This window comes from Haliotis rubra, unplaced genomic scaffold (genome assembly GCF_003918875.1).
Source record: "Haliotis rubra isolate DU_JTF1 unplaced genomic scaffold, ASM391887v1 Scf203, whole genome shotgun sequence".
NCBI classification, from domain to species: domain Eukaryota; kingdom Metazoa; phylum Mollusca; class Gastropoda; order Lepetellida; family Haliotidae; genus Haliotis; species Haliotis rubra.
In genome coordinates, this window is record NW_025766037.1 from 155,860 (window position 1) to 222,607 (window position 66,748).

Here is a 66,748-nt window from a genome sequence, read left to right on the forward strand (position 1 = left end):
CTACTACTGCACCCCCAACTGTACACGACTTCATCTACTACACGGGGTGTCAGCTTGATGCTGGAGGACAGTCTGAGGTGATGCAGGTCTAACAGATTCGCCACGTCTCAGTGACCGACGATAACCTAAGGGTTTCTGGAACGACATGTTATGAGAGTGGGTTTTTTTGTAATTTGTAATATCACATTGATTAAGTGATACTTATTTTGGGTCATAATGTTTCAAGTTTTGAGTGTGGGTTGTGGGTAGCAAGGGACGCAACTCGCAATGATACATCACACAGTGAAAGCGGTTTATATTTATTTATTTACCACATTTCCTTTACAACACAGAGACTTAACATATAAGGCGAGACACTTCTTGAGTAGGCAGAGTTATGTTTTCTTCGTACACGAGTTATTCCCCTTTCCTCCTGATTAATGATACGCCGTCAAAGATAGGCATCAGAATCTGAAGAAGAGATAAATGGATAACAAGATGGAATATGGCATGCATATGATTAAAAGAGGATCAGAATATAATATACAGCTACTATAATATGCAAATGCACAAAGTGGGTCGTATGGAGTTTACTAAGAGTTTTCTACCCTGATAGGGGAGATAATTCCCTCCAGTACGATGACAGATGAACGGCACACACACCTGTCAACTCTCACGTTTGAGTCTCGCGTTCTTTTAGGTACGGTGGGATAGCCTAATGGCTAAGGCGTTCTCTCGTCACGCTGAACACCCGGGTTCGATTCCCCACATGGAAACCATGTGTGAAGCCCATTTCTGATGTTCCCGTCGTGATATTGCTGTAATATTGCTTAAAAGCGGCGTAAAACTAAACTCACTCAATCACTCTTGCTTATGTATATAAGGGGAGATAACTCTTGCCTCTCATCTCACTCTGTAACTCAAGTGATAAGAAGACCAGCAAATTGTGTAGAGATCATTCTTGCCCTTGATAGTCTGCCTTGGCCTATTTTTGTAAACTTTATTGCAGTGAGATCAACATTATCTCTGTCTTCATTGCTATGAACTGCTCACTCACTCACTCACTTTCTTTTAATGAAAATCACGTTTTCACGGCCAGTATACAAAATCTCCCGTTTTTTTTTGTAAAAGTACTTTCTAAATATCTTTTTATGATGTATACGTTTGATGTATACGTTTCCGATTATAAATACAGTCAAAAATGCAACAACAAAACACATTTTCGGTTAAGGGGCTTTGCCTGGGTCCTGCGGCCCCTGGGCCTCCTCTTTTAATGGTTCTCACTTCCTGGACACATTTTGGGTTGACAGCCATGCATGTATATATATCTTTAAGAAAGTGCATGTGGAGATACTTGCCTAGTGTATTTCATTCATCATTTAACGTGTTCAAGGATGCAAAGAAACAGCAGATAACACTGGTGAAATCTGAAAATTACGTGCAGCATTCAAGAGTACATGAATGACTACTTCCGACTACATCGAGTCACATTAATGTGTTTACCTCAGAAGAACGTGTATACGATAAGCAAGAAAATGTGTCTAACATTAATGTATTTCATTCACTAAACAAATGTATCTCTACATTTAATTCAGTAAATACATGTCATTTTCTGGCAGTGTTTCGCAAAGTATGCAGTCTTGAAATGTTTCTAGTGTTTTTCAGTGCAAGTGAAGACATATTTTAAGTTCACTGGTCATGAGGGAGACATGGGTACATCAACCCATGGGCCACGAGAGACCAGTAAACAACGTATTTATTTTACCTAACAAATCAATTTTAATTTTGAACTGTTCGAAGCACGGGTATCGGATCATTATAAGGTGAGGTGAGGTGAAATGGGTTTCAGGGGTGGAAATAACCCATTGCCCAACGTCCGAGTCCAGTGTTTTTTTCTGTCGGGCAAGCAAATTTGTATATCACACTGTACCGGTGTCCAGTTGACTTTCCAATGTTTATTATGTTGTTTATTTAAAAAATCAGCAAGAAAACGGTTGGTATAGTGGGAAAATAATAAGGGCTAGTGACTTTACATGTGCCACTGTACCGGAGTACACTAGCAATTTTAAACTTATTTTCACCCCTGGGTTTTTAACGTCGTACCTGAGAATATTTCGCTCATATGACGACGTGCATGTGTGTGCATGTGTGGCTGCTTGTACTAGCCCAGAATTGAGCTTGTTTCATAGTGCTAGCTCGCTGAGATACCATGCCGCAGTTAAGCGTGAATACCCAGCAAAACCCATTACAACCCTCAGTGCCAGTTGTCCCAGCCCACCCTTAAAAACACAAAAGAAGAAACAAAAACAAAACGCCTCTTCCTACCTGTTCCACCCTGTCGTCGTCCATCACCGCCTTGTTGAACAGATCCACCATCGAGCCGGGCTGAGTGTACGGAGAGCCGTGAAACAAGCTGTTGTCCACCACCAACGTCCCACCCTCAGCCAGAAGGCCAAGGTCAAGCAGTTTCTAAAAGGCAACGAAATGGAATATTGAGTGCATGTTGTTTATGCCACTGTCGAAGGTCGCCACACACCTGAGACCAGGTTATGAATTCCCACCTTGAATGAGTGAGTGAGTGAGTGAGTATGGTTTCAGCCGCTTTTAGCACAATTCCAGCAATATCACGGCGGGGGACACCAGAAATGGGCTTCACACATTGTACCACAGGCCCTCGTGTCTTTGCGAGGATTAAAGATTTTAAAAATATTGTTTTTGAGATGACCCCAGACTCAAAACGCTGCACAGTATAATACATTATGTATGTATTATACTGTGAAGCGTTTCGAGTCGGGGGTCATCTCATAAACAATATTTGTTTAATCTTTAATCTATACTGTGAAGCGTTTCGAGTCGGGGGTCATCTCAAAACAATATTTTTTATCTTTAATCCTCTCAAAGACACGATGGCCTGTGCATTGTACCCATGTGGGGAATCGAACCCGGGTTTCCGACGTGACGAACGACGCTTGAACCACTAAGCTACCTACCGCGGCCCTCCAACCTTGAAGGAAGAAGCTATTGTTTCTGTGTGTTCTTTAATGGAACAGTCAGAAATATGCCACACATTTTACTGTGGCTTCAGTTTGGTTTGGTTGTTTAACGCTGCACTCCGCAATATCCCAAATATTCCAGCTATAATTAGCGGTCTGTAACTAATCGAGTCTGGACCAGTCAATCCAGTTATCTGCATCATGAGCATCGATCTACACAATTGGGATGCGATTACATGTGTCAACCAAGTCAGCAAGCCTGACCCCCGATCCCGTTTGTCGCCTCTTACGACAAGTAGGGTTGCTGAAGACCAATTGGCTTGTAGATATTGAAGGCCCGACAATGCAATGATCAATACTGTAAGCACGATGACAACCAGTGATCAATATTGTGAGCAACGACCAACGGCGTCGGGGTACGATGACACGCAGTTAACCAAGTCGCAGGTCTATTTACAGACACGTAGCAAGCCATTTTTTCGTGTACGCCCGATAGGTTGCAAAGCTTTATATTTAGATAGTATTGAGGGCTTGCCCAACCTTTTTAGCAACAATCATGTGTAAGCCCGGGCCTTTTTATAATGGTAGCTACGCCCCTGATTTAGTCACCTTCTACAACCAGCATTTGTGAATGCCTGGGTTATCTAAGAATCCATTCGGGTGGATGTATAGTGTAGCTGGGTAGGGAAGAATCCATTCAGGAGATCTTACCTTGAAGTACGCCGTGTAGGTTTGCTTGTCGGCGTCCAGATACACGACGTCGAATGTCTGACCCTCCGTGGCAAGCTTGTCAAGCGAGTCCAGCGCCGGACCTACGGAGTGGATGATGATGTGTTTAGGAACCAGAGACGATGACGGGGTTGTTCATACTATCTCACGTCTGGGTTAGAGTACGTGGGTTACGGTCAACATAGCGCTGAGATCGCTATTTGACGTGACACCTGGCCACGAACATCTACGAAGCCCCAATTGCCTTAACAATCGTTAATAGGCACTACGACTTAGTACTAGTCTGTTATACAAATATATCCCAAGAAAGCCCATGCAAGTCTACAATATGTGGCAAATCTAGATTTCGAGTTTCAGGAAAACTGAAAACAGTTTCCGAAAATGAAATCTCTGCACTCCTTTTAATTAATTTGTATGATTTTTATTTCTGAACTGTCTTTTTTCTGTAAAATATGTACATTTCAGAGACTGGATGTTAGTCTTTTAAAGTACGTGAGTTACGATCAACAAAGCGCTGAGATTGCAACATGACGTGACACTTGGCCATGAACATCTACGATGACCCATTTTCATGTCATTGATTTGCCTTGCCAGATTCTATTGGTTGAGGTTATTATTATTCTGGATTACAGCTTGCCTCTCAAAATCAAATTCTTTTATTCCGTATAAAGGCCATAGGCCCAAGTACAAAAACTCACAAAATAATAATGCAAGTGACAAAATGGTTAGATACACATTTTAAGCACTTCTTAACCTTAAAGCTTCTTTTACAAATTTTGCTAAGTTAATTAGGATATTCACTTTGTCACAACTTAATAACATGTTAAATTTATAAATAGAGGGATGTTTCCAGACATTTTCAGGAATATACTTTTGTCTTAAAATGGAATAAACTTTACATATTAATAGAAAATGGTATTCATCTTCTATACATCCATTCATACATAAATTACAAAATCGTTCATCGCGAACAATACCACAACGTCTACCAACATTTATCATTAAAGGCAATTCCCCAGATCTTAGCAAAAATAAAAGCCTTCTATATTCGCGATCCTTTAGAGTGGATAAATAATATTCAACTGTCAATAGAGATTTATATTCTTGATAGAAACATAACTTATTTGATTCACAAACATTAGAAAACCAATCTTGTTGGTGGCAATCTTTAACCCTTTGCACAAACTTACTAAGAAATAAAGAACAATTACCAACTTCCTGAGAGATCCAAACAAATCCAAAACCATAAGAGAACAGTAATATTCTAACCTTTGAAGCCCATGTAACACGATTGCAGTCGTCTAAGGATTTACACAGAAGTACCACTTGCCACTTGTTCTATTACGTGTTGACTTACCGCCGTTGCTTCTGGTAACACGAAATATTTCATGATAACTTCTGTATTCTTTGCATCGACGTTTCAGGAATATTTCTTTCATTTCGAATACGGAGAAATAGGGATTACAGTTTATATCGCAATATCCACTTTCAAGTCTATCCTTCCAACAGAAGGCCTTTCTAAGATTTCAACTACTGTTTCATATGGTGGCTGATTAGGGCCATCGCTTTCTCGCCTTTAAAATTCGGAGGCGAGAGATGGCCCTAATCAGCCGCCATAGTTTCAACTACTGTTACTGTCCAATCATTCTCTAACCTTCCGACACAATGCAGGTCTGACACAATCATGCAAGTACGTTTTCAATCGAATGGACGCACTTATCAATGTGACATCACAGAGGCTATTTCTAATTACACCGTTTGCGACATTTGAATATAAATTAAAACTGGTGAAAACACATACGACCCCTTTACAACTGTGCAAGCAAAGACCACCGTGACTTCCATCTGACCTTGACGGATGTCAATCCTCTTCCCGAATGGCGTCTCGTCGAACCACTTTCTGGCAGTCTCAACGAGATACGGTTCGTACTCGCACGTGACAACGGCGCCATCTTCCGGAAGTGCTTCCGCCATCGACATTGCAACATATCCTGTAAACATCCCGATCTCCAGAACTCGTTTAGCTTTTTGCATCCGGATCAAGAACTGAAGTATCTGCCCTTTAAAGGAAACCAAAATTTGTGAGAGTTGAGGAGCGGTAAAATGGAGTTTAAGATCGCTTTCAACATTATTACATTTACATAGCATCGTGTATGTACAGGGGTGTGTATGTTCGAGTCCGGTGTGGTAGCCTAGTGGTTATTTAAAGCGTTCATTTGTCACGCCGTAGTTCCGGGTTCGATTCCCAACATGGGTACACTGTGTGGAGCCCATTTCTGGTGTTCCCCGCTGTGATATCGCTGATTAAATATTGCTAAATGCGGTGTAAAACTAAAACTCACTCTAGTCCGGAATAATGCCGATTATAAATTTCTAGCCTAAAGACACCAAATTAACATGGATACCCTACTCAGACACGGTGTGTCTCTAATCCCCTAATGCCGAGCACAAGGCAGGGCAACAAAACGTATAACCCTTTAACCTATTTCGGTATCACACGGCCAGGGGATGAAAATTCCGATCTCCGGTTATCTAATATCCACTAGAAGGCGAAGATGTGAAAGAAATAACTATGTTTAATAGCAGACTTTTTAAACATTATTTAGACAATTTGCACTTATACAAAAATCAAATGAGGCACTAGTTCAAACGCACTCTCCTTATAATGAGCAAGTCCGCCCTCACTCATCTCATGGCAATAAATGCAAGCATTCTGCATGGTTTATGTGTTAACTGACAATAAACACAAATGAATTTATATAAGTAATTCAACTTGACCCAAACAGTGATAGCCTTTTACTTTAGTTACAGTAGCTGAGTTAGGTTTTATGCCGCAGTAATCAATGTTCCAGTTATTTCATAGCGGGGTACACGCAATGTGGGATTCACTCAGTGTGCCAGTATGGTTTTTGGGTTGACGAATTAACCAAGGGTACTCCTTCTCAATCATTTCTGAAAAGTAGCCTGACTTAACATCCATATCAATTACACATCGATATGATATACCTTGCATTGCTCAATGCAGCAGTAAAACTAGTCTGTCACACAGTCCTTGAACTACATTATTTTCACTACTCCCCAGCCCTCCCTACAATGCTAAAGCCCTAAATGAAGCAAGTCTAGATTTCCTCAGGTTCAGGTTTTAAATCTCCCATCTCGCTGGGGACCCTTTAAGTTGAAATGGGTTTATTTGTAACACAGTTACTATCAAAGTTATATATATTCAGAGACTAATCTACATCAGCACATTCATTCTTCCACATATATTGAGCTACCTTCTCCAATACCGCTCATCCAACGTGCACTGTACTGTGTCCCGACCTTGCTGTCTTGGTAGAGCTGTTTCCACGGCATGGCGTAGGTCTTCTCGCAGATCATCCGGGCACCTGGCGTATCGGGATACGTCATCTTTCGACTATATTCTTCCCGGGTCTCCACCAGTTCCAGCGCTTTGCCTACCGTTGCCCTCACGTCTGAGGGCGTGTCGGGGTTATCTGCCCTTGTATATAGCTCGTCCAGCAAGTTGCTCGCCGGGTCCATCACTCGGGCTGTGTTGATGACCTTCGAAGAGCTTGGCGAGGTCATTGTTCAAACCTGCATTTAGAAGAGAAGCGTGTGTTTAGACAGCCAGTACAGTTGTTCCTTGACACAAAGTTGGTCGTTTTTTAATATCCATATGATCCACTCTTAGATATGGATATGATCCGTTCGTTTAGACATCGGTGGATATCACTTCCGTAAGTACGTTTGGTTTTACGCCGCTTTTAGCAATATTCCAGCAATATCACGGCGGGGGACACCAGAAATGGGCTTCACAGTAAGTACGTTTGAACAATTGGGTTACACGTTTTCATCACCTCGTTTGTTTATCATCAGGGAATGTGAAAATGTATGTCATCGTATCATAAACATAAACTATGTGTGTATGTACACACTCAAATGTGTGTGTGCATGTGCGTGTGCGTGAGTGTGTGATTGAATAGATAATAATACAATTTCACACTTACTGCTTCCAAAAACATCATATCGATTCATCCTTTTGCTTTTCTAAACTGGAATGTTATTTCAGAAATAGGCGCCGCCATATAACTGGAATATTGCTGAGTGTGGCGTTAAACAACAAACATAACAAACATCAGAAATAGGCTTAAAATAATCAGTTTCTCGGTAGTGGTGAAATAACGAGTAGTTTCTTCTGAATTTAAATGTTGTATTTTAGCTGTTAATGACAGTATTTTCTTGAAATCAGATATTTGATAAATCAGTTGGAAATAATCAAACCTCAAAATATTGTGTTAATAGTGAATATGAATTGATTGTTTGATGGTGTCAAAACAAGAAACAGTTAGACAGAAATGATTCGTTCTAAAACACATTTGGAAAGTGTAATCAGTCTCACGTCCACTTTACTGCCGCGGCGTCATGCACAACGGTGGCAGTCGTGCTTTGTTCATATGTCCATGCTTTGTTCATATGTCCATGTCCGGGTTAGACTGATCTTCAGCAACCCATGCTTGTCGAAAGAAGCCACTAACGGGATTAGATGGTCAAGCTCGCTGACTTGGTTGATGCATGTCATTGTATCCCAGTTTCCACTGGATTGTCTGGTCCAGAGTATTTACAGACAGCCATCTTGACGCGCGAAACGTGCGTAAAACAACGAACTAATGGACTGATAAAACAGAAAAAAAATAACAATGTGAAGATCGTCAGATCTGTTTAAATCCCGACATTCGCAGCCTATTTGAATATGCCTACCAAGTCTGAATAGTATGCAGTTCATATTTGTCAGACACTGGGAAACGGATGTATGTGAGAAGGCAAATAAAAGCAACAACCACAATGCGTCAATACAGTGTTATTTTACGAATGCTTCAAACAGCATCAGGTTGCTCAGTCAACGCATCTCTTAATCTAGGTCAGGGGCGTAGCTACCATTGTTAAAAAAGCCCGGGCTTACACATGATTGTTGCTAAAAAGGTTGGGCAAGCCCTCAATACTATCTAATATAAAGCTTTGCAACCTATCGTGCTTGTAAACACGAAAATATTGGCTTGCTACGCGCATGTAGGTTTATGTAACTCCATTGTCGTACGGGATACAAAGCTGAAAGTGACTACCAGCATCCGACAGCGCGACTATCACGTCTATTCCAAAAAGAAAACATATGTTTAAAAAAAATAACTGATGAAATCAAAAAAATCCTCGGAGTTGACAAACCAGGAAACTGACCTTCGACCTGCCCCCGGAATCCTGACCCGGAAGAGTTGAGACAATCCGACAGCGCTGTTGAGTCGGTATATTGAGACAATCGGCGTGTCGTGTGCGTGAGGTAGAGGGTGTTAAAACTAATGTAAATGTTAAATAATCAGCGTTCTAGTTCACCTGAATTTTGGGTACTGAATCTGGATGTTGCGCAATGCGTGTCAGCGCGTGGAGACACTTAACACAGCATCAAGGGCAGATAAAAAGAAAATATCAATTACAGGGAGGTAACTCCTGGAAGCTTATCTCACTGCTTGTGCGCAAACATTGGCAAGTAACTTTGGCCTCCTTCCCCCACATTATACGACTACTACTGCTGGTGCTGTTGTGGCTACTACTACTACTACTACTACCACTACTCTCCGCCTACTCTATCTCACAAATCCTGAACCGGTATATTTTCCACACTGCCCAGTTGTTTCTGCAATGCTAAAGCCCTCAGTGAATGAAGTCTACATTTCCCCTGAATCTGAATGCTGAATCCTGAATCTCCCATATCACTTGGTTCCTTTTCAATTTAAAAGGAATTTTTGTTTCTATAAAAATTATATATATATTCAGAGACTAAGCGTTAGTTTACTCCCTGTCGTAAATAACTGCTGGCATGGCTACCGGGTAAAACAAGTTCACCGTATAACGTGATCAATTTTTAATAAAATTAAAAAGACTTTTAATGCTTTGATTAAAGTTTTTTAACAAGACGTGCAAAAATTAATCAAACAGAAAAGACCTCATTGAAAACAGTGAAGTATTGAATCAGTGCAATATTTCATCTCGTTCGTTAAATACAATAAGACTGTTTTACATGTAATGAAACATTAAATGATTACAAAATAAGACAAATACTTGGTCTGTGAAAATATATAATTTTGAATTTCATTTAAACGGAAGTGGGAGATTCAGAACCTAAGGAAAATCAATACTTGCTCATTCGGCGCTTTGAATTACGGTAAGGGATGGGTGGGACGGTAATACTGTGTCAGTCTAGATGTTACTGTATATGACGTTATTGGATATTTATATAGTGCGCATATCCACGTATTAGTGCATGCTCAAGGCGCTGGTATTTTCTCCCTCGGTCACTGGATGTCAATCTCAACGGCACATCTTATTAGCAATCTCAACTCCCTGGGATCATACTACCCTTGCTGCCACAAGGCGCACCGAGTTATTGCGGCTTTCCCATCCTTACGAGGTACCCATTCACAGCTGGGTGGACTGGGACACATAGTACTTTGTCCAAGATTACTGCACGTTGATGTACCGCAACTAGTTGTTTTCACGTATTCATGTGGCCACCATCTGGTCATATACCAACGGATTTGTGCGTCCTTTTAAGTGCACAGGGTTGTGTACTGTACACTAGGGGTTGTGACAACACTGAAAGAGTCTGCACTCAAAGTTGACTCCAAGGTTTTTTACACCCGGTCACAGGTAGGCTCGATCCCGGCACCTCATACTCGCTGGATCACTAGCCTGGCGCCTTAGCCAGCTCGCCCACGCCGACGTAGTATCCAAAACGTCGAGGATGCATCGTTATCAATATCAAGATGTAGCAGAGACTGGGTCCAGTCTGGGCGTGGCTGTCTCACAGTCCCTGAACCATATTATTTTCCCTCCGCCAAGCACTTGCTGCAATGCTATAGCCCTAAATGAAGCAAGTCTAGATTTCTTCAAGTTCTCAATCTCGCTTCTGACTGGAGGTCTTTTTCAATTTTATAGATAGATAGATAGATAGATAGATAGATAGGTAGGTAGGTAGGTAGGTAGGTAGGTAGGTAGGTAGGTAGGTAGGTAGGTAGATATTTCCTTCATTGAATGAAGATACAATGTGATATACTAGTACATACAGATCAGAAATGGTGTAATACAGATAATTACAGACAATTTACAAGGAAATGTTTCCAGTTGTTAACAGTTGTACTTACATTGGTCATACATTCAAGCCATACATTATCATCAAGAGATATACAATATTCCGTTGGAAGTGTTCCGAGTTAGGAACATAGAGTCAAATCTTCATCACGGTTCCAAAGGTTAGAAAAGGTATTTACATCTACTATGTCAATAATTGATCCAATAAGAAGATCTCTCTGATGGCTTGTCAGCTCGCAGTACATAAAAACATGTTTGCCAATATCGTAGACAAATGTGCCACATATACACTCTTTTGATTGGACACGCAGAGTACTAATGTGCACCAAGTTTGCAATACAGTGAAATAGATCAGGTCGTAGGATCGACATTTGACATAGTCTGTGTATATTCTGGTCTCGCACTGAATAGTATCTATGTTCATTTTCCCTTGACGTTAACTCTTAACATATATGTATATTTTCAGCATCATGAATTGTTTTCGTAACATGGACAATCCATTGTGATTTACTAGGAAAGCTGGCAGACACGTTGTATGTATTTACATTATCTGTCAGACCGTATTTATATGTTAATAGTAGCATATGGTAGATAGATGATTTTGTACTTTTAGCCCTCTCTTTCATTACATGAGTCAAGTAAGAATTGGCTAAGTTTATAGTTTAAGACATTCTTGAATAGAAAGTTTAAATGACTTCTGCATAATTTGCCAAGGAACATAAGACAACGTTTTTCTATGTATGCTTGGACTGGTAGTAAATTTAAACAGTCTCGTGCTACAACTGTCGAAGAACATTTAGAGAGTCCCTGGATGGTTTTACAGAAGAAAAGATTGTGCTCTTTCAAGTATTTCATACTCTTTAGATGTTAGTTTACACCATAGTTCACAAGCAAACAGGGCACATGTTAACACAACTCTGTTCCAGACTCCACAGGCAGACATGAGGTTTAGACCACCACAGAACAAACCGTTGCAGCGATTTGTGTTGACTAACATTCTAAGTTTATCACGTGATAACAACACAGTTAAAGATGCAGTGGTTATGTACAAGCCAACATACACAACAAGATGTTTTTGTGTTACAATCTTCTCCCCAATTTAAAATGATGGACATGTATGTTTTTGGGTATTATCAAACAATAAGAATACACTTTTGTCGGCATTATATTCAAAATGCCATTTACAAGAGTACCAAAACACACAGTTAGTGTACACTTTAGGCCATCTATGGCTCCACTTACAACAGTTGTGCCATCTGCTAATAAGATACCAGGCACATTACCCCATGGAAGACTTGTGTTCCAGTGCGAATAATACGTCATTAATATACAATGAAAATAAATAAGCTGACAAAACACATCCTTGACCAACATCTTGTTTTACAGGAAATGGAGAAGATGCAACTCCCCCTATTTTAACACAAGATTGCATTGAAGTTTATTTAAAACGCAAGATACGCTACAGTTTACCATTTATACCAAAGTGATGAAGTTTATAAAGTAATCCATTGAGCGATATTCTATCAATAGCCTCTTCGTTGTCTAGAAAGACACAATACACTGGTGAGTTTCTTTCCCTGTAATAAAATGTACTTTCTAACAATGGTAGTGCAGCTGTTTCAGCGCCAGCACCTTTACGGAATCCAAACTGATACTTGTGCGGGAAAGATTTACTGTTACAACACCAATTTTCTATTCTTTCTAAGATGACTCTTTCGAATAATTTGCTGAAAATAGGAGTTAAAGTTACCGGTAATAATAAGGATCGCATGTGCTTTTACCTTCACCTTTGCGAATGAGGAGTATGGAACCAACATTAAAATCACAAGGTAGATACTCATAATGAACAATAGCATTCAAGTAAAATGCTACTAGACGAATAATAACAGATCTACCGGCGTACTTTAAGTGTTCTTTAACAATATCATCAGATCCAGGTGACTTGCCGTTCTTAAGTCGCCGAATAGTGCATAACAGGTCATCAAATGTAAGAGGACATTGAAGCAGTGTAGAAGCATCATCACAAACATCATGAGTATTCTCAAGTTGAGATACAAAGTTATTTACATAGTCAGTAAAATCTGAATCAAAATTAACATCTGTACATGGTAGAGAGAGGTCTCTGAAATATTTAGCAAATAGATCACATATACCTTCTTGAGTATTACAAGATGTGTTTTCGTAAGTGAGAACTTGAGTGTATTCTTTAATACGTTTGTATATTTTGGTAGCTTTAAAGTACTCTTGTATACCTAGTCCAGAAGCCTCATAAATTATTTTGAATTTAAGATCATCCTCATGTTTCTTTGATTGACGATGTCGTTTTTGAAAATACGTTTTGCTTCTTTATATGCAATGTAGTAACTATTCTCTTCATCATGGAGGGGCAGTGGGGTAGTCTAGTGGTTAAAGCGTTTGCTCGTCACGCCGAAGACCCGGGTTCGAATCCTCACATGGGTACAATGTGTGAAGCCCATTTCTGGTGTCCCCTGCCGTGATGTTGCTGGAATATAGCTAAAAGCGGCGTAAAACCATACTCAGTCATCATGGATTTTACCATTACGGATCCATTCGTTGCAACATTTTCTCATTGTATTATGTAGACCTTTCAAATTACCTTTTGTCCAATATTGTTTCAAGTTTTCCTGGTATCTAGGGGAAGGGATACTTATATTTGCTGCACAACGGAGAGATTGGGTTACATATGCATAATGAGCTTCAATATATTCCTCTGGAGAAGTATACTGGGAGCAGTCGAATTCAACATTTTGTATTCGTTTCATGATCACATGTTTACTACGTCTGGCGTATCTGCCTCAAATACCGAGCATGTTTACTTTGTGACGTAGAAAATGCCACCTTTCAGCCTGTTTGTGTATCTAGTGAAATGTAAAGCTGTGGATAAACCGCACGGACGATTTAGAATTGCTGGATATAGTACCTGGATGGAGGTGTTGAATAGAGATGTAAGGTGGAGATGTAGGATGAAGATGTAGGATGGAGATGTAGGGTGGAGAAAAATGCAAGTATGATGATATAGAAATCCCAGTCTTCCACTACTTCTTCTCTACCGTACCTACTACTACTACTACTACTACTACTACTACTACTACTACTACTACTACTACTACTACTGCACCTCCAACTGCACACGACTTCATCTACTACACGGGGTGACAGCTTGATGCTGGAGGCCTGTCCGAAGTGATGCAGGTCTGACAGATTCGCCACGTCACAGCGACCGACGATCAGCGGTTTCTGGAACGCCTAAGGGACGCAACTCGCCATGACACATGTTATGAGAGTGGTTTTTTTTGTAATTTGTAATATCACATTGATTAAGTGATACTTATTTTGAGTCATAATGTTTCAAGTTTTGAGTGTGGGTTGTGGGTAGCATCTTGTATCATTTATATGTTCAATGGCAATAGTATTTTTAGCGGTACGCATTTTTGATAGCGGTTCAGAGTTGCCTCCCTTGGCAATCTTGTTTATTTACGACTTTCGTCATGCCGTGGAGTTTTCCACCGATTTTGTGAACATTCTGAGTGGATAATGATGTTGCCTAGCTTTGCCAGAATGCTCGAGAACTGTGTAAGGCCTATATAAAGGCTGATTGTTGTGTTGTGCGACATGACTGGAGTTATACACATCTGTCTGCCGTCATCGAGCTGATACATCTGCCTACCGTCGTCAAGTCTGTCTGTCAACATTTCAAGACCGTGCTTGACTATTCTACTACTGTCATTGTACAATAAACAGCCTTCAATCTGTATATCTGTGAATGTCAAGACTCTGGAGAGTTACTATTTTATATTTGTGACCCCATATTTTAGATTTATGACTCAACTGCATTGTACTAGATATCTGTATTGTCATTCATTGTAGCTTGCTCATTGTTTGCTCAATATATTATTGTATATTTTAGACTTGTCTGTGTTCTATTTTGCTGGTTCAAAGGGGACTCTTAAACCTTTTGTCACGGCAAATTTATAAACCGTAACACACATCAAACAGTGAATGCGGTTAATATTTATTTATTCACCACATTTCTCTTACAACACAGAGACTTAACATAACATATAAGGCGAGTCACTTCACGAACAGTTTTCTTCGTACATGAGTTATTCCCCCTTCCTCCTGATTAATGATACGCCATCGAAGAGAGGCAATAAAATCTGAAAAAGAGATAAATGGATAACAAGATGGAATATGGCATGCATATGATTAAAAGAGGATCAGAATATTCTTAACAGCTACAATATTATGCAAATGCATAAAATGGGTTGCATGGAGTCTTCCCTTCTAGGGGAGATAATTCTAACTACTACACTGGCAGGTGAGTGAGTCAGTTTGGTTTTTCACTATTTTAGCAATATTCCAGCAACATCACGGCGGGGACACCAGAAATGAGCCTCACACATTGTACCCATGTGGGGACTCGACCCCACCGCCCCACATTATTATTAGCAATTACCGACATTGCCTGAGTAAAACTGACATGTTTACCACAAAAGAACAAGATGACTTGATCCGAACATCAATCTATTTCATTCACTGATCAAATAACCAAATTTATCTAATTCATTTATTTAATTCAGTAAATCCGTGAGTACTTTTTAAAATGTCATTTTTTTGGCAGTGTTTTGCAAAGTGTGCAGTGTCTTGAAATGTTTTCTAGTGTTTTGCAGAGCTAGTGAAGACATATATATGTAGCTGCAAACATGTAAACGTTCTTAGAAAATGCCCCAAATAACCAAATGTGCCGGGAACATATATCCCAGACTCTAGAGCTGTGGCGATATATCGTAGTATCGATAATCGTGATACTTTATCTAACGATGAAAATATCGATACTTATTTTCGTATCGTGACATGTATCGTTGTTCTTAAAATTGTTTATTTTCACTAGAAATTGACAGTTATGTCAAAATTTACACTGTTACTTTCTATCAAAATATACTTTTTTTTAAAATGACTAAAGAAAGCATATCGTGATATGCAGTTTATTTTCTCCAAAACAACCCCTGCCGATTATACCGACACTTGTTTAAGTTACATATTTAACATCTAATGAGGTTTACCCGTGAAGATCCGGGTTAAAATCGATCTTCAGTAACCCATGATAGTCGTAAGAGGTCACTAACAGGATCGGGTGGTCAGGCTCGCTGACTTGGTTGACACATGTCATCGTATCCCAATTGCGTAGATCGATGTTCATGCTGTTGATCACTGGATCGTCTGGTCCAGACTCGTTTGTTTACAGACCTCCGGTTTGGAGAGACAACCTAATCGACTGTAACAACTGAAACTCCCAGTGAAACCCATTACAACCCTCAGTGCCAGTTGTCCTAGCCCACCCTTAAGAAACAAAAACAAAACGCCCCTTCCTACCTGTTCCACCCGGCCGTCTTCCATCACCGCCTTGTTGAACAGATCCACCGTCGAGCCGGGCTGAGTGTACGGAAAGCCGTAGTACAAGCTGTTGTCCACCATCAACGTCCCACCCTCAGCCAGAAGGTTAAGGTCAAGCAGTTTCTAAAGGGCCACGAAATAGAACAGTGAGTGTATGTTTTTTTATGCCATTGTCGAAGGCCGCTACACGCCTGAGATCAGGTTATGAATTCCTACCTTGAAGAAAGAAGCTATTGTCTCTGTTTGTTCTTTTGCGGCAAACTCAGAAATGTGCCACACATATAATTGTAGCTTGTAGTTTGGTTTGGTTGTTGTTTAACGCCGTACATAGCAATATCTCAGCTATATGGCGGCGATCTGTAAATAATCGAGTCTGGACCAGACAATCCAGTGAGGACAACACCATGAGCACCGATCTACTCAACTGGGATACGATGACATGTATCCAAGGCAGACTATCAGGAGCCCAGCTGGCCCCAACGCATTAAGCGAATTCACTTATCAAACACTGTACTCGATGCCGGGAGCCCAATGGTGCTGGCCGGGGGATCGGGCAATAACCCCTGACCGGCAGAGCATGGGTCAGGGGGCCTTTGGCCGGGTCGCTGCAGGTGCCCATCTCGGTAATGGCGCAAAGCTATTAAGTTTAAGACACAACATCTATCAAAGCGCATTTTGACCAGTAGTTTACATGTCCAGTTAGGATACTAGTAATTAGGGGCCTAACTGGAATCATTAAGGATGAATCATCACTGACCAGGAGCGAAGGGGGGCCAAAGAACAAAGGACCAAGAATGACCAACCCTGGGTATATAACGGGACAGGCAATAGGCCTAAGGGGAAGCTGCAGAGAAGTTCGAGACTACGCCTGATAGTGTAGCTCTGAATAGACAGTTGTGGACCCTCAGACGGACTTGAGTTATTCATGAAAGGACATCCACTAGAGAGACAGCACGCACATCACAAAGTGCGATACATGTGTCCACCAAGTCAGCGAGCCTGACCACCCGATCCCGTTAGTCACCTTTTACGACAAATTGGGTTGCTGAAAAACCAATGCTAACCCTGATTTTCACGGGTCCAGTGGCTTGTAAATATTCAAGCCCTACCAGACAATGCGGTGATCAATACTGAGAGCAGCTATCAGCGCAATGACAGCCAGTGATCGATATTGTGAGCAACGACCAACGGCGTCGAGGTACGATGGCGCACAGTCAACCATGTCGCTGACCACTGCACTGTGTATGTCGCTGGGAATCCATTCAAGGGGTGACATCGAGGTATGAGATCTTACCTTGAAGTACGCCGTGTAGGTCGGCTTGTCGGCGTCAAGATACACAACGTCGAATGTCTGACCCTCGGCGGCAAGCTGGTCCAGGGAGTCCAGCGCCGGACCTACGGAGTGGATGATGATGTGTTTAGGAATCAGAGACAATGACGGGGTTGTTCATACTATCTCACGTCTGGGTTAGAGTACATGAGTTCGCAATGCGACGTCACACCTGGCCCTGAACGATCTACGGTACACAATTGTCATGTCACAGATTTGCCATTTCAGGAATATTTCTTGTCCTTGGAATCAACAGGCGAATACGGGGAAATATGGATTAAAGAGCTTAAATTGTAAAAATAACCACTTTCAAATTTATCCTTCCAACTGAAGGCCTTTCTAAGATTTCACCATGACTACTGGACTATTGGACTACGATGTCCAATCCCTCTCTAACCTTAGGACATGATGCAGGTCTCACAGCCATCATGCCAGTACGTTTTCAACCTCATTGACGCACTTGAATGTGACATCACAGAGACTATTTCTAATTACTACTTTTGCGACATTTGAATACAAATTAAAACTGGTGAAAACACATACGACCCCTTCACAAATGTGCAAGCGAAGACCACCATGACTTCCATCTGACCTTGACGGATGTCAATCCTCTTCCCGAATGGCGTCTCGTCGAACCACTTTCTGGCAGTCTCAACGAGATACGGTTCGTACTCGCACGTGACAACAGCACCATCTTCCGGAAGTGCTTCTGCCATCGACATTGCAACATATCCTGTAAACATCCCGATCTCCAGAACGCGTTTAGCTTTCTGCATACGGATCAGGAACTGAAGCATCTGCCCTTTAAAGGAAACCGAAATTTGTGAGAGTTGAGGAGCGGTAAACTGGAGTTTAAGATCGCTTTCAACATTATTACATTTACATAGCATCGTGTATGTACAAGGGTGTGTATGTTCCAGTCCGGTGTGGTAGCCTAGTGGTTAAAGCGTTCATTTGTCACGCCGTAGTTCCGGGTTCGATTCCCCACATGGGCACCATGTATAAAGACCATTTCTAGTGTCTCTCGCGGTGATATTGCTGGAATATTGCTAAAAGCGGCGTAAACCACAATTCGCTCACTAACTGGAGCCCATGTCTGGTGTCCCTCGCGGTGATATTGCTTGAATATTGCTAAAAGCGGCGTAAACCCCAACTCACTCACTCACTGGAGCCCATTTCTGGTGTTCCGCGCCGTGATATCGCTGGAATATTGCTAAAAGCGGTGTAAAACTAAACTCACTCTCACTCTTGTAGGGAATTACGCCGGTTTTAAATTTGTAGCCTTAAGACACCAGATTGATACTGATACCCTACTTAGACACGGTGTGTCCCTGTTCTATCCCCTCATGCCGAGCACCAGGCAGGGCAACAAAAAGTAAAACTCTTTAACGTATAACATCGCCAGGTAATCGAAACATTCCGATCTCAGGGTTTCTGGTATTCAGTAGTGAGTGAGTGAGATTAGTTTCACACCGCACTCCAGCTATATGGCGGCGGTCTGTAAATAATCGAGTCTGGACCAGACAATCCAGTGATCAACAGCATGAGCATCGATCTGCGCAATTTGGTATCCAGTAGACTACGATACTATCTAGTATCCAAAGGCGAAGATGTGAAAGAGATAACTATGTTTAACAGCAGATTAAAAAAATATATTTAGCCAATTGCACTTATAAAAGATTCAAATGAGGCACTCGCCTTATAATGAGCCAGTCCGCCCATTCATCTCATGGCAATAAATGCAAGCTTTCTGCATGTTTAATGCTTTAACTGACAATAAACACAAATGTAATAATCTTAACATAAGTAATTCAAATTGACTCAAACAGTGATAACCGTTTACAATAGTAACAGTAGCTGAGTTCTGTTTTATGCCGCAGTAATCAATGTTCCAGTCATTTCGTAGCGGGGCACGCGTGATATGGGATTCATAGGTTTTTGGTCTGGCCTAACACCCATATCAATTACACACCGATATGATATTCTGTTTGAATGGTACAGCACCGAGCTATCTATCAGAACTGATCTCACCATACCAGCCTTCACGACGTCTAAGGTCTGAAAACCAATGCCTACTTGCAGTACCAAACTCAAAATCCTACGGCAACAGATCGCTTCATGTAGCAGCACCTCAGTTATGGAACCCACTACCTCAGAACATTAAAGAATCCCCCACCCTTGAGACATTCAAAACCAACCTAAAAACCTTTCTCTTTAGAAAGTTCTATCCCTACGAACTATCTCCTCCCGTGAACTTCTCATATGTGACTATTGTAGCGCCTTGAGCATGCCACTCTGTGGATGGAACCTAGCGCAATATTAATAGACATTATTATGTTTTACAGATTAAAGATAATATGCAGCAGAGAGGGTTCGGGTGATCCTGGCACAGTCAGGCTGGTAAGGCTCATCATCAGCTCAGGGCCCTTGCCCCCTCTACACGCAGCCCAGACAGCGAATGGGACTTCTCCCAGGAAACGCTGCCTAGTCGAACCCACCAAGAACTTTCCGGAGAATATGAAGGCTCCCCAACACTGCAGCCTTCTGCATTACCCAGAGTGTCAGAAGAGCTGTGCTCCCGGTGGAGAACCCGGGCACTCTCCTGATCTGTGCCAAGAGATCAGGAGGTGCCAAACCAAGGGCACCGAGAACAATGGGGAGCCTGACGACAGTGTACTTGGGATGCAAGCGAGACATTTCAAAGGCGAGGTCCGCATATTTATCATGCTTTTCCTTGATCTTGTCAATCACATTCCTGTCAAAAGGGACAGAAAATTCAATGATATATATAAATTCATTGGCTTTATCAAAAAGGACAAGATCAGGTTTGTTGGCAGGAATTCTTCTGAGGCTGTATATGGGCCTATTCCACAGAAGTTTGAAAGCATCATTTTCCATGACGCCCTGGACATGTTCAGGGTCGTACCATGGATGGACCTCGGAGTCAAAGCCACAGGCATGTCGGAGACGGTAGTAAACATTATTATCATTATTATTATTATTATTATGTTTTACAGATTAAAGATAATATGCAGCAGAGAGGGTTCGGGTGATCCTGGCACAGTCAGGCTGGTAAGGCTCATCATCAGCTCAGGGCCCTCGCCCCCTCTACACGCAGCCCAGACAGCGAATGGGACTTCTCCCAGGAAACGCTGCCTAGTCGAACCCACCAAGAACTTTCCGGAGAATATGAAGGCTCCCCAACACTGCAGCCTTCTGCATTACCCAGAGTGTCAGAAGGGCTGTGCTCCCGGTGGAGAACCCGGGCACTCTCCTGATCTGCGCCAAGAGATCAGGAGGTGCCAAACCAAGGGCACCGAGAACAATGGGGAGCCTGACGACAGTGTACTTGGGATGCAAGCGAGACATTTCAAAGGCGAGGTCCGCATATTTATCATGCTTTTCCTGAATCTTGCCAATCACATTGGTGTCAAAAGGGATAGAAAATTCAATGATATAAATAAATTCATTGGCTTTATCAAAAAGGACAAGATCAGGTTTGTTAGCTGGAATTCTTCTGAGGCTGTATATGGGCCTATTCCACAGAAGTTTGAAAGCATCATTTTCCATGACGCCCTGGACATGTTCAGGGTCGTACCATGGATGGACCTCGAAGTCAAAGCCACAGGCATGTCGGAGACGGTAGTAAAAGCAACGAGCCATGCCATCATGTCGTTTAAGATATGCTGTTTGTGCCAAGGAAGGGCATCCACTGACAAGGTGTTGGACAGTCTCTGTAAATTCATTGCAAAGTCGACATTTCATGTTAATATTCTCTTTAAGAATCACATTTAGGCGATTACGAGTGGGAAGTGACTGGTCCTGAGCAGCAAAAAGGAAGCCCTCAGTTTCACATTTAAGACCAGCCGACTTCATCCAGGCGAAGGAGTCGGTGGGATTGCTATTCTGTTCAACACACTGCATGTTATTATTATTATTATTATTACCTTGCATTGCTGCAGCATTAAAACTAGTCTGCCTCTCAGTCCCTGAACCACATTACTGTCACTACTGCCAAGCCCTCCCTGCAGTGCTAAAGCACGAAATGAAGTAAGTCAAGATTTCCCCAGGTTGAGGCTAGCTATTCTAGGTCGTAGACCTACGAACTTCTTAAGCCCATTCGTAACACATTGACTACGATCAAAGTTAAGAATTCGTAGCTCTTCGAACGTTTCGAGAATAAGTTCCCTGGGCATAGATTTTCGAAGCTCTCTTAGCGCTAAGATAGTCGTAAGTTAATGTTAATGTATGGCACTTGCGACTATCTTAGCGCTAAGAGAGCTTCGACAATCTAGGCCCTGGTTCTGAATTTCCCATCTGACTGGGACTCCTTTAAATTCAAATGGGTTTATTTGTTACTATCAAAATCACATATATTCAGAGACTAAGCCTTAGTCTACATTAAACCATTCATGCTTCCACATATATTGAGATACCTTCTCCAGTACCGCTCAACCAAAGTGCACTGTACTGTGTCCCGATCTTGCCGTCTTGGTAGAGCTGTTTCCACGGCGTTGCGTAGGTCTTCTCGCAGATCATCCGGGCACCTGGTGTATCGGGATACGTCATCTTTCGACTGTATTCTTCCCGTGTCTCCGTCAGTTCTAGCGCTTTGCCTACCGTTGTCCTCACGTCTGAGGGCGTGTCGGGGTTATCTGCCCTTGTATATAGCTCATCCAGCAACTTGCTCGCCGGGTCCAGCACTCGGACTTTGTTGATGAGCTTCAAGGAAGTTGGCGAGGCCATTGTTCAAACCTGTATTTAGGAGTGAAGCTAGCGTTTAGACAGACAATATAGTTGTTCTTTGGTACCATGTTGGTCGCTAATATCCACATGATCCGCTCTTAGACCCCGGTGAATATCACTGATTAAACAAAAAGATATAACAATGTGAAGATCTGTTAAAGTCCGGACATTGACAGCCTATTTGTATATGTGTACCAAGTCTGAATAGTATGCAGTAGTGGTGTTCCGATTAATTGAAATAATCGAAGATTGGTCGCAGTGACCAAACGACCAAGCAATCGATCACATTTTCTCATAATCGAACATAAACGATTTTGGAACTACTGTTTTAGTCTTTGAAATACTTGACAATGGAACGTATCTTAGAAGTTGAGGGCCTGAAAACGTGTTTAATTCACTTCACTATCTGAAAATATTTCTCTAAGACTCCAGGAAGTTTATGTTCACGATATATCAGTCATCACTTTAAAGTAGCAAGTTGCATCATGTTATACATATCTGCAATAACAACCTGGATAAGAAAATCTGAAAAATGACGCTAACCAATTTTTTTCGATGATTGTTCGTTGGTAATGAAGCAATTGTGAGATTTCAACCAATTCCCAACACTAGTATGCAGTTCATATTTGTCAGAAACGGACATGTGAGAAGGTAAATAAAAGCAACGACCAAACAACAACCACAATGCGTCAATACAGTGTTATTTTACGAATGCTTCAAATAGCATTAGGTTGCTCAGGCAACGCCTCTCAGTATTTAGGTTTATGTAACTCCATTGTCGTACGGGATATAGAGCTGACGGTGACTACCAGCATCTGACAGTGCAACTATCACGTCTATTCAAAAGAGGAAACATAAGTTTTAAAAAAAATAACTGATGAAATCAAAATCCTCGGAGTTGAGAAACCAGGAAACTGACCTTCGACCTGCCCCCTGAATCTTGACCCGAAAGAGTTGAGACAATCCTTCAGCGCTGTTGAGTCGGTATATTGAGACAATCGTCGTGTCGTGTGCGTGAGGTAGAGGGTGTTAAAACTAATGTAAATGTTAAATAATCAGCGTTCTAGTTCACCTGAATCTGGGGTACTGAATCTGGATGTTACAGAACGTTTGTCTGCGCGTGGAGACACTTATCACAACACCAGTTGCAAGGGCAGATAAAAAAATTTGTATAAATTACAGGGAGGTAACTCCTGATAGCTTATCTCACTGCTTATATGCGCAAACATTGGCAAGTTACTTTTGGCCTCCTCCCCTCTCCTTTTACTACTACTCCTGCTGGTGGTGCTGTGGCCACTACTGCTGCTGCCCCGGCTGCTGCTTCTGCTACTACTACTACTACTACTACTACTACTACTACTACTACTACTACTACTACTCTCCGCCTACCCTGTCTCACAAATCCTGAACCGGAATATTTTCCACACTGCCCAGTTGTTTCTGCAATGCTAAAGCCCCCAATGAATCAAGTCCAGATTCACTCTGAATCTGAATATTTAATTTGCTTCTCCCATATCACTGGGTTCCTTTTCAGTTTAAAAGGAATTATTTGTTTCTATAAAAATTAAATATATATATTCAGAGACAAAGCATTGGTCTTCTCTCCGTCGTAAATAACTGCTATGGCTACCGGGTAAAACAAATAAGTTCACAGTATTAAACGTGATCAATTTTAAAAAGAGACTTTTAATGCTTTAATCAAATTCAGAACAAGATGTGCAAGAATTAATCAAATAGAAAAGACCTCATTAAAAACAATAAGTATTGAATCAGGGCAATATTTCATCACGTTCATTGAATACAATAACAAAAGAAATGCTGTTTTAAGGCTACAAATGGAACATTAAACGATTACTAAATAAGACAAATGCTTGGTCTGTGGAAATATATAATTTAGATAGACGCAAAGAATTCCATTTAAAAGAATTCCGTTTAAACGTAAGCGTTAGTCTACTCTCCTTCGTAAATAACTGGTATGGATCCCGGGTAAAACAAGTTCACCGTATAACGTGATCAATTTTAAAAAATTAAAAAGACTTTTAATGCTTTTATTAAAAAATTTAACAAGACGTGCAAAAATTAATCAAACAGAAAAGATCTCACTGAAAACAGCAAAGTATTGAATCAGTGCAATATTTCAGCACGTTCGTTAAATACAATAAGACTGTTTTACATGTAATGGAACATTAAACGATTACAAAATAAGACAAATACTTGGTCTGTGAAAATATATAATTTTGAATTCCATTTAAACGTAAGTGGGAGGTTCAGAACCTGAGGAAAATCTAGACTTGCTCATTCAGTACTTTGAATTACAGTAAGGGATGGGTGGAACGGTAATACTGTGCGTCAGTCTGAATATTACTGTATATGACGTATTATCCAAAACGTCGAGTGAGTGAGTGAGTTTAGTTTTAAGCCGCTTTTAGCAATGGGCTTCACATATTGTACCCATGTGGGGAATCGAACCCGGGTTTTCGGCATGACAAGCGAACGCTTTAACCACTAGGCTACCCCACCGCCCCCAACACGTCAAGGATGCATCGTTATCGTTATCAAGATATAGCAGAGACTGGTTCCAGTCTCGGCGTGTCTGTCTCACAGTCCCTTGACCGAATTATTAACCCTCCTCCCAGCCCTCCCTGCAATGTTATAAGTCGAGCTAGAAGTCTAGATTCCCTCAAGTCTAGATTCCCTCAAGTTTTGAATCTCTCTTCTCGTTATTTTTCAATTTAAAAGGAAATTCTATATATTCAGAGACTGAGCGTTAGTCTAGCATGACCTCCGTTATCACCATTGGATATGCACCCAGTAACCTCGGGCGTCATTAGTGTAAAGACCAGAGACGTTCTCTACCCTGAATATATTTGCATTCGTTTCATGATCATCTGTTTACTACGCCTGGCCTATCTGCGTCAAATACCGCGCATGTTTACTTTGTGACGTAGAAAGACTGCGTATTTATACAGTTGCGAATGGTCACGTGAGGCGGTTATTTCAGGCAGCTAAAGTTTGCAGAAAATGCAACCTTCACCCTGTTTGTGTATCTAGTGAAATGTAAAGCTGTGGATAAACCGCTCGGACCATTTAGAATTACTGCATTTAGTACCTGGATGGAGGTGTGGAATGGAGTTACTGGTTGGAGTTGTAGGATGATAGAGTTGTATACTAGAGTTCTAGGATGGAGATGTAGGATGGAGTTGTAGGATGGAGTCGTAGGATGGAGACGTAGGATGGAATTGTAGGATGGAGTTGTAGGGTGGAGATGTAGGATGGAGATGTAGGATGGAGATGTCGGATGGAGATGTCGGATGAAGATGTAGGATGGAGTTGTATAATGGAGTTGTAGGACGGAGTTGTAGGACGGAGTTGTAGGATGGAGATGTAGGGTGGAGATGTAGGATGAAGATGTAGGATGGAGAAGTAGGATGGAGATGTAGGATGAAGATGTAGGATGGAGAAGTAGGATGGAGATGTAGGGTGGAGATGTAGGGTGGAGATGTAGGATGGAGAAGTAGGATGAAGATGTAGGGTGGAGAAGTAGGATGGAGTTGTAGGACGGAGTTGTAGGACGGAGTTGTAGGATGGAGGTGAAGGGTGGAGATGTAGGATGAAGATGTAGGATGGAGAAGTAGGATGGAGTTGTAGGATGGAGATGTAGGATGAAGATGTAGGATGGAGAAGTAGGATGAAGATGTAGGGTGGAGTTGTAGGACGGAGTTGTGGGATGGAGTTGTAGGATGGAGATGTAGGATGGAGAAGTAGGATGAAGATGTAGGATGGAGAAGTAGGATGGAGAAGTAGGATGGAGTTGTAGGATGGAGATGTAGGATGGAGAAGTAGGATGGAGTTGTAGGATGGAGAAGTAGGATGGAGATGTAGGATGGAGAAGTAGGATGAAGATGTAGGATGGAGAAGTAGGATGGAGTTGTAGGATGGAGAAGTAGGATGAAGATGTAGGATGGAGAAGTAGGATGAAGATGTAGGGTGGAGTTGTAGGACGGAGTTGTAGGACGGAGTTGTGGGATGGAGATGTTGGATAAGTTGTTGGATGGAGAGATAGAATAAGAGTTGTATAATGGAGTTGTACAATGGCGTGATGTGATTGCGTTAAACAACACATAGTTATTTAAGGCCACCAATCAAACTAGTCAATAGCTATGACAATGTTACTGTCTGACAGTGCTTAGGTTGAAAAATGAATTTTAGTAATGTCCAATCTGCCTGTTAATGAGCACTATTCGGTTGAGAAATCAATTTGTGACACGGTGGCGAACGTCCTCTCCGGATAAATATTCCCACAAAGTATTATGAATGTGGAACCTTCACATGTCTGTCTCACAGTCCTTGAACCATATATCTTTACCTTCCGCCCAGCCCTTTCTGCAAAGCCCACAATGAAACAGCTCTAGAATGTCTTCAGGTTCAGAATGACCCAGCTTACTTGGGCTCCTTATGAAATTATATGGAATTATTTCGTTCAAAAGGAAATAATTACGAGACAAAGCGTTTGTCTATTTCTCCACTAGTCTGTCATACAGACCCTGAACCAAATATATCCAAGAAAGCCCACGCAAGTCTAGAAAATGTGGCAAGTCTAGATTTCCACAGCTTCAGGGACTCTGAAAATGAAGAAAGTCTCAGGGCTCCTTTTCATTATGTTTATTGTTTTCGCTATGAGCTTTTTTCCTGTAAAATATTTTCATTTCAGAGACCAGTTGTTAGTCTATTTCTCCACGGAAACGCACTCTTGTCTTCGCCAGATGGTTGAACGCGCCCCGCCCTGCACGTGAGAGTGTTTGGTCTGACCGCGATTAGAAGGTCACGCCGGGTCGGGTTGCCAACATGGAGGCTATTGTGTGACGTGTAGACTCAATCAAGACTGGCGTGATGTTTCAAGCATTCCCCACAGTAACAGGAAACGTCCTGGTTGGGCGTAACTCATCTCTATTGTAGTGGCGGGAGGGGGTGGTAGCTCCATTTTCGTATATATGATAGTCGATCTCCTGTTGCAGTGACTTGGAAGGGTTGTAACTCGTGTTTGTATATATCATAGTTGATATATTGAAGTGTCCTGAAAGGGTTGTAACTCGTGTTTGTATATATCATAGTTGATATATTGAAGTGTCCTGAAAGGGTTGTAACTCGTGTATAGTTGATATATGTCATAGTTGATATATTGATAAAGAGTTCTGAAAGGGTTGTAACTCGTGTATGTATATATCATAGTTGATATATTGAAGTGTCCTGAAAGGGTTGTAACTCGTGTATGTATATATCATAGTTGATATATTGAAGTGACTTGGAAGGGTTGTAACTCGTGTATGTATATATCATAGTTGATATATTGAAGTGTCCTGAAAGGGTTGTAACTCGTGTATGTATATATCATAGTTGATATATTGAAGTGTCCTGAAAGGGTTGTAACTCGTGTATGTATATATCATAGTTGATATATTGAAGTGATTCTGAAAGGGTTGTAACTCGTGTATGTATATATCATAGTTGATATATTGAAGTGTCCTGAAAGGGTTGTAACTCGTGTATGTATATATCATAGTTGATATATTGAAGTGTCCTGAAAGGGTTGTAACTCCGTACATATCATAGTTGATATATTGAAGTGTCCTGAAAGGGTTGTAACTCGTGTATGTATATATCATAGTTGATATATTGAAGTGTCCTGAAAGGGTTGTAACTCGTGATATATAGAATGTATATATCATAGTTGATATATTGAAGTGTCCTGAAAGGGTTGTAACTCGTGTATGTATATATCATAGTTGATATATTGAAGTTTTCTGAAAGGGTTGTAACTCGTGTATGTATATATCATAGTTGATATATTGAAGTGTCCTGAAAGGGTTGTAACTCGTGTATGTATATATCATAGTTGATATATTGAAGTGTTCTGAAAGGGTTGTAACTCGTGTATGCATATATCATAGTTGATATATCTGAAGTTGTTCTGAAAGGGTTGTAACTCGTGTATGTATATATCATAGTTGATATATTGAAGTTTCCTGAAAGGGTTGTAACTCGTGTATGTATATATCATAGTTGATATATTGAAGTGTCCTGAAAGGGTTGTAACTCGTGTATGTATATATCATAGTTGATATATTGAAGTGTCCTGAAAGGGTTGTAACTCGTGTATGTATATATCATAGTTGATATATTGAAGTGTCCTGAAAGGGTTGTAACTCGTGTATGTATATATCATAGTTGATATATTGAAGTGTCCTGAAAGGGTTGTAACTCGTGTATGTATATATCATAGTTGATATATAGAAGTGTCCTGAAAGGGTTGTAACTCCGTACATATCATAGTTGATATATTGAAGTGTCCTGAAAGGGTTGTAACTCGTGTATGTATATATCATAGTTGATATATTGAAGTGTCCTGAAAGGGTTGTAACTCGTGTATGTATATATCATAGTTGATATATTGAAGTGTCCTGAAAGGGTTGTAACTCGTGTATGTATATATCATAGTTGATATATTGAAGTGTCCTGAAAGGGTTGTAACTCGTGTATGTATATATCATAGTTGATATATTGAAGTTTTCTGAAAGGGTTGTAACTCGTGTATGTATATATCATAGTTGATATATTGAAGTTTTCTGAAAGGGTTGTAACTCGTGTATGTATATATCATAGTTGATATATTGAAGTTTTCTGAAAGGGTTGTAACTCGTGTATGTATATATCATAGTTGATATATTGAAGTGTCCTGAAAGGGTTGTAACTCGTGTATGTATATATCATAGTTGATATATTGAAGTTTTCTGAAAGGGTTGTAACTCGTGTATGTATATATCATAGTTGATATATTGAAGTTTCCTGAAAGGGTTGTAACTCGTGTATGTATATATCATAGTTGATATATTGAAGTTTTCTGAAAGGGTTGTAACTCGTGTATGTATATATCATAGTTGATATATTGAAGTTTTCTGAAAGGGTTGTAACTCGTGTATGTATATATCATAGTTGATATATTGAAGTGTCCTGAAAGGGTTGTAACTCGTGTATGTATATATCATAGTTGATATATTGAAGTGTCCTGAAAGGGTTGTAACTCGTGTATGTATATATCATAGTTGATATATTGAAGTGTCCTGAAAGGGTTGTAACTCGTGTATGTATATATCATAGTTGATATATTGAAGTTTTCTGAAAGGGTTGTAACTCGTGTATGTATATATCATAGTTGATATATTGAAGTTTCTGAAAGGGTTGTAACTCGTGTATGTATATATCATAGTTGATATATTGAAGTGTCCTGAAAGGGTTGTAACTCGTGTATGTATATATCATAGTTGATATATTGAAAGGGTTGTAACTCGTGTATGTATATATCAGGGTTGATATATTGAAGTGTCTGAAAGGGTTGTAACTCGTGTATATATCATAGTTGATATATTGAAGTTTTCTGAAAGGGTTGTAACTCGTGTATGTATATATCATAGTTGATATATTGAAGTTTTCTGAAAGGGTTGTAACTCGTGTATGTATATATCATAGTTGATATATTGAAGTTTTCTGAAAGGGTTGTAACTCGTGTATGTATATATCATAGTTGATATATTGAAGTTTTCTGAAAGGGTTGTAACTCGTGTATGTATATATCATAGTTGATATATTGAAGTTTTCTGAAAGGGTTGTAACTCGTGTATGTATATATCATAGTTGATATATTGAAGTGTCGTGAAAGGGTTGTAGTGGTGGTAAAAGTAGTATCAGTAGTAGTGACAGTATTGGTACAGTACAGCCAGAAATTATTGAGAATTTAAAGATTCTAAAAAATTTATATTTTTTTCACTCATTACTCACGTATTAAATATGAATATTAGCAGAACATAACTCCAGATTCAAAGGCAGGTGAACAGTATTTTGTCAAGTCACCATGGGCAGCAATGCAGGCTTCAATGCGGCGGGGCATACTACTGATCAAAGAAGTTAGAAAGTCGTGGTCCATGCTGTCCCAATATCGGACCACCTCTTCTTTCATTTCAGCAATATTTGTCAGATTTTTCTTATTGACACTTTCATTCATAAGTCCCCAAACATTTTCTATTGAATTTAGGTCAGGGCTATAGCTTGGCCAATCTAATAATGTCGTATTGTGGGTCCGAAGGCCTGTGAATGCTTTGAACGATGTTTTGGGTCGTTGTCCTGCTGGAAAATCAAAACATTTCCATAGAACACGTGAGCAGATGGAAGTAAATGTCCCTCGAGAATATCTGTGTACCGCTCACTGTTCATATTCCCTTCAAATACAGAGGGGCGTTGCCCCTAACACAGATATGCCACCCCACACGTTAAATTTCGGACTGTACTTTGGGCGCTGATACAAAGGTTTTTCAGTTTGTTTGGTCCAGAATTTCAGTGTATTACGAAACAGCCACACAAAACTTTTATCTGATAAAATCACATTGTCCCAGTTATAATTTCTATGCTGTAAGCACCAGTTCAACCTTCACTCCTTTTGTTCAGGTTTCATGATCGGTGATGGAATTCCTCGACTTTTCTGCCAACCCATTGCATGCAGCTCATATCTAATCGTCTCCTTACAGACAGCCACAGTTCCTCTATCAATCATATCCAGCCTTAAGTTTTCTAAACTCCTTCGTTTGTTTTAGAAACAAGAATACCAAGCCGCCTCCTGTCACCGACAGTCAATTTTCTGGGCCTACCTGCGCCTCCCTGGTGCTCAATGCCATATCCATTTGCAATATTGTTCAAAACCAGATAAACAGTGGACAAAGGGATGCCTGTTCCACTTGAAATCACTTTAGCAGATCTGATGTCCTTGTTATAATACTCTAAAATCAACTTCCTCTTCTCTAAATCATCCATACTGTGGATCACTGAAAATGTCGTCTGCTAGCAAGTAAACAAAGGGGGATAACTCTTCACAAACTAATGAAAAAGGATTAACGGAGTTGTCTCTCTTGAATGAAACCAAGCACTTGATAGCTGGTCAAGGTTGTTTATACTAGAAATCCAATTAAACATATTCCTAAAATTCTCAATAATTCCTGGTCATACTATAGTAATGGTAGTAGTAGTAGTAGTAGTTAGTAGTAGTAGTTGTAGTAGTAGTAGTAGTAGTAGTAGTAGTGGTAGTAGTAGTGGTAGAAGTAGTAGCAGTAGTAGTGGTAGTAGTAATAGTAGTGGTAGCAGCAGCAGTAGTAGTGGTAGTAGTAGTAGTTGATGGAGAAAGGATGGGAGGGGTATTTGTTTAATATAGTGTAAAACAAAAGATGTTTTTTCCCCGAGAACAGCTGCAACGTCGCTGATCAATACGGCCTTAAGCCATATTCATTTAGTATTAGTCTTTGTAGTGTTAGAGCAGAGACTATATCCTTTTATTATAATAACATCTGATTAGAGGCGATGCTTATAGTATAGACTAGCGCTTAGTCTCTGAATATATATAATTCTGATAGTAACAAACAAGCCCATTTAAATTAAAAAGGAGCCCAGGGAGACCAGAGATTCAGAGGAAATCTAGACTTGCTTTATTTAGGGCTTTAGCATTGCAGATAGGGCTTGGCAGTAGGGAAATAATGTGGTTCGGGGACTGTGAGACAGACTACTTATGGTAGTGATATGGTAGTTTCAGATGCATTAGTGAGGGCAATGGTAGATACAGTAGTTGTATCCATGGTAGTAACAGCGGTGTTTGTTTTGTAAGTAGTAATATCACAGTAGTCTCCCGTACAGATCCGAGAACAGACAGACAGACAGAGTTTATTTCCAGTAAAAGGCCGTAGGCCCAAAATACATTCAAAAGGAAATTTCAGTGTAGTCAGGGGCACAATGTGCATTCATGTGTGTTTATAATAATCCTTTTAACATAAAATAGATACAAGGCAACAGATTTTACAGTGTCTACATTACTATTCTTGAAAAGATTTGCTAAAGAATATACAGTGTAAGGCTTTTTAACACATTTTGTAATAGATCCCAGAACATATATTCAATAAAACAATCATCCCATTCCAGTCTCGCTCCCAAACTGCAAAAAGTTGTAACCATCTGTTCAAAAGTTGTCGGCATGAATTTTAACCCCCTTTGTTATATGTAGGAGAATCGTGTTTTAATGTCTGCGAACAAAATTTTATCCGACCCGTCTCACGATTTACATTCTTGTTTTACACTTTTACCATCTGGTCGTAGATTCCTCGTACCTAAAGTTCGCACAAAAAGGTCCCAAACATCTTTAATACCTGTTAGCATTAGACTTTTAAATGAATGTTAGACCCAGCCACAATTTTAAATGTATTTGACTACTAGTCTCTTACAGTATACACGGGTTATCCTTCTCCTCCTGTTTATCTGTGTGTTTAAGGTGATCGTTGTTCTTTGCTTAATTTGTTTTAACCATGCTGTATGCCTCACTGTTGTAAAAGGAATTCCTTTGTCGGGCAATAAAGTATTATTATTATTATTATCTCAGCAACAGCAACCCATGTAATGATCATCCTCGCTTCAGCTCAAGGTTAAGATTCTTGGGGCTTCCTAACACACGGGAGTTCCTTATTAGAATATTATTCAACTGTACATAAAACTGTACTTAGCGGACTATGTGTCCTTTCATTCTCGGGCGAACTGTGTATTAATTTTAGCTTTGAGATAGACCCTATTACATACTTGAGGGTTCCTTTAAAGAATTCAACTGAACCATTCCGGGAGTATATTATAATTGACCTTTGCTTCAACGAACTGTGAAGTTTGGCTTGAGGATGGGTTCCTGACAACCCGACATCTGTAAGTGGAATAACATGCGTCCAGTCTACCGTGTAATGAGATACTACAGCGTTGCTGGACCCCACTCTCCTCCATCAGCTAACTGAAAGTACAGATGTCCTGTCTGTTTAATGGACGTACCCACGCGGAAGCTAATTGACCACTGCTGCGTCTTGCATGCGTTGGATTCCTGCCCTGTGTAATACGACCGATGTCCAGAGAGAGCTGGCTCCACGTGGCTGCGCTGTTCACCCTCTCTGTGAAACTGGACTATTGTAGTGTATAGACTAGATCAGGGACCGTTTGTCTCAGACTAGATACATAATTATACAGTAGGTGGTGGCGTAGTCCGTCTCATGGTCCTCGAACCAGTCCTGTGACCAGTCCTGAACAAACACAAACAGTCCCAGAAACTAAAACAATAAAAAAAATCAACACATGTTGAAACGAAAACGAGAAAGATCATAATTGCTGAGACGAAGGTCAAACCAAGTTAAGTATATTTTTGTTCAAACATTTCCCCCAACCGAAGGACGGCCTTATATATTTAATAGACCGTCCTGCACAGAAATAGACCGTCAAGGACTGTGGGACGGGCTATACCTTTTAACCATGGGCTCTCTGTAACGCTACACCCCCCAACCGATGTTATCCCTTGATATCTATAAAGAGCGATCCGTGATGTCCCGGATAGTCTTGTACAATCTCAGATAATCTCTCCCATCTCTTAAGTCACAAGAAACATTTATGTTGTCTGAGTGAGTGAGTTTAATTTTACGCCGATTTTAGCAATATTCCAGCAATATCACGTCGGGGACACCAGAAACAGACTTCGTTAGGTTTACCCATGTGGGGAATCAAACCCGGGTCATCAGCGTGGCGCGCTGCCGTTTTAACCATTAAGTTACCCAACGGTCTAGACTAACACTTAGTCTCTGAATATATATAATTTTGAGAGTAACAAACAAGCCCATTTAAATTGAAAAGGACCCCCCGGGAGAGCAGAGATTCAGTCTAGACTTGCTTTATTTAGGGCTTTAGCACTGCAGATAGGGCTTGGCCGTAAGGAAAATAATGTGGTTCAGGGACTGTGAGACAGACTTCCAACCGTCCTTCTTGGGCGTTAGACAACCAGTCACCTTTGCTATGCAACTTCTGCGGATGGCACTGCTACCAGAAGGGCAGAATAAGCTTTCCCATATTGCAAACACGTGGATTCATTTCAGATAATTTTCAACATGTTTTACTGTTTACGCCCAATGGAAGCTGTTTTAGCAGATAACGGGATATTTGTTATCTTTGTCGCTTTTAGACTTACCTGGAAGGTAAATGCCTCATACGCTCACCTTTTAGTTTAGTTTTCATACACAGAGACAAAAGGTGAATAAGATGGGATATAGAAGTGGTGATTATTTTTGCTAATTCACTGAGTTTTCATTGGGTACACTGATCAGTTAGCATTTGCTCACAATCATTTTCAGTGGTATACTCTCCGACAAAATAGTGGATCATGGCGTCCCCCGCTGCGCTATTGCTGGGAGTGAGTGAGTGAGTGAGTTTAGTTTTACGCCGCACTCAGCAATCTTCCAGCTATATGACGGCGGTCTGTAAATAATCGAGTCTGGACCAGACAATCCAGTGATCAACAGCATGAGCATTGGTCTGCGCAATTGGGAACCGATGACATGTGTCAACCAAGCCAGCGAGCCTGACCACCCGATCCCGTTAGTCGCCTCTTACGACAAGCATGGGTTGCTGAAGATGCCTGAAGTGCTGCCTAAGCGTCATACAGATTATGTTTGGATATAATATCACTGAACAATGATATTTCCAATTGAAATGCAATCATGATAAAATCAGCTGAGAGGTACCCAGTCTTAGTGTCTCAGTCTGTTCCAATATTAATAATTTGGGCAGTAGCGTATATTTGTGTGATCCTGACATTGTAAGGGACGCAACTCTGTCCGTCTTAGGACCACGTTCCGGGGTCGGTGTGAACAGGGATAATCTATACAGCACGTCTTCTATTCTCCCTGGTGTCAAGGAGAATGTCCCTATTACTGTTGGTGGTAAATAATGTAGGTTATCTACCGGCGCTGTCATGGAGTGACTTATTACCACGTTGTGCATGGTTTGTACGAAATAATAATCATGTTTTTATACACCACTTATATATCCGTGATAGTCCTTGTCTTCACATTAGATTTATAACCACTCACTGATGCTCAGCGTGAGACAAGAGTGCAAACCGAGTATTCTGTTCGTACTCATTACATGCTTTTATAATCGCTGTCGGTTTCATCCGTCACCATTCGGGAAAGTCCGGAGCATTACGTTTCCCATGAAACGAAACATTTCTGCGTCGTTCTGTAGGTCAAGGTCACCATTCGGGAAAACGCTTAGCTCGTGACTGATCCGACGCGTCACGAGTTGTCGCGAGTGGTGACGGAAAGAGACGAGTGGCATATGTGCATCTGTCAGAGGAACATGGGAATCTCGTTTTTCTTGCAGGATGGTGTCTGAGTATCGCCGCTGACAAATAACCACGAATAGTTTTCCACTTGCTTCAGCTAGAGAAATACCTTTGTCAGCTTCCAGCATGCCTCCTTGACATCACGCCGCACGCACACATAGCGGAGACGCCAGCGACGTCAACTGTATCAGCAACCTTGAATCGTCACTGTCAGCTGGCTACGGAGCCGTTAAAGCATTACTCCTCGACTACCGACCTGATAACTATGTACGTTTTACGTTCTTCAGTGACCTTGTATATTGTACTTTCTAGAACGGACGGTGGGGTAGCCTAGTGGTTAAAGCGTTCGCTCGTCACGCCGAAGACCTGGGATCGAATCCCCACATGGGTACAATGTGTGAAGCCCATTTCTGGTATCCCTCCGCCGTGATATTGCTGGAATATTGCTAAAAGCGGCGTAAAACTATACTCACTTTCTAGAAAACGCTGACGTATTGCTGAATGCGGCGTTAAACGTGACAGCAAACAAGCTAAACTGCCGCGCAGGAGAAACCATACACCCATGTCTGAAACATGACCCAAACAAGTAATGGTGGATGTATTTGAAACGGTATCTCAGCTGCAACTGAAGCCTGGTAATGGTTTGATAACGTATGTAAGATTTTGGTCTAATCCAAATTTCAAGTAAATAAATTTGCCCAACAGTTTGTCAAAAACATCACGCAAATAATTGATCCTTTGTCTGAATCGCTATACCACTGCACATTTGACCACAGGGCGCTGATTGAGTGTAGATTTACGCCACTTTTAGCAATATTTCGTAATATCATATAGAGGTGTTGAATGATTTATTGATCAGTAATAACAAACCCATTCTCTTGTTTGCCTAAGATCCCCTTTTTGTCCTACATCATGATTAAGTGTTTTATGAATCACTATCAAATACTGATGATGTCAGAAGCGATGAGAGTTTCCTGCACCTAAAATATTGAAAATCTTTGATCACAACCAGAAAAAGGAATTTCTTGTATACTCATGCCAATAATGGTTTGTCTCCCCTCCCAACCCTAAACCCCACCCCACACACACACACACCTCACACTCCCACACCCTCTCCAATTAAAAAAATTGAAGGGGGTGACAACCATTATTGGCATGAGTATATTTGCTTTTGCCTTCCGTCACATACATACCGACATAAAAAAATTATAAATTATAACAATCTGCAATAATAATTTGTAAAAAATATGTTGGAGTTGAGTGTTGACGTTCCAACCACGGCGACAGTGTTGGGGATGTTACGGTCGATGTCATGGAACTGCAGCGTGAGTGACGGCATAGATCAGTGTTTGGCAACATATACAGCGTTATTGAGGAATGAGTTTAAAAGGGGTGTAACTGTGTTTGTGACTGGAGACGAAGGTGACGGTACGTATGACGTCATGTCACACCTGACCTCCAAGAACAGGAGGTGAATGCCAAGCAGCTGAGAAATATCCCCCGTAGTGAGCCCGGCAGCGCGGCGAGACTATAAAGATGCTATTGGTGATTTGCAGAACATCACCCCAGAGTGTATAAAAGTAACCTAGCTCCGAGACATCACCAGTCCTTTATGTTAAATATCTTGGTGAAATTGACGCCATGTTCATAAGTGTGAGTCATTATGTACGAAAAAAAATAAAAATATATACTAATGTCGAGTTCCCAAATCCTGTTTAGAAGACGGTCTCACAGACTTTAAGATTTAAGACAACCAACATTTTTGACGATCGCAATGTATATTTTACAGTAAACAGTGATTTACTGAAAAGTTGGGCACCATGTTGAAGGAACGCACATATTTTCCTAAACTCCGTACAGCGACATATTTATCCCTAAGGAGTAAAAAACAACCGTGTCAGGGTCTGCAGTGGAGTGTTTGTACCTTGTTGCAGCTCCAATGGTTGGTTTATTGCTGTTAACAGCAAGATATCCTCTCAACCTGAAAGGGGATCAAAACTATTTGATAATTGTTGTCTAATAATTATCAAACTTGAAAATGGAGCCTGTGTCTTTAAGATGTTGACCACTGACCGACTAGCGATGTAATAATTAAGAGCCTCCCTAGATTGCTCCAAGGCTTTATTTTACTTTACTTTTGGGGTTGGTTTATGTTTTGGTTTTGAGTTTTGTGTGGGCGTTATTTTGTTTGGTGAGTGAGTGAGTGAGTTTAGTTTTACGCCACACTCAGCAATATTCCAGCTATATGGCGGCGGTCTGTAAATAATCGAGTCTGGACCAGGCAATCCAGTGATCAACATCATGATCATCGATCTGCCTAATTGGGTATTTTGTTTGGTGCTATTTTGTATTTGGGGGGTGGGGGGTGTTAGAGTGTATCTTATTACTAGCTCAAGTCTAGATTGATTTGTCAAATCTGGCTTTCTTCAGCTCTGAAATAAAAAATAGTCCTGGCCTACTTTCGGATTATATTTAAGAAATACAGTTCGCTCTACCACCATGTATTGTGTAATAAAACACACTTTCGCCCTGAACTATTATAGTTAAAGTACGAGGACGCTTGCGCAAGATCAGTACATCCAAATGAAGCTGAGTAGTCAAGCGACATTCCACGATTGCATTGTGGGAATGTAAACATTGCGAACATTACCGTGTCGCTGAAAACTTGTGAGTCGAATTGACACATTTTAACCGTCGTAAAACATAAACGTAATGTTTCCACCAATGATGTTAGCTGGGTGAAGCAACTGCAAACCAAGAAACGGGATGCAGCGGAGTAGTTTACTGTAGGAGGCCGTACGAGGCGATGACAACTGACATGCATCGTGACGTCGCTTACGTTGTGACGTAATGTAAAATGGTTCGATTACGAGGGGGCACACTAGAATGGCGCAGTGATGGCATAACGTCATTCAATTGTTACGTCATCAAAAAACTATACCTTTATTGTCTGATAATGTTGTTTTTTTTCGATGGTTCTAACCGCTAGGCATCTTAGAATTGTTCATATTTTTAGATATATATTTTCAAATAAGACAACTTTATTTGAGAGACTAAATGTCGGTCTATATGCTCCTCTGAATTCTGCCCCAGATTGTCATGGTGATAACACAGGTGTCACAGCATGGATGTTTATTAAGCCTAACTCTAGTACAAGAGTACAGTCGTGCAGTATACTGGTTTGTTGCTGTGAACACCACATGTAGAGAGATATAATACACAGTTTAATACCTCTTGAACAGCCATTCTCATTCTAATTTATACGTCTCTAAAGATCTATTAACAGTGACATACATGTTCAGTCATCCACCACATTATAGGAGAAAGCTATCAAATAACATGGTACATATTAAACTCGTGAATAAAGGTTATTCTATATTTCTTTCATTAATCTCTGTATCTCATCACTCTCGCCAACCAGATATATAGTTGTGTTTGGCATGTTTGCTGCAGATGAATACCTGGGTAATTGTAATTGTCCGCTTATTTGGCGCTCATATCCAGGCACATTGCCTGCTCACGGCGCTACGTACATTACTATCCCTGCTCATAGGACACTATCGTACTTTCCGATACTTGTTTAACTCCCTGGGGATCGTACAACCATGTTGCCTGTTAGGCCAATGAACTAAGCACTCACATTGCCAGCACATCCTCACGGGTACCCATTTTACAGCTGGGTGAACTGAGACAATGTGGATCTAAGTATATTGTCCAAGGATACGACGCAAATGCATGTGCCAACCTCGGAATCCGAGCCTACAGCGTCGTGACAAAAGTATTCGCGATTTGGCAAATATGACCGTTCGGCTTTGATTGAAACGTCTCGTATTTTGTCTCTTGCTTCGCAAATACTGAACAGATTTTCATGTTTGATACGTCGCTTGTGAGCTTGATATACGATTAGTGCGCATGTGCAATGACGTTATATGTCGTCTGCTTGGAATGCAGAAATCGTCTGCTGTAAACAATGGGCCGAAAATCAAAGGAACTCAACATCAGTACGAAAGAACTAATTGTGGATTTGAAACGGAATGGAAAGAAAACTTCTGACATTGTGAAATTATTAGGTGTACCTGAATCAACAATTCGGTATGTTTGGAAAAAATATTTGAATCGTGGTAATGTTGAAAACAGCCGACGAATTGGTAGGCCGAAAAAAGTGAGTATTCGTAGTGAACATGTTTTGTTGAGGAGTGTGCGCAAGAATAGATTTAACATTCTAAGAGACATTACCCATGATTATAATGTTGGTCAACATCAACAAGTAAACAGTAGAACAATTCAAAGAGTTTTGCATCGGAATGGTGTTTTTCGTCGGGTTATTAGAAAGCGCCTTGTTGTGAAGGAAGTGAACAGAAGGAAACGACTTCACTGGTGTTTGGAAAGGAGAATTTGGACAGTACAAAATCAGTGGAAACAGGTGATATTCAGTGATGAATTGCAGGTAGTTATTGGTCAGAATGGAAGAGTTTTCGTGTGGAGAAGTGCGCATGAAGCCTATCGTCCCGAATGCACGATTCACTCGAAACAGGCCAGGTTATCAGTTATGATCTGGGGTTCTTTAACTTGGTACGGTGTTGGCACCTTGTGTCGTGTTGATGGTAATATTAATGCTGTCAAGTATCGTGAAATACTTGAAGACAACCTCTGGCCCGTTATAGCTCGGCACTTCAACAACAAACCATATCGGTTTCAAGATGACAATGCTCCGGTGCATCGGGCACGAATTATTCAGGAATACAAGCGTGACAATGCTGTAAATTGCATGACTTGGCCTGCACAGTCTCCCGATATCAATATTATTGAAAATGTATGGCTACACATCAAAAGAACACTACAGCGACGATCACAAACTATCCTGACCACTGACGAACTGTATGATGCCATCTACGATGTCTGGACAAATATCACTCTACACTATGTTAGAAACTTATATGAATCAATTCCACGACGGATTATGGCCTGCATACGCTCCAAGGGGAACTTGACCAAGTACTGAGGTGAGACATAATTCTTTTTTTTGAAATATCGCTGTTTAGAGTTTTCATACGGTCATGTGTTTACTTCCGCCATTTTGAATTGTCGCGAATACTTTTGTCATCACGCTGTAGGTGCCTCCACTGGGGATCAAACCCGGGCCTTCAGCGTGATAGGCAGACGCCTTACCACTGCACTATTGTGCTTCACAGGGTACGTTTTAGTATACTGTGGTGTGGTAGTGTCATTCATAATGTAACTTTGTTCCAAGTGTATGACATTGTGTATGTGGATAGACAATGAGCGGCAGTGGTGTGCTATATTTACACATAGTTCTGGAAGGTACTACATAAAGATTATTACACTCGCAAGTGTGTCATACGACTTATACGCAACGAGTGTGAAATTTTGTATTTTCGTATAAGTCGAGTGGCACACTTGCGAGTGTAATAATTTCTTTATTATCCATTTTATTCATGTACATTCGAGCAGTAAAACACGGTAAGCAAGTGTGACTGCCCTCTTCATTCACGTGTCACGTTCAATTGTGTAATGACGTCACAGACGACGAAATACAGAAACAATGGTTGCTAGGCAAAAGTGATATGTGCACATGTGCTCATATGATATATATGACACTGGTTATGTTTCACCATATGGATGATAAAAGATAATACAATCCTATTGGACTTTCCGCTTGTCTATATTCTGCCCCTGGGGAGTTTGAGAATCTTCTGGAGTAATATTCTTAGGTGTGAATGAGGAGATAGCTCTTGATTCCCATCTCACATAACATTTCAAGTTAGAGATGATTCCCTGGATACTCAGCCTACTTTGGAAACTTGGAGATGATACCCTGGATACTCAGCCTACTTTGGAAACTTGACCATTTTTTACAGTGCCGTGAACATTACCAATCTGTCTTTATTGCTATATTCCCTGCTTTTGTAGAATGCCTTTGAATCTGTACTACCACTGTAATACCTTGGTGTTGAATGGTATCAGTTTGTAAACTCTCGCCAGAAAACAATTGTTAATTACATCTCTTTGTTATTTGTGACCGCCTCCGTGGTGTAGTGGTTAGAGCGTCCGCCCGGAGAGCGGAAGCTCGCGGGTTCGATCCCCGACCGCGTCATACCAAAAGACGTTAAAATATGGTACTTGTTGGTCCCTGCCTGGCGCTCGGCATTAATGGGTACAACAAGGACTGGTCGGCTCGGAGTCAGTATAATGTGTCTGAGTGGGGTATTCATGCTTCACTGCGGCATGGTATCTCAGTGGGCTAGCACTGTAAAACCAGCTTCAGTCTGGGCTAGTACAAGCAGCCGCACATACACATACACATACACACGCATGCACGTCGTCATATGAGCGAAATATTCTCAAGCACGACATTAAACCCCATTTCACCTCACCTCTCCTTGTTTTTTGTTGTTTTCACAACGAAAGAGTTCTTTTGCGGGCTGATATCCGGGTTTCCGTTTCCACTTGGGAATCAACACGTGACAATACCGAAATGTATCCTAACCAAATACCGGAAAAACAGTACTGTGTACACTAAACAATGGACGAGTTCGCTGGTTCAAGTTGTAGTTCCGAATCCTTTGATTCCGAGTGCTTGCTTTAAAATATTGTGCATTGCGGAATTTGTAGAGTACGTACAGTGTGTAATCAGAGGCCATCTAATATCATATGGTCTCTGGCGTAATTTACTGCTTGAGGTCTATTTATAATATACTGATACAACAGTATGCCTGTTTACATCTTCATTGTTCTGTCTGTATTTGTCAGTATATCCCAGTCTGTATCTGTCGCTATCTGTTTGTATCTGTAGGTAAATGTTTGTATCTGTCAGTATAGCCCTATCTGCATCTGTCTGTATCTGTCGCTATGTGTCTATCTGTCGGTAGAAGTTTGTCTGTATCTGTCAGTATAACCCTATCTGCATCTGTCTGTATCTGCCGTTATGTGTCTATCTGTCGGTAGATGTTTGTCTGTATCTGTCAGTATAACCCTGTCTGTATCTGATGCTATGTGTCTATCCGTCGGTAGATGTTTGTCTGTATCTGTCAGTATAACCCTGTCTGTATCTGTCTGTATCTGTCAGTATCTGTCGCTATGTGTCTATCTGTCGGTAGATGTTTGTCTGTATCTGTCAGTATAACCCTATCTGCATCTGTCTCTGTCTGTATCTGTCGCTTTGTGTCTATCTGTCGGTATATGTTTGTCTGTATCTGTCAGTATAACCCTGTCTGTATCTGTCTCTTTCTGTCTGTATCTGTCGCTATGTGTCTATCTGTCGGTAGATGTTTGTCTGTATCTGTCAGTATAACCCTGTCTGTATCTGTTGCTATGTGTCTATCCGTCGGTAGATGTTTGTCTGCATCTGTCTGTATCTGTCGTTATGTGTCTATCTGTCGGTAGATGTTTGTATGTATCTGTCAGTATAACCCTGTCTGTATGTGTCGCTATCTGTCTGTATTTGTCGCTATTTGCCCGTCTCTATCCGTCTACATATTCCTGTATACTTCTTTTCTATTGAACACACCAGAAACCATATAATATGATCTGTTATATGGCCTCTGAAAACACCAATCAGTGGTAGATGAATGGTCTTCTGCACAAAGATCCCCTGAAGTTAAAGTGAATCAATACAGTCTGTTTGAGCTTCCACCCACTAAGCCTTGTAGTACCCTAGCTCATGCCATATAACGGTCGACTGACACGTCCCGAGCTAACCGAACCCTCCCTTTAAGACACGTACCTAAGTAATTTAACCCTGGTAGCGTTGAGAGACACGATCATGAAAGATACTAGACTGGACCTCGTCTCCTCAGCAAACAGCTTCTGTACATCATGTGGCATAAAGCCTGAAGCACAACGGAAAATGGAACTTGAAGATTTCAGATTCAGGATATCAGCGGTACGTTTTGGTTCAGATGCTACGGATGCTAGATCCTTTCTTCAGCAAGTGTGACGTTTTAGGTCAAGTGCTTGTATCTTTCTTCGGCATGTGCAGCTTATTAATTCAGAAACAAGAATTTTGCTAAAGCAAGTGTCACAGTTTAGTTACGATGATCAAAGCTTTCTTACGCAAGTCTGACATTTTGGTTTAGATGCTAGAACCTTTCTTGCACAAGTGGACGTTTTGGCTCAGATGCAAGAATCTTTCTTAAAGCAAGTGTGACGTATTCATTCAGAAACAATTTCCTTTTTGAACAAGTGTGACGTTTAAGTTGAGATACAAGAACCTTTCTTAAGGAAGAGTGACAATTTGGTTCAGATGCTGGAACTGTGAAAATGCGATCTCCATGACGCTATGCACATGTTACCTGTTGTGTGATAGTCATTGATGCCAGGAATGATACCCCTATGACACATACACCATAGAATAACCGTTTCTTGCTGCTTTCATACTGACTACCACCAACGACGGCAGTGTATCTTCTACACTTCTATCTCTTGCTTGATAAAGGTGTTAGTAGCTACACCGAAACGTCGCTCATGTTGTAGACTAACGCTTAGTCTCTGAATATATATAATTTTGATTGTAACAAATACACCCATTTAAATTGAAAAGGGAGACCAGAGATTCAGAACCCGAACCCAGGGAAATCTAAACTTGCTTATTTTAGTGCTTTAGCATTGCAGGTAGTCTTTCGTACAGACCCTGAAGCAAATATATCCAAGAAAGCCCACGCAAGTCTAGAAAATGTGGCAAGTCTAGATTTCCTCAGCTTCAGGGACTCTGAAAATGAAGAAAGTCTCAGGGCTCCTTTTCATTATATTATATATTTTTTTACTATGAACATTTTTCAGTAAAATATGTTCATTTCAGAGACTAGTTTTTAGTCTACATTGCAGGGAGAGCTAGGCTGTAGGGAAAATAATATGGTTCAGGGACTGTGAGACTACTAAAGATAATAAAGAAGTTGTATATCCTACTTGCAACTCTCCCCTTTGTTCAGTGTAACTTCTGCTGTCCAATAGTTTGTATTCGTGTAGCAAGTGTCGTTTCGGCAATAAAAAAACACCTGCCTGATGAGCATTAAGTTTGGACTTAAAAAACCCATGAAGTGACCACAAGTCTTCATTAGGTAGCTTCATGCTGGGAGAAACTCGGGCACATCTCTGGCGTTTGGTCTTGACCAGATGTTCGCACCGATTCGCTGGAGATGCTGCTGCCTGCCTACATCAAGGAACCGTCGATGTTAATCTAAATTCCATGCGTTTCCTGCTGGGAGGGGCTCTATCGACATGGAGATAGCTGTAGGAAACCACTGTAGCACAGACAACGTACATATGCCCTGGTTGCAGATACTAATGTAATTACAACTCGTGTTTCAAGAAGAGGAATCGAAATATTATTAAATGGAGAATTTATTTTGCGAGTGAAGGCATGCCCTTTACATATATCCCTTGAAAGAGAACATTGGCGTCGATCTGAAGTCACTGAATCAATGAATGAAGTATCTCACGTCCTTCAGTAGTAGTCACGTTTATAGTGAGTGTGTGAGTTTAGTTTTACGCCGCTTTTAGCAATATTCCAGCAACATCACGGCGTGGGATACCAGAAATGGGCTTCACACATTGTACCCATGTGGGGAATCGAACCCGGATCCTCGGCGTGACGAGCGAACGCTTTAACCACTAGGCCACCCCACCGCCGGTCACGTTTAGAGCTTGAACTATGCACATACAATATGGGGGAAATACGACAACCGTTGTTGATACCAGATCTGGACTGTCTCACAGTCTTTGAACCGCATTATTTTCCGCCCCGCCCAGCCCTTTCTGTAATGCTTAAGCCCTAATTAAAGCAAGTCTAGATTTCCTCAGGTTCTGAATCTCCTATCTCACTGGGGCTCCTTTTTCAACTTAGTAGGAATTATTTGTTTCGATCAAAATTATATATTTTCAGAGACTAAGCGTTGGTCTAGCTCAGAGGTTACGTGTTCCCCTGTAATGTCTCTGAGCAGCCTGTCTGATAGACTAACGCTTAGTCTGAATATATATAATTGTGATAGTAACAAACCAGGCCATTTAAATTGAAAAGGAGCCCCAGGGAGACCAGAGATTCAGAAGAAATCTAGACTTGCTTTATTTAGGGCACAGGGCTTGGCAGTAGGGAGAATAATGTGGTTCGGGGACTGTGAGACAGACTACATGTCCGACAGTACTTAATTCATATTGCTTTCCTATTGGTTCATCCCTTACTGTAATGTAAAAACTTAAATCTAAATTAAGGCTAGATTTTCTTCAGGTTGAAACTCCCGTTAAGTGTAGATCCTTCCTAGTTTAAATGGAGTTATTTTTTTCTGAGAAGACTATATATTTTCCAAGACTACGCTTTAGTGTAACCCCGGGGGCTGGAGTCTACGATTACCACAACTCACCCCCACCCACGCAATGCTGCGCCGAGTTAGTCTGACAGATACAGGCACTCTGCCTTCACCAACACACGCGTGATGATAGTCCAAGGCCCTTGTGAAAAGTAATACACAGGTATGCCAGGAGATTGAGCAACACACATATTGGCAAAGCAGGCGGTGTTTCTGGCTGGCAACCATGCTGGAAATATCACGATAAACAAAACAGTCTCACACAACCTTAAAGCGCAGTCTCGGCACGTTACTCAGCAACATGTACAGCAAAGTAATACCTACACCTTTGCATTCGTCACCACTCGCCCCTTTCCGTAACCTGCAAAAGAAGACTCGTCCCCCTCTTGATGCCATTCGTCACCACTCGCCCCTTTCCGTAAGCTATTCGGCTTGTCCCGGAATAACACGAGTTGGTCACGAATGACACCTTTGCTCTGATCTTGCGTTAAAAAGACAGGAGCCAAGTTTTACATCGACCTCGATCATTTGTCGACAGCTGACATGACGATGTGGCATCCTTCTACATTCAATAGTTGGAGTGAACAGACTATATTTTAATTACCGCATATTAAAATAGCAATATTGTCCTGATATTTTATTTATTTTTATTTATTATTGATATCACAAAAGATTGATTTCTCCGACTACACTCATGTGGAAATCGAACTCTGTGTTTGGCAGTTCTGTAACCACTAGACAATCCCAATACTCCCTGGTTTTATCACTGGTCTGTTCTGTAAAGGTAGACTAAGGCTTAGTCTCTGAATATATATAATTTTGATAGTAACAAACAAGCCCATCTATATTGAAAAGGAGCCCTAGGGAGACCAGAGATGCATGAGCCTCAGTGAGTAGATGATACGTGAGTGTAGTTTTACGCCGCACTCAGCAATATTCCGTCTGTGTTGCGGCGGTCTGTAAATAATCGAGTCTGGACCAGACAATCCAGTGATCAACAGCATCCATTAATCTTCGCAGTTGGGATACGATGACATGTATCAACCAACTCAGCGAGCATGACCACTCGATCCTGTAAAAATTAGTCGCCTCTTACAACAAGCATGGGTTGCTAAAGATCAAATCTGACCCGGAACCTCACTGGTTCCAGCAGTAAGAAGTGTATAATACGATAATCTTCCTCTGTGAGGACTATTTCTCGTGTCACTGGCTTTCAAACAATAGAAAGGGCGGTGGGGTAGCCTAGTGGTTAAAGCGTTGGCTCGTCACGCCGAAGACCCGGGTTCGATTTCCCACCAAGGTACGATGTGTGAAGCCCATTTCTGGTGTCCCCCGCCGTGATATTGCTGGAATATTGCTAAAAGCGGCGTAAAACTAAACTCACTCACTCCAACAATATAAAGCCAGTGACACGAGAAATAGTCCTCGCGGAGGAACACTATCGCATTATACACTGAGATGCAATTATCAGGACACCTGTACAATCCGTTTTATTCAACAAAGAACAAATTCGTGTGATTGGAAAGCTCCCATACGTCAGTAGTATTTCTCCTCGCATGTTCTTGTGTGACGTCACATGGTTTATCTGTCCCAGTCGGCCTTTGTATGACGTCACATTATCAGGTGCCCCACCAGGCTCCCATAAATCAGAAACATATCTCCCAGCAGGCCCTTGTATGAGCGTCATAGAGTATAATTACACCACCAGGCTCCCATACATCAGTGCTATCTCTCACAACAGGTCCTAATGACGTACTTACCAGAACAGCGCGATGATGCTCGTCACGTTTAAAACTCGTTTAACTGGTCTGCTACAGTTGTATGTCGCTCGAAAATAGCGAAAAGCAATTGTCACCGCTTTGTGCCATTTGACACTTCTTTCATCCTTCCGTAACCCATAAGAAACCTGTTTTCTTTAGTCCTGGAATGTTAGGAGATGACCATGAATACACTTGCATCTTTTCGCATCCTCTAAAATACCCGAAAAGACGAAACATTATTTTCCCTTCGGTCTATCCCATTCTGCAATGCAGAATCTCTCTAAACGAATGGCGTACAGATTTTACTCAGGTTGAATATCCTTTTCGGTTTAAATGAAGTTATTTGTTTCTGTGAAAACAAAACTATTTTCAGCCTAATCCAGAGGGTCCGGAGTAGAGAGAGAGAGAGAGGGAGGAGAGGGAGGGAGGAGAGAGAGAGAGAGGGAGGGAGGGAGGGGAGAGAGAGAGGGAGAGAGAGAGAGAGAGAGCAGGAGTTTATCTTCTTAGACTAACATTTAAACCGAGAAGTAAGGTTATCTCATTTTAGTTGAATTTAAAAAAATAACTACAAAACCAATCGAAAAGGAGCCTACAACACTCCTTGATCTCTTGACCTGAGCAATACAGAATTGCCACATCATTCCAGACTTTTGTACGACTCCTATTTATTTTTATTATCTTGGGTGAAAGACTAGGATCTTTTGTTTGTTTTGCGATCCTTGTTTATGTTTGATTGGGAAATAATTATCATTCATATCGATAGCTACGAGGCTGTAAACCTCCCGTTCCTTTAATCTTGAGATTATATTGGAAGATGCATGCATCATGAACGGCATACAACTACAGCAGATGAAATATGACCCCTTCCTCCCTTCATCCTCAACACCACCCCTCTTCCCATCAGCACTTTCTGACACACGAAGTTGTTGGAACTGGGAATAGCGCTGAGGTGTCAGTTTTCCACAGCAGGCGTTGGCGGTCTCCCACAGCAGGGTCGGGCATGTTTGGCAGTCGGTGCAGCTTGTTGCTATGCCGACCAGGTGGGGCAGTGTTTGGCCAACACGGGTATGGTAAAGAGATTCAAGCTGTGCAATCCCCTCGTGGCTACCAGTTTTCAGGTTTTATAGTAAACCGACACGGCACCGAATAAACCCGTCACTATGGTAACAAGAGAGAAGTTGTATACTTTTGATAACGCGTATTCAAATCTACAATAATGTTTACTGGAGATATGTTTTCACATATACAGTATAAATAGGTTGGTTTTTTAGCTTCAGCGCTGAAAGTTAATCTGCTAACGCGCACAACCTACAAAAACAACTACAGCAACATGACAACACACGGTTCCATGTTAAATCTTTACTACTACAGAGATCTTGCAGTACTACAGAGATCCTGTCAACGAATGGCTCTATGGAATAAATGTATACACCTGGGTCTTTGCTATAAACTTATAATATAGTCCTAGGCCAAATGCTAGGGAAGTCCCTACATCTCTTAGTATCTCTCAGCAGCAGTAAACGTTTTATCCAGTAATTAGTATGACACATCCACCCTCGAAAACTTCTTGTTGATATGGAACTAGCCACAGAATGTATCAGGTTACTAAAAACAACAAGGTTCACTCTACTGTTGAAACAGGGCCCATATGAAGAATAATGACAAGTATTAGGGATATACAACTTCTTGTATTCTGTGGAGGCAACGTTTCGACATAGGTTCTAATGTCGTTGTCAAGCAAGTGATACATGAGTAACAAATTGAGAGAATATATACAGGAGTTGTTGTTACAGTAGATAGGGAATGAGTTGTTTATACAATAGATGAGGTTGATGTACAACGTTTGTATGAGAGATTGAGTAAATTGATAGGAAGCCAGAAGGGTGACATACAAGGACTGAATTAGAGCTTATACAACTGATAGGAAGCCAGGTGGATGTTTATACAATGGATGGGGTTGATGTACATAGTTGGAATGAAACAGGTAATGTACACAAGAAATATTATTGATTACTTTATCAAGTGATGGTAGGCATTGGGAATTGACAACGACATTAGAACCTATGTCGAAACGTCGCCTCCACAGAATAAAAGAAGTTGTATATCCATAATAATTGCCATTATTCTTCATCAACTCAACTTCTAAAATGCCCATCAAAGAAGGGCCCACATGTTCATAAATCAACTGCATGATCTAATGGACGGCGACAAGCACTGGTGTTCAACACGGTCAAGATATGCAGTGATATGGATGATGAGGCCAGGTGTATCATATTACCTGATTATGATGCTTATCTCTACATTTGACAGACAGACAGACAGTTTTATTCAGTAAAAAGGCCACTGGCCCATAATACAGTCAAATGCGTGATCACACATCACATGAATGGTACACAATGATTTATAAAAATGTTCTGCTCTTCATTCTAATTTGTACATTATATAAGAATAAAGAAACATTCTTAATCATATCGACATTTGCAGATTGCATAATATGGATAAAGTTGTTTATCGTCGGCGGCTTACTTAAATATTTCCCAATATATTTCCCTCGAATATCAGAGAAACATTCACAAATATACAAAATATGCCACTCATCTTCCACAACATTAATACCCTTGGATTTACAAAATAAACAAAATCTTTCATTAGAAGCAATATTTTCATATCTCCCAGTCGCTATTGCTAGATTAAAGTTTCCGCATCTAAATTTTGAAAGGGCAGATCTCAAATTTAAATAAATATTACAATTTATGTATTTTTCTACATCTAACAGAGTCTTATACTGACAATAATAAACAGTTTTAAGTGAATTTTCAATGGAAGAAAGCCAGGATTGCTTTAAATTATCCCAGGAGTAACTACTAGAAATCCTGTCAAACGGGAATCTGTGGTTTCAGCCTTTAACTTAGACTAAGGCTTAGTCTCTGAATATATATAATTTTGATAGTAACAAACAAGCCCATTTAAATTGAAAAGGAGCCCTAGGGAGACCAGAGATTCAGAACCTGGGGAAATCTAGACTTGCTTCGTTTAGGGCTTTAGCACTACAGGGAAGGCTAGGCTGTAGAGAAAATAATGTGGTTCAGGGACTGTGAGACAGACTACCTTTAACTGTTAAGCTTCTAACAATGCCTGACTTTATGGTGTAAGTCTATACTAGTATAGAGATTCTGGCACTGTAAAGTACAGTCAAATCCCGATGAGTCGAATCGCTGGGGACCAAGTAATATATTCGACTTATCGATGTATTCGAGACATAGGTATGTCTATGAGGGTAGAAAAAAAGATGATCCAGTCCTAATTCCTCCTCCTAAGCATTTGTTAATCTAATGATTTCCATATCACTAATAGGGACACCTTATCAGTTCCAGTCTGATTAGCACAGACAGTGATTTCCGTAAAATCACTAATCTGCCTTTTGAACTCACCCGTTAATTGGATCAGTTTGCTACACCAATCAACTTCTCATTGACTGACTTCGGCTTATGTATACATGATTGCTGTTGTTTGAATCTCATGGGACCAAATTTCCTTCTCGAGTTATCGTGTGTATTTTTGAGACGAATTCGTGTAACCGGTATTCAAATGATGACAACTATAACAGGGACTGGTCGGGACCGACAGGTACTTCGAGTTATGCATAATATTCGAGACACCGGCATTCGACTCATCGGGATTTGACTGTATATATATACTCCTGACAACACCCCATTCAGGGGCGGATAAAGCTGTTACCAAATTAATTTTCACGAGAGGTTCAATTGTCATTTAATATGCTTTCAGGACAAACATACCGAAACATGAATCTCATTAACCTATTCAGACAATGACCTACTTTTCAGCCGATCCGAATTTTCTCATGTAAAAGTGAAAAGAGACACCACAAACAACTATGGTTACACTTTTCCAATTCCTTGTTTCATAAGAAAATGGTATTTACAAGTTAATTTTTATTTTAAACTTTAATAACATCGTATTTCTATATTTTATGGCGAGGTGTAGGCAGCATGACCATAACTGAGACGTCACAGACTGCCCCTGTTTGATGAGGTCGTAAAATAATTCACAATTCATCTGGCTCACTGGTTACACCTGTTATGTGTTGTTGTGTGCTTATTCAGTGTAGTTTTGGAACGCACAATGTGATTGATATAATATCAAGTCCGTACCAGACCGCCAAACTTTTCTAGCGGCAGAGCCTCGTTTTGGGATTTCCACGATTTCCAGATTTCCGTCTGTCAGAGCACGCTGTACGACAGAGCACGCTGTACGACGTGTCTGTAAGGATTAGAAGGAGCGTAGTATTACAATATACAAGTGATTAGAAGTATCAAATAATACTGATTAATATTTATGTATCCAGTTGAATGAATTGGTCTCAAAATTCTGGACTGGTTATTGTACTATGTTGCGCAATAGGACGAAACCCAGTCAACAGGAAACGAGACTGTTGTGTAATCGATGTTTTGACTTGAGAGGATTGGGGGAGATGCGCACCTCCGCAAAACAAACAAACAAACAAACACACACACACACACAAAAAAACACACACACACACACACACACACACACACACACACACACACACTCTCACACACACACACTCTCTCTCTCTCTCACACACTCACACTCACACTGGCTTCGCCCTTGCCCCTAGGAATCAACTAACAGTACTAAGTCTATCCCAAAAGTGCACGTGGCTTTTTTGCAACCTGTTCTTCTATAGGTAGTCTGTCTCACAGTCCCTGAACCACATTATTTTCCACACTGCCTAGTCCTCCCTGCAATACTAAAGCCCTAAATGAAGCAAGTCTAGATTTTCCCCAGGTGAATCTCCCAACTCTCTTGGGCTCCTTTTCAATTTAAATGGGTTTATTTGTTACTATCAAAATATATAGATTCAGGGACAAAGCGTTAGTCCACACTAAAGGGTTGCTTCCCACTTTGCCATCCTGGCATTACCTCTCTCAACACAATGCGTAACCTCGGGGTACCAGTGAACAGTACCACCCACCCACACACTGGAGTACATACAGGTTATACACATACATGAAGCACGGCTGCCAAAGAGGCCGTTCCTGTCTGACTGGTGTGTAGATCTGATGCGGCAAACAGTTTGCACAGACATGTAACAGCAGTATGTTCCAGATACAGTAAACACGTCGTCCTTGGCAGCCTCTTGCAACATCGGCGGTGATAGCGTCAGCGTCGATTACAGTTATCAGTCGTCTTGCCTCCACAGTTACAGACAGTTAGCCATTGTGAATCCCTGACACGACTGAACTCGCGTTTACCTTTGCCGTTACAGCAACCGTCACTTATGCTTCGTTAAGAACTAAAACAGCCATGATGCATTACATCGTCTCCCAACAGCTTAGAGCTTAGCTTCTGGCCGCTACTATCAATACTACTAATATTGCTGCTACCATAACCGCTACTACTACTACTACTACTACTACTACTACTACTACTACTACTGCTGCTACTGCTACTACTGCTGCTGCTGATACTATAACAACAACTACTACTACTACTACTACTACTACTACTACTACTACTACTACTACTACTACTACTACTACCACCACTACTACAACAACTACTTTTGAGAGGGGAGGGAGAGAGAGAGTTTCAATGGTCATTTAACAAACTTTCATGCCAAAAGGCGATCCGCCTATGTACTACTACTACTACAACTACTACTACTACTAATAATAATAATTATACTGCTACTACTCCTGCTACTACCATAACTACTGCTACTGCCACGACTACTACTACTTCTGCTGCTGCTGTTATTCTTACTACTACTACTACTACTACTACCACAACTGCTGCTGCTAGTTTTACTGCTATAACTGCTATAACTACTGCCAAGCCTGCTACAAATACCGGAACCTGTACCAGTGCTGATGTCCCAACAACTACTACCACTACTACTACTACCAATCTACTACTCCCACTACAAGAACCATTACTAAAACACACAAAATTACTATTCCATTACTTCATAATTAATGACTTCACCAGCGTCTACCACTGCAACTATACAAATATTTGTTCGCGAGCCTGTACCTTGCTTCCCCAACTTCAACAACTGCATCAACTCCTACTACGACAATACACACCGTCGACAGGCCTATCCGCGAGCCTTTACCTAGACTAAAACTTAGTCCCTGTGTGTATGTGTGTGTGTGTGTGTGTGTGTGTGTGTGTGTGTGTGTGTGTGTGTGTGTGTGTGTGTGTGTGTGCGTGTGTGTGTGTGTGTGTGTGTGTGTGTGTGTGTGTGTGTGTGTGTGTAAATTGAAAAGGAGACCCGGTGATTTGGGAGATTCTAAACTTGCTTCATTTAGGGGGTTAGCATTACAGTGTGACCTAGGCATTAGGGAAAATAATGTGGTTCACTGTGAGATAGACTAGCCTATATCTTGCCTCCCCTACTTCAACAACTCAAGCGTCTTCTAGTTTTCTGCTTTGAATCAGAGCTTCGAGCGCTTAAAAAAAGATTTAAAAATCAAGCTATGTAAATCAAGCATTGACGTGTACCGTCACGTGACTTGTGGCCCCGAGCGGTGAATGAAAAGAAGAATTTAAATACACTCCATGTTCTCATTCATCATGACAACATACAATTCAAATCCGATAGACACCGACCTCCTAGAGAAAGAGTGAACATATTTTTATTTTATATTTATTCATATATATATTTCTGCGGTCAAAAATCCATCTTCATTGTAAGCCACGCATTTCAAATATTGATTACCATATATGTATAATGAACTTGCTCGTTCGCCAGATGAGTCAACCGCCATAGGTGTTGAAGTCCACGCCCATTGCATGCATTAACTACAAGCGTACTGTCATAACACTTGTGTTGTCCTACTCAATACACCTCTCCTGCAATAAAATGATCATAATGATTATTATGTTTACCACATTCCTATATGATTAAATACAAAAAGCCACCAAGTTGGCTATTAGTGGGATATTTTCCCTCGCTAACGCCAGGCGATCTCGCCAATCACATATATCGCCTTTCTGAAACTTTTGTGTCGTGTGCAAAACTTTCCCGTCTGATTCAATATTGGCGGACAAGAGCGACTTTGATAGTTACAACCAACGCTTCATCACTCTACCACCATGCCCCCTAAATTCGTAAGTACTTTGTGATTGTATGTTAGGCATAGGTCTATAACAGTCGCAGATGTATGAATTAATTATTCGTTTGCTTTAGGTTGATGGGTAAAATTCTCTACAATATATTTTGGTGTAGGCCTTTCGTGTTTCTGGGAGATAAGTCTCACCGCTTTGGGGTGAAGTTGTTCGGAGAACGTAGACACGGGGGATGTGGGGTTGGGATGCTGCAGCAGGGTGAAACAATTTGACCTGCCATGGAATGAACAAGTGCAGCTGGATACGTCATATCTCGTCAGCTTGGAGCTGTATATGTATACTAGACTGTCTTGTGTTCGAGCAGACGACATTTTCCCGTGTAAGTGAAGCGCAGACCTGACGACTTTCATTTTCCGCTGATTATTGTTTGCTGTGTTTGGTTTAATGTTTTTGTTTGTGACCCGGTTGAGTCTCGAGATGTCACAAAGGACACTTTCAACACAGGAATCAGAGGAAGTATTAGAAACCAGCTGTATCAGTGATAGAAATTCCGTAGTATATTCCGCGTTTTAGACACCAGATATGCAGGAATACATACATTAACACTCTACTCCATGAATATATAGTGCTGTCATGTAGGATGTTTAATGTCAGTAGAGCTGTTTGAGTGTTGCTAGAGGAGGTATTTACACTATCGACCCGTCCCTGCTGTCGTCTGCTCACAACGTCGAGATCAATGTCCCACCTCGAACAATGTAACTGAAATACACATGTTCCAGAAATATCTTCCCTGGTTAACGCCTTCTCATTTAATACACATTTTCTTCAGTCAAGTCGGGACACAGCTTCATGTAGCAAACAACCAACTTGATCTTATGCCCAGTGAGAGTGACCGTACCACCCAATCACAACAAGTCTCTGAAGACGATTTATGTTCCTTGCTATCTGTCTGAAACGTACTCCAAGAGCTGAGCGAACCCCGCCCTAACCGATGTTCACTCGCGTTTTAACGTTCTCTCTGACGCAGGTTACCCTCAAGACTAACTCTCAGTCTCTGAATATATACAATTTTGACAGAAAGAAAAGCCTCATTTAAAATTGAAAAGGACTGTCAGTGAAGTGGGAGGTTCAGAACCTAAAATTGGGGAAATCTTGACTTGAATCTTCAGAGGTCTTGCATTACAGATAGGACTTGGAAACATAATATGGTTCAGGGACTGTGAGACAGGCTAGTTGCCCTCTAATGCTGACGCACTCTATCATTTCTCACTGCCTCGGTGTAACGAGTTCCTAAGCGCGCCAAAACGAGAATACATTCATGCCATTTTCAATATTTGAACAAGATCTTTCTTTCACAACGGGAACACATCCACTACATAGCTGGATTGTTTACACTTGCCCATCTACTGGGTCGCGCCCAGAATAAGTTGCTCTCAAGAGGGAGCCAGTTGTATGTATGCAGATTTTCCACTCTCGGCTCTGCCTATTACTGTCGAGGTGATACATACTGTTATAGCCTGTTGTGTACTAGTAGCAGGTGATATACAGTGATAACATATCAATTATCAGGTCATGTCGTAGGCAGTATACAGTGTTACATTTATTCCAAGGCTGATGCTCCCTTGATGTGACTGATACTCAGGGAACAACAAGGCTGATACGCACGTTTAGCATGGTAGACTTGCACAAGTCCCTAAAGTAATAATTAATAGTTTAAATGATAATTTCTATGAAAAAAATATAAATATCCCACTAACAGACTGGCGTCCTTACACTGTCCACCTATCTAGACTTTCCTCTTAAAGGATTGAATTACTATACATCCATGGGCTTAGCCTTCAGTTCAGCCTTGCACCAAGGATAACAGCACGATCGACTGGGGACCGGCCAAACACCCCTCAGGACAAAAGCCCCATGGTACAAAAGTCCCTCGACCAAAAGCCCCTCTAGACAATAGCCCCTCTAGACAAAAGCCCCTCGCTAATTTGAGCACCCCTGTCAAAAGCCCCTCGATTCATGCACTTGTTTCAAATATTTCATAATAATACTTGACAAACAAACATTTCTCATAGCCAATCTCAGGCTTTCCCATGGAGGAAATGGGTATATGGTTTATCGTGTCAGGTTTAGCTCCAGAATTATTATGTCATGTCATTTATAATTCTTGTCGATTTGTTTTCATTTGTTTGATGATATATATTTCTTATTCTCTATTCTCTAAAAATATTTGCTAATTACATATTAATATATATTATTTAGGGTCATCAAGCAATAAAATGTATCATGTTGTTAATCATTTCTTGTCTTTAATCATATTTTCCCATTAATAAGTAAAGTGAGGGGCTTTTGGTCATTTTTCGAGGGGTTTTTGTCCTGAGGCGTTTTTGTACCAAGGGTTTTTTGTCCTGTGGGGCTTTTGACCTAGACCCGATCGACTAACACTTAGTCCCTGAATATATATAATGTTGATAGTAACAAATAAACCCATTTAAATTGAAAAGGAGCACCAGTGAGTTGTGAGATTGAACCTGAGGAAATCTAGACTTGCTTCATATAGGGCTTTAGCATTGCAGGGAGGGCTAGGCAGTAGTGAAAATAATGTGGTTCAGGGACTGTGAGACATACTAATAGCATGGATGCATGGGAGTTGCCAGGTTTAGGTCATAGCTGATACTCGGTATTTTGCACAGTTGTGTATCATTACAGTACATGCTGTGTCAGATACTGACTATCAGAGCACAGAAGGATTATTATGTCTTGTAAATGGCGAACCGACTTTCAAAAACAGTAATCCCGTCGTGGTTTCAATGACCTACTGAGAGCTGAATATATCAACTGAAAACTGCTATCTGTATAGACCCGGCTAACATACCTCCACAGAATCAACTATGTGCCACAAAGAACATTCTATACTTAATTCTATGTCCTTTTCGTTGCTACAGGGGAGAATGTAATCCTTTCTGTGTTCAAGTCGGTTTATTAGAATGATATCCCTGACGCAATGCTGGGATGGTCGTTTGATAGACGTCGATGGAGGTTTATTCACACCGCTGAGGGCGACCTGACACGCCGAGTTATGCACATCGTAATGGAATAACCTCACATCCAAAACGGAAGTGGCAATCGCGTGCTTCCGACGTGTCAGATAAGGATTAATGACTTCAGCGGTAGAAGGGGCTCCGGGATGAATGAAAAGGAACACTAATCGTTTTTGAATTACCCTTTTTTCTTATTATCATTTTTATTTTGCCATCTGAAGACAGATTTGATGAGATGTGATCCTAAATAATTCATTTAAATAATTCATTTACATACTTAATGTTTACATACCTAAGTACATACTTAATGAACGTAGATTTAATGTCAGTATGTGATGATAACACAGCGCTATACATTTATATGTCTGGTCTTTCTGTTAAAGACATAAATTGATCGGCTTCGTTTTCATACGCCCCCTCAAAACTTCACTTCAGCTTGCAGGCAACGAGCATGATCTCCGCAAACTGCTCTTGTAATCTCGCTTTGAGGGGATGAGCTCAAAGGGATCAAAATGAATATTAAGAGGATTGTGAAGAATCACGTTAAATCCAGGATGCAGGTTAATCCGAGGATTTTGATTAAAATCTGTCACAGATCGTTGCCCTGGATTACTTTGCTTTTTAGAATCGACAACACTGAAACGTGACGTCACTTCCTGCATATCATGCCCTCCGTATGTCCGCTTAAAAATTCATTATGTTGCTGTCAAAGGCAGCGAAACATGATAGGCCATCTTGCCAACGTTGCTCTGTGTCCGCCCATTCTTTGCAGAATAAGTCCTCAAAAGCCCGCCTAATCATGACGGTCACATGTGGCTCTAACGTCTAATGCGCTGCAAGTCGTTGTGTCTGATTATTGGTTCGAATCCCGTCCTCCCCGATGGTTCACCGGTTCATCAGCACCATACCGTGCAAGAGGGTTGCGCCAACGTCTTGAATGCCTGAGAGCTGCGCCACTTCGAGATTTCCTCCCGCTAATACACCGTGATATCTTTAATACTGTTTTAAGGTACCTTAAAACAAATTCATTTGCTCACTCTAAGTTGTGGATCTGGTGATTACCTGGGAGCTTCCTCATGACTTCAACCACTAGTTTGCTTAAAGTGAGTGAGTTTAGTTGTACGCCCATGTTAGCAGTATTCCAGCAATATCACAACAGGGGCCAGTAGAAATGGGCTTCACACATTGTACCCACGTGGAAAATCGAAGCCGGGTCTTCAGCGTGACGAGCGATCACCCCAGGGGCGGATGCAGCTTTTGGGGAAGGGGGCTTGCACGCTATTGAGAAAAGGAGGGGTGCACACTTCATTTTCACCCGAGTTTCAATAGTTCATTGAACAAACGTTCAGGACAAAAGGAGGGGCGCGCACCCCTGCACACGATGGATCCGCCTATATGCACCTGAACTACTAGGGACCGCCTCCGTGGTGTAGTGGTTAGAGCGTCCGCCCGGAGAGCGGAAGGTCGCGAGTTCGATCCCCGACCGCGTCATACCAAAAGATGTCAAAATATGGTACTTGTTGGTCCCTGCCTGGCGCTCAGCATTAATGGGTACAACAAGGACTGGTCGGCTCGGAGTCAGTATAATGTGTCTGAGTGGGGTATTCATGCTTCACTGCGGCATGGTATCTCAGTGGGCTAGCCCTTTAAAACCAACCTTAAGTCTGGGCTAGTACAAGCAGCCGCACATACACATACACACGCGTGGACGAGCGAAATATTCTCAAGCACGACGTTAAACCCAATTTCACCTCACCTCACCTGAACCACTAGGCTACCCCACCGCCCAGTTAGCTTGGAATTAAGGTAACAGCGGACATCTATTGACAAAGGAACACTGCCGATGTGTCGTCATTGTAGTAATAACTCAGAAATAATAATAACTCGGCTGCTGGTAACACGAAGTGTTTTTCTCAGCGACATTTATTTCTGGGTAAATTCCCTGGATGTTTTGTGATTGTGTTTAGTGAGATGGCTTGTACTGATCATGCATTGTCCCATCAGTGTTGTGAGAACCTGGGGCTGTGTGGTTTCCCAGTGGGAAGGTAATCTCAGGTGTGACGACAGCGTGCACTACACACAGACTCAGTCGACCAGGTCAGCGGATACAGCCACCCGTGCGTCACGACCTGTACCAAACCCTGACAACAATAGTAACAGATACCCTGACGAAAGTTGTCGTGGACAGGCGGAAATTGTCATCATGACAGTCTCCCGGTCAACCGTTTTTGTTTGACTCTTTCATCACCACTCGCCCCTTTCCGTAACCTCCAAAGAAGTCAGTCAGAAGACTTGTCCCGGAATAACAAGAGTGGGTCACAAATGTGTTTGACTTACATGAATGATGTCATAGTAACTGTTGCCCTTGGCTGTCTCACAGTCCCTGAACCATATTATCTTCCCTACTGCCTAGCCCACCTTGCAATGCTAAAGCCCTAAATAAAGCAAGTCTAGATTTCCTCAGGTTCAGGAATTTCCTATTTTACTGGGGCTCCTTTTCAATTTAAATGTTACTATCAAAATTATAATATTCAGAGACTAAGCGTTAGTCTTCTGTTGCCCAGACGACGGTATTTCACTGTTACTCTACTACACTTGCAATAGTGACTGTCATGCTGATCACAGTTTTCATAGAATCTGTTGCCCAGACAACAGATGCCCTGATGACTGTCAGATGAGTTGACATGGCGGTTTATTTAATTTAACGAACGTTGTCCTGGTGACGGATGATTCATATGGAATGAATCATTAAAATCTACTCTCGATATTGACAACCTTGTCCATCAGCTGTCTCACTGTTGTGTGTTGTTTCGCTCAAGATATAAGCGAACCCCGTCTAAATAACCAGAATCTTAACCGCCGTCATAGTCACAGTAACAATAAACAAAATGCACGTGTAACGCAGTCTCTCTCAGTGGCCTGAGGTGTAAGCTAGATTCCAAACCATCGGTTGTGGATAGAAAGGTATTTCTATCATAATGCAGGTGTTTTCGCCTCGCCACAATGGGCCAGCCTATTTATATTTGGGGTTAGAATGAGTTGACCATTTAACGTCATACGCTTAAGGCTACGTCGAAGTAAACGGCAGTTTTAAGAGTAACGGTTACACAGATGAAGAGAACCCACCCGTCTTGCGTTTTGTTTACTTACGGGGTGAAACGTTTAGTAAACTACTACTCTGGTTGCAGGACTACCTGTGCAATACGGGGTTTTACTGGTATTTCTATAACAAATGTCTTGGTGTGTCATAACACTGGCAAATATGGAATGATATTGGTATGTCCGTTATAACACAGGTATGTCTGTTAACAAGGTTATGTCTGTTAAACCATTTGTATTTGTTATAACACAAACTGCCTGTTATAACCCTGGTATGTTTTGGTATAACACTGGTGGGTCTCTTGTAAGACTGGTGCTCCTCGAGTAAATCGTTAGCTGGCTCTAAAGCGAGATTCTGTTGCGATCAACTCTGACCTTTAGGAGAGGATATCTACCAGACACGTGCATCTCATTCAGACAAGCAATGTGACGTCATATGTTAGAATAAAGGCTATATTCGCAGCCTGTGCTATTTCAGGCAGCTGTACTCGCCAGCAGTGGGGTAATCAGTTACACGGGACGTTGTCCTTGACCTGTCTTGATGCAAGGTCACGTGTGATACACTGAGAAACTAATCAGAAAACCTGCGATAATTTGTAGCATGAATCGTACTGGAACGTATATATGTAACTCAAATATGTTTCTTGATGTAGATGCGTTTGGCGTTCCACTCTCGGTCCTGCTTATACTGAATTCAATGTTACATTTAAGTAACATTCTACGTCAATGACATCTTTGAATGATGCTCATTTCTTGCCGAGTTTCGATGGGCGAAAAGAAACGCAATGGTTTTATACCACGTTCTAACATGTCGAGGCAGATGCTCGTATTGTAATTGGTATTCGACATTACTGAATAGTAGAATGTCGACAAGTTCGACATGCCAAAATGTCGAGATTAATTTCCAAAAGAGAGAGTTAACTCGTAGCTCGTCACGTTATTGTCTCGTATGTTATTTCTCGTATGTTATTGTCTTGCGATAAAAATAAGCTACCAGGCGAAAAAAAGTAGACACCCATATTTGATGATGGCTAAAAATTAAGCAAACGAGAACTGCTTTTTCGATGGTGATGTATGTAATACGGGCATCATAGGTATGTTTTGGACCTTACGTTTTCACGTTTACGTTACGTTTATCCTTGTATTGTTATGGATAACATTTGTATTTTCGATCAAATCAAATTTTCAAGTGTATACTTACTTTGCCATGACATTTATGTAATAATATAGCTCCATGATAACTATGTAATATCGTGTGCCTGGACGAGGAGAGGTGATCACTATTCCAATGTATGAAACCGTGTGATGATTATATACTATTCACACTTTGCCAAGGGTCAAATCATGGATTCAACAGGAAACTATGATGTGGGGTGAAATTTGGTTTAAATATCTAAGCTTATTGTAAGCATGGAACCTAGGTTTCAGTATGTCATTGCATCTTGTGGACCCCATACCTGCTATTGACAGGTGTTGTTTATTTGTCAATGACTCGTTCCATGATTTGCAAAATGGTTGATTGGTGCCATGAAAACCATCTTTATGGTTACTCATGTATCAAGTGCATAGGGTTAGATTAAAGTGACGGTCTGTCTAAAGAGGGGGTTACCATATTATTATTTATCCAGTTTTAAATGGATACAATTTCAGATTATAAATCTACGTTTAAGTAAAGTTGTGATCCTTGACAAAGTGTGAGTAGTATATTTAGGAAATAAAGTTCGCTCTACCCCAATGTGTTTTGTAATAAAGTATAGTTTTGCCCTGAACATTGGGGTAGAGCGAACTTTACATCTTTTCTAAGATGCTAAATTTAATACTTTCTAAGGATAATTACGATTGATAAAAGGCAGAAAACAAATGACGGTGTCGGTGACCTAAATTAAGAATCCTCGCACAGGGCTAACTGGTGCGCTGTTCTATTGATGTGTCTGCCCCCCTACGTTAAGACGAACGTTACCAGAAAAAAACAAATGATAAAAGTTTGATGACGGTTTATGTTCGGATTAAATATCTTCTCTGAATTATTTTAATTACATCTGTCATTAACGTAAACCATATGGGGCAATATGAACGTCGCATTTCTACTACCAACGTAAGTTTAGATCAGTACATCCAGATGAAGCTGAGTAGTCAAGCGACATTCCACGATTGCATTGTGGGAATGTAAACATTGCGAACGTTACCGTGTCGCTGAAAACTTGTGAGTCGAATTGACACATTTTAAACGTCGTAAAACATAAACGTAATGTTTCCACCAGTGATGTTAGCTGCGTGAAGCAACTGCAAACCAAGAAACGGGATGCAACGGAGTAGTTTACTGTAGGAGGCCGTACGAGGCGATGACAACTGACATGCATCGTGACGTCACTTACATTGTGACGTAATGTAAAATAATTCGATTACGAGGGGGCACACTAGAATGGCACAGTGACGGGATAACGTCATTCAGTTGTTACGTCATCAAAAAACTATACCTTTATTGTCTCATAATGTTGTTTTTTTTCGATTGTTCTAACCGCTAGGCATCTTAGAAAACGACTTAATGGCACTTTTGATAGCAATGTAACCAATACACAATAATGTAACCACGTGATAACCATGTAACGATGTGACAATAGTGTAACCATGCGATAACAATGTAACCAATACACAATAATGTAACCACGTGATAACAACGTACCGATGTGACAATAGTGTAACCCATGTGATAACAATGTAACCAATACACAATAATGTAACCACGTGATAACAACGTACCCATGAGACAATAGTGTACCCATGCGATAACAATGTAACCAATACACAATAATGTAACCACGTGATAACAACGTACCCATGAGACAATAGTGTACCCATGCGATAACAATGTAACTATGTGATGTTGCAGGGAGGAGGAGACAAGTGCGGCATCTGCGCTAAGACGGTGTACGCCCAGGAGAAGATCGAGGCAGGCGGAATAATCTTCCACAAGAACTGCTTCAAATGTAGCGTGGAGAGTTGCAGATTGCAGCTGAAGTGAGTTATTGGATTTATCGACTATAATGTGACAATATTGGTAGGGGTGTTGATAGTGTGTTCCGGTACAGGTTTTCCCGTGATTAAAGGGCCTGCTGAGTTGCGTCTCGCTTTATTGAAGGGAGAACTGGGACTTGATCGTGGATCCCGTACAACTCACTCACTCACTTTAATACTGTTGCTCTCCACAGACCAACGAACCCGTGAAGATCCGATCCGGGTTAGAATTGATCTTCAGCCACCCATGTTTGTTGTTAGAGGCGACTAACAGGATCTGGTGGTCAGGCTCGCTGACATGTCTTGGTATTCCAGTTACGTAGATCGATGCTCATGCTGTTGATCACTAGATTGTCTGGTCCAGACTCCCTATTTGCAGATCGCCGCCATATAGCTGGAATATTTCTGAGTGCGGCATAAAACTAAAATCACTCACACACTCATTACAGGTCAGCGATGCAGCTTATTTGTTGCTCTAAACACTTTACAAACCAACTGTAGATAATCATATAACGGTAACTTGGGGTCTGTCGACATGGTAACGGAATGTTGTTTTTTTCCAGGCGTGAGGCATATGCCCAAGATGGAGGCACGTTATACTGCAAGAAACACTTTGCCTCAGAAGTGACGGCGAAAAACACGCAAAATCCAACCACCTTTTAACTCAACATGACACTGGAGTACCGTCCACAGTGCATTGTAGGATACATGCTGTCACGTGATTTGGCGTCAAGTTTTGTAGTCTTCTGTGAGAGGTCGACTCCTGTGTCGATAGGCGGCAATACGACTCTCAGTGTGCTTAGCTGAAACCAAATACAGTCCATATATATATATATATTTATTAGTAACTTCATTGGAAATGTAGGTGCTTAGATGCACTTGAAATGTGCTATGCGCTGTTAAACAAGTCCAAAACACATTTCCATCGCGCGGAGGTACCATTCTGCTGCTGCACCTGCCACCCCTGTGGGCAAAGTGAACTCTTCTGTAGTGCCTTACCCTAGAATGCTGGTGTATTTTCAAATCTTTAATTTGTAATTTGTAACTGTGAGTAAAACATCAAATTTGTTTTCAACTGTAGTAAAACATTCCCTTCATAAGAATTCGTTAAACTTAGGATCGTTATTTTTGTTTTGAAAGGGCCCTGGAAGTATATCAAGAGTCATCTGAAATACAACCTTGTCAGACCCCATCTTGTAGATATAGAAGTAAATAGTTTGTCAATCATCTGATCTGAAACATCATACATCGTCCAGGTTTTGTAGATACACATTTGTGACATAAAACGTTTTGTTTCGTTTACGGTAATGTGTTGTTGTTTTATTGCGGTCACCACACCATCGTCACGGCGTAACAGTTACAGTTACAGTGGTATCAACTACATCCATCAGAGCAATATTACAGATATACCACAGCTCTATTACAGTGAACAGCTTTTAGTTAACAGTGTTATAGCTAGATACCTGCTGTTGTTAACAGTATTACAGCTATACCACAATAACAACACGACTCTATTGTAGCAGTCTTTAGTTAACAGTGTTATAGCTAGATACTTGCTGTTGTTAACAGTATTACAGCTATACCACAATAACAACACGACTCTATTGTAGCAGTCTTTAGTTAACAGTGTTATAGCAAGATACTTGCTGTTGTTAACAGTATTACAGCTATACCACAATAACAACACGACTCTATTGTAGCAGTCTTTAGTTAACAGTGTTATAGCTAGATACTTGCTGTTGTTAACAGTATTACAGCTATACCACAATAACAACACGACTCTATTGTAGCAGTCTTTAGTTAACAGTGTTATAGCTAGATACTTGCTGTTGTTAACAGTATTACAGCTATACCACAATAACAACACGACTCTATTGTAGCAGTCTTTAGTTAACAGTGTTGTAGCAAGATACCGTTGTTAACAGTATTACAGCTATACCACAATAACAACACGACTCTATTGTATAGCAGCCTTTAGTTAACAGTGTTATAGCTAGATACTTGCTGTTGTTAACAGTATTACAGCTATACCACAATAACAACACGACTCTATTGTAGCAGTCTTTAGTTAACAGTGTTATAGCAAGATACTGTTGTTAACAGTATTACAGCTATACCACAATAACAACACGACTTTATTGTAGCAGTCTTTAGTTAACAATGTTATAGCTAGATACATGCTGTAGTTAACAGTATTACAGCTATACCACAATAACAACACGACTCTATTGTAGCAGTCTTTAGTTAACAGTGTTGTAGCAAGATACCTGCTGTAGTTAACAGTATTACAGCTATACCACAATAACAACACGACTCTATTGTAGCAGTCTTTAGTTAACAGTGTTATAGCTAGATACATGCTGTAGTTAACAGCATTACAGCTATACCACAATAACAACACGACTCTATTGTAGCAGCCTTTAGTTAACAGTGTTATAGCTAGATACCTGCTGTAGTTAACAGTATTACAGCTATACCACAATAACAACACGACTCTATTGTAGCAGCCTTTAGTTAACAGTGTTATAGCTAGATACATGCTGTAGTTAACAGTATTACAGCTATACCACAATAACAACACGACTCTATTGTAGCAGTCTTTAGTTAACAGTGTTGTAGCAAGATACCTGCTGTAGTTAACAGTATTACAGCTATACCACAATAACAACACGACTCTATTGTAGCAGTCTTTAGTTAACAGTGTTATAGCTAGATACCTGCTGTAGTTAACAGTATTACAGCTATACCACAATAACAACATGACTCTATTGTAGCAGTCTTTAGTTAACAGTGTGGTAGCTAGATACATGCTGTAGTTAACAGTATTACAGCTATACC

General features: G+C 40.9%; 3 protein-coding genes and 1 long non-coding RNA gene across 6 annotated transcripts; 2 read left to right on the forward strand and 2 right to left on the reverse strand.

The window, feature by feature from the left end:
• Nucleotides 1–288: 288 nt before the first annotated feature.
• On the reverse strand, nucleotides 289–9,227 carry LOC124275809 (caffeoyl-CoA O-methyltransferase-like). Of its 2 annotated transcripts, none has more exons than XM_046711485.1 (6): nucleotides 8,934–9,227; nucleotides 6,977–7,295; nucleotides 5,552–5,761; nucleotides 3,684–3,784; nucleotides 2,305–2,448; nucleotides 289–450 (listed from the first exon to the last, which is right to left on the reverse strand). In XM_046711485.1, the coding sequence occupies exons 2-6, from the start codon at nucleotides 7,284–7,286 to the stop codon at nucleotides 397–399; spliced, it is 819 nt and encodes a 272-aa protein (XP_046567441.1). In that variant the 5' UTR covers nucleotides 7,287–7,295; nucleotides 8,934–9,227; the 3' UTR covers nucleotides 289–396. The 2 variants fall into 2 exon arrangements, with proteins under 2 accessions (XP_046567441.1, XP_046567442.1); XM_046711486.1 differs by having other exon boundaries at nucleotides 9,087–9,175.
• Nucleotides 9,228–14,862: 5,635 nt separating this feature from the next.
• On the reverse strand, nucleotides 14,863–23,477 carry LOC124275808 (caffeoyl-CoA O-methyltransferase-like). 2 transcript variants are annotated; one of them, XM_046711484.1, is made up of 6 exons: nucleotides 23,405–23,477; nucleotides 22,023–22,341; nucleotides 18,179–18,388; nucleotides 17,551–17,651; nucleotides 16,236–16,379; nucleotides 14,863–15,019 (listed from the first exon to the last, which is right to left on the reverse strand). In XM_046711484.1, the coding sequence occupies exons 2-6, from the start codon at nucleotides 22,330–22,332 to the stop codon at nucleotides 14,966–14,968; spliced, it is 819 nt and encodes a 272-aa protein (XP_046567440.1). In that variant the 5' UTR covers nucleotides 22,333–22,341; nucleotides 23,405–23,477; the 3' UTR covers nucleotides 14,863–14,965. The 2 variants fall into 2 exon arrangements, with proteins under 2 accessions (XP_046567440.1, XP_046567439.1); XM_046711483.1 differs by having other exon boundaries at nucleotides 23,252–23,472.
• A 1,250-nt stretch (nucleotides 23,478–24,727) lies between these two features.
• On the forward strand, nucleotides 24,728–39,489 carry LOC124275802. The gene is made up of 4 exons (XR_006898356.1): nucleotides 24,728–24,738; nucleotides 25,396–25,397; nucleotides 30,070–30,077; nucleotides 39,319–39,489. It is a non-coding gene; the product is annotated as an uncharacterized LOC124275802 (long non-coding RNA).
• A 15,161-nt stretch (nucleotides 39,490–54,650) lies between these two features.
• LOC124275810 (LIM domain-containing protein PLIM2b-like) lies at nucleotides 54,651–65,212 on the forward strand. Its single transcript, XM_046711487.1, has 3 exons — nucleotides 54,651–54,800; nucleotides 63,786–63,913; nucleotides 64,474–65,212. Exons 1-3 carry the CDS (start codon nucleotides 54,786–54,788, stop codon nucleotides 64,571–64,573), a joined length of 243 nt encoding a protein of 80 aa, XP_046567443.1. The 5' UTR covers nucleotides 54,651–54,785; the 3' UTR covers nucleotides 64,574–65,212.
• Nucleotides 65,213–66,748: the final 1,536 nt, after the last annotated feature.

Bases quoted from the DNA above. Each gene is read 5' to 3' on its own strand.
- LOC124275810 (XM_046711487.1), top strand. The intron at 63,914-64,473 runs GTGAGTTATTGG...GTTTTTTTCCAG, and splicing joins AGTTGCAGATTGCAGCTGAA to GCGTGAGGCATATGCCCAAG.
- LOC124275808 (XM_046711484.1), bottom strand. From the start codon at position 22,332: ATGGCCTCGCCAACTTCCTTGAAGCTCATCAACAAAGTCCGAGTGCTG. The intron at 17,652-18,178 runs GTCAGATGGAAG...TCCACTCCGTAG, and splicing joins GAGGATTGACATCCGTCAAG to GTCCGGCGCTGGACTCCCTG. The intron at 16,380-17,550 runs GTAAGATCTCAT...GTGGCCCTTTAG, and splicing joins CCTACACGGCGTACTTCAAG to AAACTGCTTGACCTTAACCT.
- LOC124275809 (XM_046711485.1), bottom strand. From the start codon at position 7,286: ATGACCTCGCCAAGCTCTTCGAAGGTCATCAACACAGCCCGAGTGATG. The intron at 3,785-5,551 runs GTCAGATGGAAG...TCCACTCCGTAG, and splicing joins GAGGATTGACATCCGTCAAG to GTCCGGCGCTGGACTCGCTT. The intron at 451-2,304 runs GTAGGAAGAGGC...TCTCTTCTTCAG, and splicing joins ACGACGACAGGGTGGAACAG to ATTCTGATGCCTATCTTTGA.